At 36.7% G+C, this 72089-nt stretch overlaps 3 pseudogenes across 1 annotated transcript; all 3 read right to left on the bottom strand.

Annotated features, from left to right (window-relative positions):
* Positions 1-20352: 20352 nt before the first annotated feature.
* On the bottom strand, positions 20353-23373 carry LOC100921838 (annotated as a pseudogene). The gene has a single exon (XR_001120547.2). The product of XR_001120547.2 is annotated as a microfibrillar-associated protein 1 pseudogene (transcript).
* Positions 23374-38103: 14730 nt separating this feature from the next.
* On the bottom strand, positions 38104-46995 carry LOC100923317 (annotated as a pseudogene).
* Positions 46996-55721: 8726 nt separating this feature from the next.
* On the bottom strand, positions 55722-60458 carry LOC100914450 (annotated as a pseudogene).
* Between the last annotated feature and the right edge of the window lie 11631 nt (positions 60459-72089).

The following is a 72089-nucleotide window of genomic DNA, read 5'->3' as shown; positions in this document are numbered from 1 at the left end:
CTATGACAAAGCCATTAGCTTCTTATTTTGAGAAATACTGTCATATTGCTGAGGTATTCATCATTTTCTACTTGAAATTTTGACTCTGCAAAGCTCTTGATTCTACGTTTAAAATGGAAGTTTCAAAGTATTACCACACTGACCTTCTATAACTGCTCTTGACTAAATCCATTAAATTTAGGTAGTACAATATGAAGATAATGTCTCAATTTCTGGGTGGTAGGGATTCATATTACAAGAGAAAATTCTTTCCAAATAATAAATTATTCATGCCAATCTGACCTCAGACCCTAACTGTGTGTGACCTTGGGTAAGTCACTTAACCCCAGTTCTTTTAAAAAGAAAAGAGAAGATACCATCTGATCTGCATCACACTTAGTAGCCTAGGACTGTGGCCCTCTCTCAGCATTCTCTGTTCTGCCAATGCCACCTTCTCAATCATGAATAAACCTGCATTTAGTTCCCTATCTCTGTTGCTATCGCCCAATCTTTTTTACTAGAAAAAAGTTGGGTTTTTTCCTCTATTTAAATGACTGAACAAAAAACTAAACAAGTAGACCCTTGGTCAGGTATTGGAATCTTCCCTCCTTCAACATGATTTGACATAGGATTTTAAATGTTATTGTCTAATGAAAATCTCCTTGAGCCCTAATCTGCACTTTTTAAGAGAGACAAGGTTTACCCTTACACTCAAATAACTTTCTAATAGTGGGATATTTGTTAGGAGTTAGAAGCTAATTTCCTATCTGAATAAATAACCTAGAAAAACTTGGATGTTGAATGTGACCATCCTGAACTCAAAAATTTAAACTTCTTGCTGAATAGAGGGGGGGAAACTGTGGCCAGAACTTAGCTCTTCTTGGTCTAGTCTTTGGACAGTTCTAAGATAAGAATTAAGTTCTAGTCTCATAAGTGCTGGGAAAATGCCTGCACGTCTCCTTTGACTAATGGCAACTTTGAATTGAGTAAAATAAGAAGTTGAGGGAGGGAAATAGAAAAAGTTATTAAAGAAGGTTCAATGCTTTCTATGTTGGAAGTTTCTAGTACAATGTGCTATTCTGCTAGCTCTGCCTTGAGGGTTTCACTTGGAAATATCATAATTGAATTCATTTCTAGATTTCTGAAGAAATAATAAGTCATGACTCCCAAGCAAGTGCTCAGGCTAACTAACTATAATATAGGATAGTCTTTTCCTTTTTTTAAAAAATTAAAGCTTTTTATTTTCAAAATATATACATGGATAATCTTCAACATTCATCCTTACAAAACCTTGTGTTCTATTTTTTCCTTTTCTTTCCCCTTCTTCCCTAGATGGCAAGTAATCCGATATAGGTTAAACACGTGTAATTCTTCTATACATATTTCCACAAATATCATGCTGCATAAGAAATCTGATCCAAAAGGGAAAAAAAAATGAAAGAACACAAAATTCAAGCAAACAATAAAAAAGTGAAACTATTGTGTTGTGATTTACATTCAGTTCCCACAATCCTCTCTGGGTGCAAATGGCTTTCTTCATCACAAGACCATTAGACTGACCTGAATCATATCATTGTTGATGAGAGCCAAGTGCATCAGAATTGATCATTGTACAGAGCAACAGCAAGATTATACAATGTTTTCTTGATTCTACTTGCTTCACTTAGTACCAGTTCATATGTCTCTCCGGATCTTTGTGAAATCATCCTGCTGACTTTTTTTAAATAGAGAAATAATATTCTATAACATTCATATACCATCACTTATTCAACCATGCCCTAAGAGATGGGCATCCACTCAGTTTCTAATTCCTTGGTACTATAAAAAAGACTACTACAAACATTTTTGCACACGTGGGTCATTTTCCTTCTTTTATTATCTCTTTAGAATACAGGCCCAGTAGAGACACTGCTGGATCAAAAGGCTTGCATAGTTTGATAGCCCTTTGAGAATAGTTCCAAATTGGTCTCCAGAATGGTTGAATTCACCAAATCTGTCAGCAATGTATTAGAGTCCCAGTTTATTCACATAATTCATCATCTTTTCCTGTCATCTTAGCCAATCTGAGAAGTGTTTAGTGATACCTCAGAGTTGTCTTAATTTGCATTTTCTGTTCAATAGTGATTTAGAGCACCTTTTCATATGACAAGAAATGGCATTAATTTCATAATTTGAAAATTGCCTCTTATCTTTTCTCCATTTATCTATTGGAGAATGACTTAAATGCTTATAAATTTGAGTCAATCTTCTATATATTTTTAGAAATGAGGCCTTTATCTGAACCCTTGAATGTAATTTTTTCCCCAGTTTATTTTTCTTTCTAATTTTGTCTGCATTGGTTTTGTTTGTACAAAAGCTTTTTAAATTAATATAATCAAAATATCCATTTTACATTCAATAATATACTCGAGTTCTTCTTTGGCCATAGATTCCTTCCTTCTGCACAGATCTGAAAGGTAAACTATCTTTTGTTCTAATTTGCTTATAATATCATTCTTTGTCTAAATCATGAACACATTTCAATCTTATCTTGGTATAGAGGGGGTTAGGTGTGTGTTAATGCCTAGTTTCTGCCATACTAGTTTCCAATTTTCCTAGCAGTTTTTGTCATAGTGAGGTTTTTTGTTTGTTTGCTTATCTTTTTACAAGATTTACTTTTTTTACTTTATGTGTGTGTGACTTGCCCAAGATCACACAACTAGGAAGTGTTAAGTGTCTGAGGCTAGATTTGAACACAGGTCCTCCTGACATCAGGGCTAGTGCTCTATCCAATGTGCCACCTAGCTGCCTCAAATAGGGAGTTCTTATCCCAAAAGTTGGGATCTTTGGGTTCATCAAACACTAGATTACTATAATCATGAACTATTTAGAACAATCTCTTCTTAACACAATTTTCAAACTAGATTATTTTTCTGAGTTAGTCAAAACATTATTCCTTTTGGTGCTTCCAACCCCCAGCCCCAGGCAAATACCCTGTGGACAGTGTCCATATAAAGAGTGGAAACCCTTGAGGTTTTGGGAGCTAATTTCTTTAAAATATAAAATCATTCTACTGGTGCTTGAAAGGACCTTATTCAGTCTAATGCCCTCATCTTTAATATACTATTTCTCCTCTCCCAGTCTTTTCGTTGTTTCCTGTTGATGGAAGCTGGTCGAACTTGCATATGTTAAAATTCACATCCAAAGTGTTCCAGCATTATCCTGAATTTTTACACACTTCAGGGGCACAAGGGAAGGTGGGAGAACCAGATGGCATTAACATTAACATCTTTCTTTTTCATCCAAAGAAGATGCAAAAACAATAATTTCCCTAAAGCCTGTGGTGGTGATAGCCCTCTATGGCTTTTCCGGTAGCATTTTCCTTACCTCCATCCACCAAACTGAAAAATGTATATTTGATCATTCAAGGCTTCTAAAAGAAAACATAGGGAAAGAGCTTTAAAAAAGCCTAGGATTTGACAACTACCCATTGGAAATATATTAATTTCCAACTAATGAATCATGTATTGTCAGTAGGTTGTAAAAACAACTAGAAAAAACCAAGCAGGAGCAAGGAGAACCAATATCCCTAGCCTAGGGCTGCTGGGGGAAAATTAATTTCAAGTGTTCAATTTCCCCATATTTCTCCCCACCTATATAATCTGTTCATGCCTGGCTCTTTCTATTTTGCAAGTCTGCTTATTAAAGGGCTGTTGGATCCATCACAGAACTTTAGAGCTGGAGAGGAAACAATCTGGGAGGTCAATTGGTTCAGCTGGTATCTGAACAAGGAAATACCCTCTGCAATACTTCATAAGTGATTGTCCAGAAACCTTCCCTCTGCCTACATCCCATTTCCCCATCTTGGTCACTTCTAATTGTTAGGAAATTATTCTTGACATAAAACTTTAATTGGCCTACATTTCCATCCATTCTTCTGGTTGTTTTCATTTGACAAAGTCATTGTTTCTGCCATAGGACATATCTTCCAGTAGAGTGATAATGGTAATGATATTAACATATTAATGACACTTATATAATACTTATTTCATATTAATGACATGTAGTCTACCACGATGGAATCTTAAAGGTGTTTGTTGACCATCCAATCATTAAACCAAATTTTTATCTCATACTGCATCTTTCTTGAGTCTTCAAAAATGACAAAAGCAGATTGCACAAAATTCTCCACAATCTATACACATCTCAGTATACCATGATGATATACTCTTTCCAACTCTTTGGTATATTAATTCCCAGGTTATCAACATTTACTTTGCTTCTTCCGTCACACCTATAACAGGATATGACATCTGGCCTTTGTGGTCATTCCTTTTGCAATAACTTTCTCTCAGTCAAGATCATGCCTGCTCTTTCTTCCACCTTCAGTATCTTTGTATAGCTGGAATGGAAAGAGAATAGACATCTCTAGCCAATTTTCCTTCTACCTTTTCCAAGGGAGACTTTTATTCCTGCCAAAATGAGAATCACGGAGTTGGGGCTTGATGTCACCCCTGTGCTCTCCTCAGGCTACTGGACTAGAAGTATATGTATATACTTCTATATGTTCCCTTTAATATTAGTCTAAAGAATATTAAATTCAAGCTAACTTCTGATCACTGGTTTTTCATTATTTGGGAGGAGGACCCAAGTTTCATATCCAAGGCTTGAACCTTTTCACTCCAATACTAATTCCACAATGAAAAAAAAATATATATATATATCACTTAATCAAGAAAATCCATTCATTCAAATCATCAGCAAAACAGAAACCAGAAGATATTCATAGGAGAATATCTACCAGACAATAGAGTGAAGGAGCTCTCAGAAGCAAAAAGCTTAGTTCAATTAAGAGATTGCAGATCTCACCTAAGGGAAGTTTCCCAAATCACTAGTGTGGCAAACTGGAGACAGGGAAATGATAGATATGGCTAGTTCCTTCCAAATATTTCCAGAATCTTTTCCTTCAGAAACTTGAAGTAATGGTGGATTTATCCAGACTTCATTTCAAAGCTGAAAGTCATAAGCTTTCAAAACTGCAAGGTCAAAAAAAGGATCTAAGCTTGAAGAGAACACTTAAGATTTGAAGAAGATTCAAAGATAGAGCTCTCCTGCTCAGGGAGGACAAGACTCCGATCTCCACTAAATGAGAGCCCCATACTAATAGACTTTGGGGGAAGAAAATTAAATAACTTCAGTTTTAGTTTTGAGCTTTCTCCCTTTCATTACCATCTTTCCCATCTGTTGGAATACATGGGAGCCATCTGATAGTGGCTGCTGGAGATCCAACCCAGACTTGCAAAATGGATCTCCTCTTGTGAGAAGATGATACAAGGAGACTGAGAGGCAGTTGCTGTTCTCTGACTTCTGACTGAGAGGCCATTGTGTTGTCTGACCTTTCTCCTCTTCCGCTGCCTCCAATTTATTTCATTCCCAATCTACAATACCTGTCAGCAAAGGGTGCCCTGCAACTCCTTCAAATGCTATGATCCACAGATGTGGAGGGTCTCGGACAATTGCCCTGCTTGGATTCTTTGACACATGAAGTAATGGAAAATTGGTTTTGGACTATCTTTTGGCTGCTGAAGAAGGTGTATGTATGATTGTGATTTACATACCCTCCTTCTAGGACTTATGGGCATGTATATTCATATTGTTGGCTATATCACTACTAGCCTGAGTTATGTTACTATGTGCTTGTGTGATACCTCTCATGCGGATGGATTTATGTATACCTGTTTCAAGTAAGACCCTTCAGCCCAGAGAAAACCTGCTAGCAATGTCTGCTTTGGTGTTCTCACCTTCCTGAGAAGTCAGGGAGAGTGTCATCACTTCTTTTTTTTTTTTTTTTTTTTTTTTTTTTGTGTGTGTGTGTATGTGTTTTCACCTCTCTTCCTGAGAACTCAGGGAAGGCGTGACCACCTGTGTTCTAAAACAAAAGGAAGCTGGAGATGTAGAAGACAGAACTTTGGAGAGGTATACTTGAAACAAAGTGTTAACTCAGTGGAATTGATGAGACAATGGTTAGCTAGTGTACATATACTTAGTATTTAGCATGGTGATGTAATAGTTTTACAATTGATGTAATTGTGACAGGATATTTAAACTGAGGACAAAGTAGCCACAGGCATTCTATCTTTGATCAGCCTTGTGTTGGCTCTTCTGCTCCTGCACTTTAGGGGAGACTGGTTCAGACTGGGAGAATGAAGGAGATAATAAAGACTTTAAACTCTATTCCTGACTATTCTCATGGTGTTTATCCTGCTGAGACTAAGGCCCATCCAAAGAACCTCCAGAAAGCAATCCCAAACATGACACCCATCCATTGAGAAGTCTGGGTGGGGGGAAACCTATTACAAATAAGCTTTAAAAGGCCAAGATCTCCCAATGTATCCAGAGCTTTTTCCAGTCATCTTGATCTATATCTGACCACTACCGGAGAAAGTGAGGCAGGTGACCTTGCACAACTTTCCCACACTCATATTCAATTTGCCTGCATGTAATGGCATTTCCCTTATGTCTTTGTCCTCTTTGAGAACAAAGAACAAACAAGTTTCATTAGCCATATTTAAAAAAAAAAAAAAAAAAAAGGAAAATGGAAAAAAAATAAGCTTCAATCTATATGCTAAGTCTATCAGCTCTAATTGGAAGTAGGGAGCATGTTTCATCATAAGTCATTTGAAAGACTTGGGAACTTTGATCAAAACATGGACCCACTACAATTCTAACATTGATAATCTTTACAATATCAGTGTCAATGCATTGCCTGTTCTCTTGGTCCTGCTCACATCACTTTGCTTTAGTTCACATTAAAGTTCATTCTTTCCAGGTTTCTTATTTTTGTTATATATTTTAATCAGGTATGGCTCCTTATTGACCTTATTTGGGGTTTTCTAGACAAAGCTAAAAGCTACTAAAGTGGTGTGCCATTTCTTTCTTCATCTCATGTTTGTGTGTGTGTGTGTATAAATTGAAACAGGGTTAAGTGATTTAGCACTTCAGCTGAGTGTCACACAATTAGTATGTCTGAAGCTGTTTTTTTTTTTTTTTTTTTTTTTTTTTTACTCAGGAAGATGTCTTTCTGACTTTAGGTACAGCACTTTATTTTACTGTATCACCTAGCTTCTGCAGGTTATAACAATAGTCTTTCATCTACAACTTATTCAGCCATTCCCCAAACAATAGCCATCCTCTCAAATTTCCAATTTGTTGTCACCACTAAAAGTTGCTATAAAAATCTTCGTACATATGGGTTCTGTTCCTCTTCCTTTGATCTCTAATCTAGTCAACATAGGTATTGCTGGGTCAATGGGTATATGCAATTTGATAGCCCTGTGGCTATTAAATACTTAGAAATTATTTTCCAGAATTATTGAGTCTGTCTGTTCACAGCTCTATTAGCAGTGTATTAGTATTTTTGTGTTCTCACACCCCCTCCAGCATTTGTCATTTTCCTTCTTTTTCCTGTCATTTTAGCCAATCTAATGTATGCGAGTTTATATTTCAAAATCATGTGTACTTTTTTTTGGTAATATGTATTTTTTTTATCTAAATGGCTAATGACTTTGATTTTTTCCTGTGAGAATGTTCCTCACTGATAACTCTACCTCTGTTGGGCAGCACTCCTGGTCAGGCCCAGACCAAGTGTTTGCAGATCTTTTTCTTTCTAAGCTTTTGCAGGCTGGAAAAATGATTTGTGATCTTTTCTTCCCTGTTTTTGCAATCAGAACTTGGTATGGTGTGGTTTCAAGGTTACAGTAGAGGCATTATTGGGTGAGCTGAACAAAAAAAGATTCCCATTCCACCTCATCCTGACTCTGCCTTTCAGAAAAAAATATCTTGATATTCATTAATTTAAATAATAATAATAATATTTTGATAATGGTATTTCAATATCACTGGGTTCCTTTGTAATCCTGTGTATTTTAGTTTATGCATTTAAAAACCTCATTTTGAGAAGGGTGCCAGACCTCTTGAGCACTCTGATTTAAAAAAAAAAATTTAGTAAGTTTGGTCCTAGAACCAATTAATAAATGTATTAGTAGGATTCAAACATAAGAGACTTCTTGGTTTCAACTTCATTGATCAATTTTTCTATAGCAGTGGTGTTAAACTCAAGTAGAAATCCACAAATTCATACATAAGGATCTAAGCACATATTAATGTAATTTAAAAGTATGGGTTATCTCTACTGTATTATTTATTTTGTTAAATATTTCTAAATTACATTTTAATCTGGTTTGGGCCACATTTGGGTATATTGTGGGCCCACATTAGGGATGCATGTTTGATACCTCTCTATATACAATTCTGCCTATAATAGAACCATTTATGGTTCCTATAAAGGAACCATTTGAGCTTCCTTTTTGAGTCTTTGAATAACTAAGGAACAAGCCATTTAAATTTCCTAGACTCCCTAGATCCTTCTTTCCTTTTTTATAGAAGAAAAATTCAACTTTAAGTGTTTTGAAATCTTTTCTTTAAAAAAGAATGTATATAGATAACTTCAAAAAAAATTAAACATGTTTTTTTGTATGAGCAAAATTGGGAGAGTAAATCGGAACGTAAGGGAAAAACCATAAGAGATGGTGAAAATAATGGGCATATATAGATCCATATTCAATTTCCATAGGTCTCTCTCTGGGTGTAGATGGCATCTTCCAATCCAAGTTTATTGGGGATTGCCATGGATCATTGAATTGCTGGGAAGAAATGAGTCTATCATCCTTGTTCACAACAACTAGATTGTGATAGATGTTTTCCTGGTTCTGCTTGCTTCACTCAGCACCAATTCACACAAATTTTTCTGGGCCTTTCTGAAATTGGCCTGTTGATCATTTTTAGTAGAATAATACTGAAATCCTTTCTAACGCTACATTTTGCGTCTTAAGATCCAGGACTGGAATGTAAATTTTTTGGAAGCAATTTAGCACTTCAGTCTTGTCTTCCAGGGTTACTGCCTCCCCAGAGCTAACCTAGAAGTTCAATCACTCTGGAAATCTGTCACTATTTTCTACCCACCCCATTCCACTGAAACCGAATCTTAGTTATTGCTGTTCACTTCAAAGCCAATAGGTTCTGTATATCTCTAACTTTCAGAGGAGTGTCCATTCCTCCCGTGATTTATAATAGAAATTCAAATAATATGGGATAATATGGGTTTGTCATCTAAAATTAGTCTGAGTTGGCAAGGGCCTCAGAAGTCCTATGCCTGATTGAGACTTTACTCCCTTCCCTCCATTCCCCTAAAGCAAATTGGTCACTAGACTGTCAGTGAGACTTCCACACCCTATTACAGCTAGTACTTTGTATGCCACATAATCTTTTAACAATAATTGATGGACATTTGCTGTGGGATAGATCCTTTCTAAAGACAATTTTTTAGGTTTGTATTTCTAGTGCTTGAACTTTTTTTTTCTTTAAACTAGATAAATAGTTCAATTTGGTTGGGAAAATTTGGGTGATCAAAATACTACACCAATGTAAATCAGTAAGTGCCCAGAAATTTCTATAGTCTTTAAAATGTCCTGTGAAGCTAATTTATCCTGTCAGAGGTAACACTGGAGTACTTCTGGATTCCTGAGATCAGCTCTCTTCTATCAACTTTGCTGCTGCTACTCCTACATATTTGCACAAAAATAATGAAAGTGAATTAAATAGATCACTTGGTATTGGTAGACTCACAAGTAAATGTCCTAGAAAGTTGATGCTAATATGATCCTTTCACAGATGTAGAAAAGGAGGCACCATGCTCCGATTGAATATAATTGGGAAATCTCAGTGGTACATCTTCCTGAATCTTTCATATATTTTTTCCTGCACTTTATCTACATATTTTTCATTTATACACTTCTAGATCTGAAAGGGACCTTAGAAACCATCTAGTCAACCCCTATTTTATAGATAAAGAAATGGTTGTTACTAGTCCAAGATCATATGTAGTAAACACCAGATGGGAGAAGATGAACATTGGTTCTTTAAATCCAGAGCAAGTTAAAAATGACCCTGAAGATGAGAGCTGCTCTGAAAAGATAAAGCAAGGCAACAAGGATTAACATGGATTTCCCAGAGATTCCCTTATAGATATGTGTCAAATGACACTAAAGAATGTCAAGTGCCACAGGGATACCCTATGAAATTTCTAAGGTCGATGTTTAAGTTCTTATGTCTATTTCAGACCATGTAGGATTATATATAGATGATATCTAAGGTCTTGTAAGTCTAATACAGCCACATCCCCATTTTACAGATGAGGAAATAAAGGCCTTTGAAGGTAAATGATTTGCCAGAAGCTACATAGGTAAAAATAAATCAAGTGGGATTTGGTTCCATGTTTTTTTTTGACTATAAAATTCCTCAGATGGACTACTCAGATCTTTCCTCAAAGAACACCATACTTTCTGAACTGCATGCAGATTTATGTGAAAAGTTGTGAGCCATTTCTTCTCCCCTCCGCCACTGTGTGTTTGCCTGTTTGTTTTTGACAAAGGAGAAAGATTTTGTTTTTAATTCAGGGCATTTTGCCTGCTTTTAACCAAATCTTCAATCCAGTCAAAATGATTTGTGGAGACCCACTCTGAATGGAGTGGAATCGGGGGGGGGGTAGGGGAGGGGTTAAATGACCAACCCCTCACTAGGATTTCTGGCTGCTAGAAGGAAAGGAAGCAATTGATAAAGAAATAGGATAATGCTAAGGACTGCAGGGAAAATAAGATTTGGACTTCTCTCCTCTTCTCCCTCCCCCTAACTCCAGTGGCTTCTTATTACCTCTAGGATCAACCCTAAAAATCTTCTGTTGGATTTTAGTCTTCTTATACTTTCCTCTTCCTTCCCCACTTCTACTCTTCAATCCAGTGATGAATTTCCTGATTCTGGGCATTTTCACTGGCTCTGCCCCATCCCTAGAGCTTCCTTCTCTCCTCATCTCTATCTTCTGACATCTTTCAAGTTCTTTACAAGTCTTCCTTAGTAATCTATTTCCAATTTATGCATCTATCTTTATTTATAATTTGTATATTTGTGTATTATTTATATTATATATTATATAGTAACATTTTATTTATATGTATAATATTTATATATTTGCATATTTTTATAATTGTTTGCATGTTCTCTCCCACTAGACTGTATGCCTCTCAACAGCAAGGAGTTTCCTTCCTTCCCTACTTTCTATGCACAGTGTCTGCCATAGGATTTATAAAATCTTATCAATTCCTTTGGGTTGAAAACCTTTGCCTGTTCATTTTCTTGAGGTATTTGGCTTTTTGACAGTTATTTCTTGGGAAGGGGTGTTTTGCTTTTTTCCTTTGATCTTAACTCTAATTCTGGAGAATTTGTGATCATTCTGCCTCTAGCCTTTGGAATCAAGCAGAACAACCCTCATCCCACTGTTAAGAATCTTTCAACTGATATCCATGACTTATCATCTAATGCTTTCACCAGCCTAGTTGTAGTTTTTTGAATTTTCTGTATTTCTTTCCCCACAATTTTGTTTTATTTCAGTTCCTTTTGAGAATAAAGAAAGGATGTTGAAAATTTTTCTTGGTACTTGAACATATTAAGGAAATATTAGAAAGTACAACAATTGGAGCTAGTTCCTGACATTTAAGGAGTGAAAATGCCAACATGAGACAGGTTCTAGTATCTTATTGTGAATTTTGTTCCAGACTTCCAAAGTATAAAAAGAATTTACCCAGTGTTCTTGATTAGTTGATATATTAAGAGGGAAGCTAAATCAGATGTATTGAAAATGTCAAAGACCCTGTGATGCTCATACCTTTGTCCCATCTTCTGTATTAAGAGCGCTTCCTTTGTATGGCAAATAATACTGACCTTAACTTTTTGTATTGCTTTGATTACTTTCAGAGTCTAAGTAATGAGATAGCAAGGTAATGAGAGAACAAAATGTGTATTTGAATAAAAAATGTGTAAGAAAATACCTGATTAAACTGTGACAGTTATATTTTTTTCTGTTACTTTTTTGTCAAGTATTCTGCTTCTTGAAGATCTGTTTGCAGTTTATTTTCAAATGTTATTGCTGAACATATTTCAATCTTCTGGATTAGAGTGACTGATTTATGAGCTTGGGGTCAGTTATATGTGCATTTCTTCTAAACATTTTCACAAAACGGGGGGGGGGGATAAGAAACAAACAACAACAAAAAATGAAGATACTGTCAAGATCCACGTTTAGTCCCCATAGTCCTCTTTCAAGATCATATGACTCGCAAGTCTTTTGAAATTGGCCTGAATCACCTCATTACTGAAAAGAACCAAGTCCCTTACAGTTAATCATCACATAATCTTATCGCTCAGTACAATGCTCTTGGTTCTATTCACTTCATTTGGCATAACTTCATATGTCTTTCTAGGCCTTTCTGAAATCATCTAGCTGATTATTTCTTTTCTTTTCTTTTTTTTTTTATTAAATAACTTTTTATTGACAGAACCTATGCCAGGGTAATTTTTTTTTACAACATTATCCCTTGCACTCACTTCTGTTCCTATTTTTCCCCTCCCTCCCTCCACCCTCTCCCCAAGATGGCAAGCAGTCCTATACATGTTAAATAGATTACAGTAGATCTTGGATACAATGTGTGCAGAACCGAACAGTTTTCTTGTTGCTCAGGGAGAATTGGATTTAGAAGGTATAAATAACCTGGGAAGAAGAACAAAAATGCAAGCAGTTTACATTCATTTCCTAGTGTTCTTTCTTTGGGTGTAGCTGCTTCTGTCCATCCTTGATCAATTGAAACTAAGTTAGATCTTGTCTTTGTTGAAGAAATCCACTTCCTTCAGAATACATCTTCATACAGTATCGTTGTTGAGGTATAAAATGATTTCCTGGTTCTGCTCATTTCGCTCAGCATCAGTTCATGTAAGTCTCGCCAATCCTTTCCGTATTCGTCCTGCTGGTCATTTCTTACAGAACAATAATACTCCATAACATTCATATGCCACAATTTACTCAACCATTCTCCAATTGATGGGTATCCATTCATTTTCCAGCTTCTAGCCACTACAAACGAGGCTGCCACAAACATTTTGGCACATACAGGTCCCTTTCCCTTTTTTAGTATCTCTTTGGGGTATAAGCCCTAGCTGATTGAATATTATATTCTATAATAAATAATTACATTCATATACCATAACTTATTCAGTTATTCCCCATGGATGGGCATCCACTAAGCTTCCTTGCCACTACAAAAAGGGCTGCTACAAATGTTTTTGCACATGTGGGTCTTTTTCCATTTTGTAATGATTTCTTTGTAATACAAACCCAGTAGAAACGCTGATGGATCAAAGGGTATGCACAGTTTTATAGACCTTTGGGCATAGATCCAAATTGCAAATGGTGGGTCAGTCCACAACTCCACCAACTGTGTTAGTGTCCTAGTTTCCCCACGCTCCTCCAACATTTATTTTTTCCTGTCATCTTAGCAAATCTGAGAAGTGTGAGGTGGTCCTTCAGGGTTGTCTTAATTTGCATTTCTCCAATCAATACTGATTTAGAACATGTTTTTATGACTAGAAATAGCTTTAATTTCTTCATCAGAAAATCTTGTTCAAATTGCTTTACCATTTATCATTTGGAGAATGGCTTGTATCCTTATAAATTTGAGTCAATTCTCTATATATTTTAGAGAGGAAGCCTTCATCAGAACTTTTGGATATAAAAAATTATTTCCAGTTTTCTGCTTTTCTTTTAATCTCGGATGAATTGTGGGTTTTTTTGTTTTTGTTTTGTTTTTTTACAAACAAACTTAATATAATCAAAATTATTCATTTTGTATTTGTAATGTATTCTAGTTCTTTAGAACTAGAATACATTACAAATACAAAATGAATAATTCTAGTTCTTTAGTCATAAATTATTTCCTTCTCCACAGATTTGAGAGGTAAACTATCCCTTGTTCTCCTATTTTGCTAATAGTATCACTTTGTCTAAATCATGAATCCATTTCTACTTTATCTTGGTATTAGATGTTGGTCAATGCCTAGTTTCTGCCATACAAATTTCCAATTATCCCAGAAATTTTTGTCAAATAGCAAGTTCTTATCATAGAATAGTATTTGGGTTTACCAAACATTAGATTACTATAGTCATTGACTACTGTTTTGTGAACCTAATCTATTCCACTGATTACACTCTATTTCTTAGCCAGTACCAAATGGTTTTGATGATGGCTTCTTTATAATAGTTTTAGTTCTGGCCAACTTAATATGAATTTTTTTCATTAATTCTCTTAAAATTCCTAACTTTTTGTTAGGTTTGGAAGGTTTGCAAAGCACTCTTCTCACTTCATCTTCACAACAACCCTGGTAGGTGGATGCTATCCTTACTCCACTTTTACAAATGGGGAGGGGAAGTCAGGATCAACAAACACTTATTAGGCACTTAATGTGTACCAAGCAGTAGAAATACAAAAGCAAAAAAAATTCTATACATATCCATATATCAATATAGAAAGAACACATATGCAAATTGGTTTTAGGAAGCAAGACAGAAGCAGATTAGGGGAGGAGTAGTGTGTAGTGTTCTTCTCTAAATTATAAAGTTTTCTGACAGCAGGTTTCTTGGGGGGCTTCTGGAGGCAGCCTTAGTTTCAGTTCAGATCAATAATCGCCTCAAATACAGCCAGCAGTTAAAAGTTCAGATCCTTTATTGTCTCCTTCAAAATAGCCCAGTTAGCTTTCTTAGAGCCCTATCTCTCTCTCCTTGGTTCCGAGAGTTCCTGTTGCTTGTCCTTTGTTTCTGCCAACTTTAGCCTCTAGCTTTCTCTGACTTCTGGCTTCTGAATCTCCCCTACTGACTCGTATGATCTCTTAAAGGTTGACTCCTCCTCTGAGAGAGTGGGATTGTGGGTTCCGGACTTGTTAATCTCCCAGACTTGTGAATCTCTCAACTGAATACTGACTTGTGAATCTCCAATGCTAATGTGTGAACTAATGTGTGAACTCTTAAAGGTATGAACTTAAGTACATACGCATTGTTTCTATCAATTCCACTGAGTTAGCACCTTGTTTCAAGGTCTGGCCCATAACAGTAGTGCAATCAGGAAAGTTTTGGATAAAATGAAACTTGGACTGAGTCTTGAATGACTTGAGTCTTAAACTGGATGGCTCAGTGGGAGAATGCATTAAACTGGAAGGCAGGAAGACTGATTCAAGAACTGCCTGAAGATACTTTGTACCTATGGTGTCCCAGGAAAGCCATTTAACCTTTGACTACCTTAGCTTCCCCATTTGTAAAAGTGGAGTAAGGATAGCATCCACATACTAGGGTTGTTGTGAAGATGAAGTGAGAAAAGAGTGCTTTGCAAACCTTCCAGCACTCTATAAAACTAGCTGTTAATGACCTCATTGACTGAGGGATCCTTGAAGGAGAAGGAGAGTATTTTAGGCACTGGGGGACAGATGGTGTGAAGACACAAGATAGAAGGTGGTGAGTGTCCAGACCAGAAGGCATGGTCTGGCTGGAGCAGAGAATGTGATGCAGAAGGCAGATAGTCTGGAAGAGTGGCAGAAACCAGACAGAAGAGCTTTGAGCAAATCCTTGAGACAGAAGGGGGTCATTACAATGGAGTCAAGAATGACAGTCAGCTCTGTGCTTGGGGAGAAAGGACTTCATTCAGACAATTTAGAACTGGAAGGAACTTGATCTTCTTTTACCTCCTCTGGCCTGATTTTTTTTTTTTTTTAACAAAACAGGAAACAGAGCTCTAGAGTAAACATGAGTGAGGAATTTTGTATAATCCTAGACAATAAATTTTGTTTCATATATGATGCTATGTCATATATAATATATGCATAATGAATGTACATACACATTGAATAATAGAAGATATAAGATTATATAAAATCTATATGTACATATACTTTTATATGCATATAGAAATAATTTACATGTTATAAAACAAATATTTAGTCGTATTCATCACGTCCACCCAGGTGTGTCAAGGTATGCATTAACACATCTGGGTCCTATTAGTCTTTGACAAAGATGTTTTTCTCAAAGCCAGTGTCCTTAGAGGCCATTAGTATTGTAAGGATGCTAAAACATTGAATACAAACAGATCCTGAATGTATCTGCAAAACCATTTTTCCACAATAGCTGTATACAGTAGACAGAGTTGATAATGAACTCAGATCTGACACAGCACAGTTCATTCAGCTGTTAAGATGATCAAAGGTCCTTCACAGCTTTAGTATTTTGACAGGTGCAAAGTATAATTCCAGGTATAAGGAATTAATCTGTCTACAGATACAAAGGGAAGAATGGACAATTGGGGATTTCTGTAGTCTTCTAGAATCCTTTGCTCATGTAAGACGATCAAGGAACATAGGTTGAACTGGTCGAGACCAGCAATTTTGGTTCCTGGGGAGTATGTCATGTGATAGCTTCCTAGCTTAATTATGAAATAATTTCTGTTATTGGAGGGAAACACTCAAATAGTTTTGTGCTCTCTTCTCTACAAAACAAAATGCAATCCATTCTGTGACTCTTGACCATTTTACTTTAGTAAAGCATGGTTTTTATGCATATCCTTGATTTATTAATACCACTTCTAAGTCTACATTCCAAAGAAGTAAAGAAAAAGGAAAAGATCTTTTATATACAAAGATAATGACTCTTTAAGTACCAAAAAAAATTAGGAAAAAGAGATGTCCACCAATTGGAGAATGGCTGAACATGTGATAAGATTGTGATGGATTGCTATTGTGATAAAAGAAAAGAGAGATGGTTTCAGAAACACCCAGGAAGACTTGTATATACAAATTGAAAGTGAAGTGAAAAGAACCAAGACAATATTTTACTTAGCAATACTGTGGAAAGATCAACTATAAATGACACGTTTTGATCATTGTGCTGATCAATATAGTCAATTCCAAAGGACTTGTGATGAAAATGCTATCCATTCTCCAGAGAGAGAACTGATAACTTCTGAAGATTGAAGTAGAATTTTGCATTTCATTTTTCTTGCTTTTCTTCAAAATGACTAACAGAAATGTTTTGCCTGGTTTATTTTAACATGTATAATTTTCTATTGTTTGCTTTTTTTCTGAGTGGGGTAAAGACTGGAGGGAGAAGATGAAAACTTATTTTTTTAACTAAGTAATTTATCTTTTTTTTTTTTTTTTAAATCAGTTTTGGAGGAAGAAGAAACTTGTGTTATCTACATACATGGTATGCTCACAGAGCACTCAGGATCTTGTCTAGCTGTACCCTTACCAAATGTTCAGCTCATCTTTTCTTAACATCTATTTCTCTGAAGTGAATTATCTCCTTGCAGCCTATTTTGCCACATATTATACCCTTCTCAGCACCTTCTTTGACAAAAATCAAATGAAATACTTTTAGATGTTGCCATCTTGAAGATCGTCTATTTGTAAAGGCAGGATGGTATAGTGGCTAGAAAGTTGGGCTCAGAATAAGGAAAATGGGAATTAAAACACTATTTCTGATAAGTTTTTTTTTTATTTTCAAAAGATATACATGAATAATTTTTCAACATTAACCCTTGCAAAACCTTGCATTTCATTTTTCCCCACCTTCTTTCCCCCCTTCCCCTAGAATCCCCTAGTAATCCAATATATGTTAAATCCAAGATGTGCAGTAAAATAATTGTATAAATATGTATGCATAAGAAATCAAATCAAAAAGGGAAAAATGAGAGAAAATAAAATGTAAGCAAACAACAACAAAGAGTGAAAATTCTATTATGATCCACAGTCAGTTCCCAAAGTCCTCTCTGGGTATAGATGGCTCTCCATCACAAGAACATTGGAACTGGCCTCAATCATCTCATGGTTAAAAAGAGCCATGTACATCAGTGATCATTGATCACTGAAATCTTGTTGCCATATACAATGATCTCCTGCTTCTGCTCATTTCACTTAGTTTCAGTTATGTAAGTCTTTCCAGGTCTCTCTGAAATCATCCTACTAATAGTTTCTTATAGAACAATAATATTCCATAGCATTCATATATCATAACTTATTCAGCCATTCCCCAGCTGGACATCCATTCAGTTTCCAGTTTCTTGCCACTACAAAAAGGGCTGCCACAAACATTTTTGCATATGTGAAGTGTTCTCTTGTCTTCAGAACTATAATTGTTCTTTGGGAGCAGATTTCTAGGGGAGCTTCTGGAGGCAGCCTTAGTTTCAATTCCAATCAATAATCACCTCAAATGCAGCCAGTTGTTAAAGTACAGTCCTTTATTGTCTCTTCCATAATAGCCCATTAGCTTTCTTTGGTTCCAAGAGTTGTTGCTACTAGTTCTTTGGCTCTTCCAGCTTCAGCCTCCAATTCCCTCTGAATCTTCCAACTGAATTCTGGCTCTCAATCTCCTCTGAGTCTGCTTTCTCAGTCTTCTAAAACTGACTTCTCACTGAGGCTCATCCTCTTTTTAGAGGTGTGAACTCAAAGGTTGACTCCCCCAAGAGTGGGATTGTGGGTTCCTGACTTGTGAATCTCCTGACTGACTCGTGAATCTCCCAAAAGTACTCCAGTGAGTACTTAAATACATTAGTGAGCTAGAGAACTTACTAAGTACCATGCTAAATTAGATAAGTGACTTAGCATTTCCAATCCCTCTGTATACAAGTATTATGTAGTGGTTTACACTCATTTCTCTGGTTCTATTCATTATTGAACAGATGGAACTGATTTGGCTCATCTCATTTTTGAAGAGAGCCACTCCCATCAGAACTGATCATCATATAGTATTGTTGTTGAAGTATATAATGATCTCCTGGTCCTGTTCAATTCACTCAGCATCAGTTCATGCGAGTCTCTCAAGGCCTTTCTGAAATCATCCTGCTGGTCATTTCTTACAGAACAATAATATTCCTTAACATTCATATACCACAATTTGTTCAGCCATTCTCCAATAGATGGGCATCCACTCAGCTTCCAGTTCCTAGCCACTACAAAAAGGGCTGCCACAAACATTCGTGCACATACAGGTCCCTTTCCCTTCTTTATAATCTCTTTGGGATATAATCCCAGTAGTAACACTGCTGGATCAAAGGGTATGCACAGTTTTGATCTCCTTTTTCTGATAAATTAAAATGAGGGAGTTGGATTATAATCTTTGCAGTTCTGGTTTTATGATCAAATCATTCCATTCCTTTTCTACAGTCCTAGGAACCTAACCCTGAAGAACAAATCCTCAACTCTCTTCAAAATCAATCTCCCTTCTTAGGAAAGTAGTAAAAGTAAATTCTCCAGTCTCTCCCCACATACCTGCTTTTATTTTCTTTCTAAACAAATGCAAGCAAGAAGACAGATTAGAACTTGATAAAACCTGGGGTCCTTTCTGCTCTCATAATGTCCTCCTCAGCAACTCCCCTCAGTAGATAAAGGGATTTTTAATCTCTTGGGAGCAGAGAGAAACCTGGGAGGGTACATACTCTCCCTTTCCTAATTCACTTCTGGAGGCCTGGAGCCAATGTCAGCTCTCATTAAAGAGGTGGATGCCCATGGTTTGTATTTCTGTTCTGATTGGAATCTACAGACTGGATAATCATCTCGGTAGGATATCAGGAAAAGAGGCATCTCTCTGACTTAACTAAGGAGAGAGGATTGCTGATATTTGTTCTTAGTAAAGCCAAAAGTTAGAAAATGTCATTCAGGTACATCATGCCTTGAACAGTCTTGACTAGTTTTGTTCAGCTCAATGCTCCTGTTCACTTATTAGAACCTAGATAGGGATTATATTTGATCTTTGGGCTTGGAAGTTTGCCCTTGGGGGTGGCAGGGCAGGAAGAGATGGAGTTAAAGCACACACAAGGAAAGTCAGTGAAATCTTGTCAAAGGTCTGAAACTGTCTCTCCAATTCCTTAGCCTTCAAAGGGCTCTCTGTGTACCTCATAATGTTTCAACTATACCATCTTGACATCAAGAAGCTGGAACAAACTTTCTTAATAGTTTTCATCATAATATGGCGGAAAGGCTTTTTTCCTCTGTTCCTGGTTATAGAAACACTTTTTTCATACAGCAAAACAAACAAAATAAACTATACTAAGTCACAGGTACTTTGGGATCTCTGTTATTTTCTGTTGTGAAAATGTATGGCCTTTTCATACAGAAGGGGAGGGTGAAGGAACAAGAGTTGGTTTTATGTAAAATATTTGGAATTGCCTGAAACAGAATGATATAGATAGTAGAGTGCATCCCCCTAAAAGGGAAAAACAAGATTAAATATATGAAAGCAGTGAGGTCTATTCTTGGGAGATATTAACAAGAATGAGATGTGTGAACTGTGAATAGAAGGAAATAATGGGTATATCCAGATTATGAAGGCTTTCAAAGTCAGTCAGAGAACTTATTACTGACAATTGTTATATCCTTTAAAAATTTTGCCCTATAGTTAAGACAAACTTTTTTTTTTTTTTTAACAAATACATTTTGATGCTCTTTGGATTAAGAATCAGTTATTTTCCTTGTCTTTCTCCAAAGAAAATGCTTAAAAAGTCACCTACCCTAATGAACTCATTTTTTCAGGTGTAGAAACTAACTCTAGAAATCTTACCCAGATGTGAGTAGAATAGTTATAATTTGAACCTGCCTTCTGTCTCCAACTACAAAGTGCTTTAGACAGTTAAGCAAAACTCAAACAACTGCATCTGACAGTATATGCATCATTTGTACTAAGGACCATAAAGTCAGATTTGGACCTAGAAGAAGCTTTTAAAAACACATACTTTAAAAACATAAAAACAATTAGTTTTTATAGCATTTTTATTAATATTTTAATAGATCTCTGAAAATACATTTTTTGTACTTAATTATCATGCCATAATACAATGTGAGATAATGGTAATGAAATAAACAAATCTAGAAGTTTCTCTGAAGGAGTAATGGCCAAGAATCTCAAAGTCAAGGATTCTGCTATGTTCCCATTGGCTGCTACTCAGATTTTTGTTCCCAGAAAAATATTTTCCAGAATGGCTTGAGAACTTTGCCCCTTCTTTTGGATCCCAGGCCTAGCTTCTTCCTAGGAAGTCTATGTACATTCCCATAAAACATGTTCACTCTCCTGCTTTGCTTTCTCTTTTTCTAAATGGTCTTATCTCCCACTGTTCTGTCACATATTCCATGAATTTCTGCCCATTTACCACAGACATTTGACTCTTGTTCCTACAATTCAATTTGTGCTTTCAGCTCTTCCCCCAGCCCAAACTCCAAAAAGAAATTGCAGGGTTTTTTTCTGGTTTGTTTGTTTTTTGTAAAGTCTGGGTTAGCTTTCTGGCGGTCTCCAGACTAGCCTTGGTTTTAGTAGACCAGGCTGGTCAAAGATAGAATGTCCTCTTTCCAGTCCTTCATTTTAGGGTCCCTTTGGAATCATAAAAAGGATGCTAGGCTCAAAAAGTGCCAGAAAAGAGGTTTTGCCTTGAACAATCTTGGGGGGGGGGAAACGCCAACAAAAACAAACTTCCCCATTTGTCTAGAGTTGGGGAAGTAAGTGACTGAATTCTAAGTAGTTTTCTTCTTCTTCCTGGCAGATGGCCTTTCAAATACATTTCGTACCCCAGCTGCTTTTTCTGTGAAGAACCTGGTATTTTGGGCATTCTCTCGACCCCAAGCTGAATCAAAGGAAGTGGTATCTTGGTCCACAAGATGGGTATATTTGGTTCTGCCTGACCGTCCAAAGTTCTTAACCTGCATAATTTTGGGAAGAATAGTCTTATTGAAATGATCCTCCAGGGTGGGAACACTAAAATCTCTCTTGTATATTTCTTCATCTTTATCCATAAAGAAAGCACCCCGGTGATAGTACTTCTGCAAGAACTTGTATTTGCCCTTGACAGCTTTGTTGGTAATAACTCTGTCATTTGCTCGGAATTCAGCTCGTCTTTCCTCTTCCGGCAGATTTCGTATACGTTCAGTGTCTGCTTTCTCCTTCGCCCTCGCTTCCCGTTCCTCTCTGTCCCGTTTGATTCTTTTTAACTCCCGAACTTTCCATGCCTCATATTCCTCCTCATCGTTCTCGTCATCTGAATTGAGCGCATCTAGGGCAGCCACGGAACGTTTGTTTTCGCTTAGTTCTTTCTTTGTCTCCTCTTCCACGATCTTGAGAGTATATTTGCGCCTCTCCTCAGCCAGACGTTCTGCCTCCTGCTCCAACTCCTTCTGCTTCCGTGCTTCCGCCTCACGCTCTTGAACTGTTATCCGGTCCTTCTTCCGAATGAAGACTGGCTTGAGACGGACTTCCACTTCATCCTCACTGTCCATATATTCTTCATACTCCGACTCGGATTCAGATTCGGATTCCTCCCCAGAATGCTCTTCATCTTCCACTTCCATGACTTCCACTTCTTCATTTTTCCTTTCTTGTGCTCGCTTTCGCATCATGGCCCGCCGCCACTCAATTTCCTCCTCAATTTCCTCCTCAATTTCTTCCTCCTCTTCCTCCCCACTGTCCTCTCGCTCCATTTGTCTTGCATCTCCTGCTTCTTCAGAATCACTTTTTCCTATCACTTCAGGCTCTATTATTTCCCGATGGCGGGCCAACCTTTCTTCCGCATCTTCCTTGATGCGGTTTTGTAGACGCCGAAGCCGGGGATCGCCGGGTAAATCCTCTTCCTGTTCCTCGGGCTCTGCTTCTTGCTCCTTGGCTTTCTTAAGGAATTGAAATTCCTCATCCTCCTCATCTGAGGACTCCCTAGGGGCGTAGTCTGGTCTCCTCCCCGATATATAACGTTTCACCTTCACTTTCTCCATTGAAATCTCCCCCTTCTCATTGCAAACCGGGACGGCCCCAGCCATGCAATGAATGGGGAGCTTCTTGGTGAAGAGCCACGGGATCGACATGATGCCAATAGCGGCAGCGGCGGCTGCAGTACCTGAAGCAGGTCAGCGCAGGAAACGTAAGCGACCTCTTCTTCGCTCCTCCGGATGTAGCAACAAATTTATGAGGAGAGGAACCCGATATACAAGGTAGAGCCTCCGACCAAAATGTAATGTTCTGGCTAGCTTGCTGAGGGTTCTCCAAATGGGCTTTGGTTTCAGCAGAATATTCCCGAGAATAATCGGGAATTAAGTCCAAATCCAATTATCTCCTTCAGTCAGTCTCCTTCTCCAGAGGCCTGGTTAGCTTTCTGAGGGAGCTTCAGATGGGCCTTGGTCTCAGTGCAGAAGTGAAGGATAGAGGACAGCAACCACGAGGGTCTCTATCTTCCAGTCTCTCTTCTCCTTCTATCTCAGCCCTTATATACTCTATCATAATTACATCATTCCACTATACTGAATAGGTGTGAACTCAATATCACCCTGCTAAGTACTAAGTACATGTAAACTAGATAACTCAGTGCAATTGATAACACAAGTTAACACCTTGTTTCAAGTGTGCTTGGCCCTTAAAGTTTTTTTTTTTCCCCCTCACTTATGGATACTTTCAAAGAGCTCTCTGTGCGTCTTGTAGTAAGGTTTCATTAACTGGGTCACAATCATGAAACTGAAGCAATAGCTCTCTCTCTCTTTTTAATCATTATTATAACTTTTTATTTACAAGACATATGCATGGGTGATTTTTCAACACTGACCCTTGCAAAACCTTCTGTTCCAACTTTTCCCCTCCTTGCCCTCACCCCTCCCCTAGATGGTAATTAGACCAATACATGTTAAATATGTTAGTGTGTGTTAAATGCAATATATGTATACATCTTTATACAGCTATCTTGCTGCTCAAGAAAAATCGGATTTTAGGTAAAAATAATCTGAGAAGGAAAACAAAACTGCAAGTGGATAATAATAGATAATAACAGTGGTCCACACTCATTTCCCATAGTTTTTTCACTGGGTATAAATGATTCTCTTTATTACTGAACAATTGGAACTGATTTGGTTCATCTCATTGTTAAAGATCAATCAGAATTGATCATCTAGTATTGTTGTTGAAGTGTATAATCTGGTTCTGCAGCAATATCTCTTGATAGCCTTCATTATAATAGAATGCCAAAGCTTACTTATCTCTGTATTGGAAAAAAGCTTCTATAGCCAAGAGCAGAGTCAATACATCTTCAATCACTCTTTTCAGGCTCTGAATCCTCTGCTCTTCCAACCAATTTGCTTCTGACTGAAGCTGTCAGAGCTAGTCTTATAGAGCTATAAGTTTTTCCAAGACAGATAAGAGGTATCTTCCCTTTTACATAATGCATCTTTTCCAATATAATTCCTTTCTTACAGCAAGAGTAGGATCTTCATGCTTTTCTTTGTCAGGGTTGCCAGGCAGCATCTTAAATGATCCAGCTCCTCCAACATGGGCTTCAAAAACCTGTCCATGTTGTAAAATGAGTGAAGGAACTTGGTTCATGCTTCCTATCCTCTTGCTTTAATTTGATTTCCAATTGGATGCTTCTCAAGCTGCAGTTTGGTGACGTCCTCATCCTCCTAAAAGTGTTTCACGTTTAAAGCAAAGCACAGATTGTCAAGTTTTGATGTGATGCTATGCTTTCCACAAGCCTCCTCTTATTCTCTTCCTCTACAATTATCACATTCAAAAGACTATTCATAATTTTTCATAATCTAGCCTCTAGTCTTCTAGAATCCCTATTGACTCGGATCCTGAAGGAAATTCATACTTTTTGTGGAAAAATGATATTGCCTCTATGGGTAGCACCTCACTTATGCCTTCGTTTTTGGGATCACTGCCTTTCCCAGCTAGACTCAGTTTTGGTGGAGTGCATGATAGGTCCAATTCAGGACCTCCTGCAAGTCTAATCCTCCCAACCCAGTCCTCATACTTGGTCAAAGCCTCAAAGTCCAATTTCCTTATACTGTGGTCTGTTTCCTCAATTGTAAGAGTTATTTGTGCAGGGTCATCTAGATGGTGAATGCCTAAGATGAGAGCCTCTTCCTAAGTGTACCACTCTATCCATTAAGTCACCTGGCTTTTTTTTTTTTTTTTTTTTTTTTTTTGCCAAAAGCTACCTTTATTTATGAGAAGTTACAGACAAAAGGAAGAGGTAAAATAGACAAGGAAAGGGATTTGGAAGAAGCCATTAAAGGGAAGATGCTATGAGGAGGGAGAAAGCATCTCATAGTGGGCTTAGTCCTGAAAAGGACTTAGCCTGTCACTTTGCCTTGTAGACAGCTAGTTTTCCCTCCACATCCTGTGAAAGAGCAGAACATTTATTTATCTCTTCTCCAAGGCTTAGATTCATCCCAGTTCCAAAGCATTTAGCTTTGTTTTATTCTCTGGTTATTATACTCATTATATTCATTGTTTTCCTGGTGCTGCTTATTTTTCTTTATCAGTTCAGAGGACATTCTGTATTTCTGTGAATTTCTCTTATTCTAATGAACTGGAATGTTATTGCTCTATAAACTAATATTAGAAGCTTAATTTTTGTTTTCCCTCTCTCTGCTCCTTACTTATACTAGCTATAAGTAGCTGAGCTAATTCCTAATTGCTTTTACAAGCTCTAAATTGAAAAGCTCCTGCCTATAAAATGGCAGCAGTGGTTTATGATTTCTATGATGCCATAGGCTATGATTAACATGGAACAATGATTCTCTAAGTTTTTATCACTCTTATGAGCCAGAATTTGAAACAAGGTGTTAAGTCAATAGAATTGATAGACACAATATTTATTTACACCTTTGAGAGTTCCCACATTAGCTCACACATTAGTTCACAAATTTGGGAGATTCACAAGTCAGTATTCAGTATGAGAGTCACAAAGTTTACACCTCCCACGATCCCACTCTCTCTGAGGAGGAATCAACCTTTGGGTTCACACCTTTAAGAGATCATATATAAGAAGCTCTGTCTCAGAAAGGGTCAGTGGGAGATATTGAGAGCTACAAGTCAGTGAAGATTCAGTTGAAGAGATGGAGAAGTGAGTCACAGTCAGTTGAGGGGATTGAGAAAGCTAGGAATCAGAGTTGAGCTAGAGGTAGAAGCTGGCAGAGACAAAAAACTAGCAATGAGCGCTCTCGAACCAAAAAAAGCTAACTGGGCTGTTTTGGAAGAGACAATAAAGAACTACTTTAACAGCTGGCTGCATTTGAGGTGATTATTATATTGAACCAAAACTAATGCTGCCTCCAGAAACCTCCCCAAGAAACCTGCTCCCAGAGAACCATCATATTTTAGAAAAGAAGAGAACACCACAGATCACAACTCTGAGTGTTAGGTCCCAGGCTTCCTTTCTCATGCCTTATCACTGACTTCCACTTATTTCTATAATATAAGTTTTGGAAGACCTCCTCTCAACTCTATGAAAGAAAGTAAAAGTATGCCCCAACAAAACCATGTGAAAATGGATACTATTAGTTTTGGAATCAGACTCAGGTAATTTACTGTGATGATGATGATGATGGTCAAATCTCTTAACTTTCCTTCTATAAAATAGGACTAATAAGACCTGAAGTCTACCAGGCTGGATTGTTTAAGTTCAAATTAGAATTAATGGAAAACATTTCACAAATGCTTTAAGTATCCAAGAAAACCGGCATTCACATAGTATTTCTAGAGTTTTGTAAATATGATTTCCTCACTAGCACTATAAGGAAAGACCAGGATTGTGTCCTTGAATTGAATCAGTTTTTGTCTTAAAGAAGATTACATTCTATTGAGGAAACATGTACAAAGATAACTGAAGCCCCAGAATGTGAGAAGTAACAAGGATGATGACTGAGGGGCTCAGGAAAGATAGGCCTCTCACTTAGCAGATGACTTCTATGCTTGACTTTGACTCAAGTCATTTTTTTTATCTCATTTTTGAAGACTGGTTCTTTAAATCTTATATTCACTATTTTAGGGAGGGGCACATAGAATACTGAGGGGAGATGATATCTAACTCTCAATATGCTCATTCTTCTGCAGGGAAAGTGAGGGGAAGCAATGCTATTTTCTTTTTTTTTTCTTTCGCACTTTTTATTTCTTTCTTTCTTTCTCTTTTTATTTTTCTTTCTTTCTCTTTCACTTTTTATTATTCTTTCTTTCTTTCTTTCTTTTGAACCTCCCCTCTCTACATTGTTGCTCTATAGTATCTGGCTTGGGGCTGCTTGTTAATGGGGAATGCAGTATTAATGAAGTGTCCCAGATTGCCTTTACCACTGGCAATCCATCTACATCAGGGCTGGGAAAGCTGCTGACAGGGTGAATGGAAGTGAATGAGTCCATCATCCTTGATGAGGAGGGCGCAGGGGAGGAGAGTTGCTGTGGAGGGTCCCCTGAGAGCACAAGCTCTCTTGTGCAGGTATACTCAATAAACAGAGTGATAAAACAGGAGGCTATATCACAAAATCAATGAGAGGAGGGCCCTGTGGGCTGCCTTCCTTCTTCCTCTGCCTTCTCTTGCTCCTACTCAAGTTCACTTTTTCCTAGGGAAATGTCTAAGGTCATGGCTTTGGAAATCTTTTATTTCACCAAAGAGCCTCTATTAGGGTACTCAAACAGCTAAAGTGCACTAGAGCTCCCTGCTTTTGTAGTCCCTTCTCTGCCTGGGATCCTGAAGGGGGAAAAAAAATGGAATTTTCTGTTGACTTTCCAGAGCCATTTTAATTGAGGATGGATGGAATGGGTGGGAAGGTGGGTAAGGGAGGGGAGGTGGGGGGAGAAGAAACTTATCAAAGGTGCTTGACTTCCTATTACCTCTAGACAGGTTCTCATCTTGGGATTCACGAATCTCACTCTGCAAAGAGGTCTGTGGATAGATTTATGAACTTGGTGGAGGAAGAGTGTAAAATTACTAAATTTCAATTAGTAAAAATTGATTGTATTTCTCTCAATTTTGAATGTAGGTAATAAAGCACTGGTCTAAGTCTCTGAAGACTTCACCATGCTGCTAAAGGGGTCCATGACATGAAAAGCAAAAAGCTTTCCTCAATCTAGGATGGAATGAAAACTCCTCTAGTTAATTAAGGTACCCTGAGATAATTATGCATCATTAACTCTTCATGATTTCTAAAATCCAGTTAGACTGGGCTTTTTGTTCTTCTTCACATAGGCTATTATAACTTCCCACTGGATAGCTTTGATAAAGTTATGCCTTATCCATGGATTCTCCTCACCCTCTTCTTTGTAGAGCTTTAAAGACTACTTCCTATTTGATTACTTATCTTGTTGCCAAAGCATACCAAATGACTTCATGTTTTTTTTTCTATGTATTTCCTACTTGAAGTATATATCTAAATTTGGAAGGGACTTTGGAGACCATTAGTTTCCCCCCCCCTATTTTTTACCGAAGAGGAAATTGAAAAAGTCATTTAAGCTCTTTGGGTCTCAGTCAAGCACACAGTAGTCACCAAAAGTGGGATTTGAATCCCCTCCTAATTCCAGAGCCAGGATTTTTTTCCGCTTTAGTATGATATAAACTTGTGATATTCTATCTTTGATAGATTGTGGGTTCCTTGAAGGCAAGAAATACTTTGATTTTGTCTGAACCCAATTATATAATTGGTGCTTAACGAACATTTTTTATTTCTGATGGTTCTGTTGTATTCTTAAGCCCTAAGCCACTTTTGAGAAACATTATAAGGTGAATTCCTGGAAATAAAATGTTTACATTGAATTTAATGATGCTAAAGCAGGAACACACTCTGTGTTAGTGAGTCTAACATTTGGAAAATATGCAACTTGGTCTCTGCCCTTGTCAGCTTTCAAATGAGTAAGGGGTGAGACTGCTGTACAAAAATAGAGTATTTTCTCCTTTGTAACCATAACATTCTGTCATGCATCTATGAAGACTTGGGTTTGGAACTTTTAGATGTTATGGTACAGAAAAAAGCAGCAAAGGCAACAAAACTCTTACTAGGTCAGGATAACCAGATCTTTGCTCCAGGGCTCCAAAATATAGAAGGGATATTGGTACCAATCATTGTATAATGGGAAACACTTAATTTCCTATTTCTTGTTATTTTTGCTATTAGCTAGTGACTTCCTCTATTTATCTTTTTCCTCCTTTTTCATTCAGATAGCTTTGTGGTATCTTTTGGTGAGTCTTTACCCATACGAAAATTAAATTGATGGGATAGTTCTCACAGATGGGCATTGGCACAAACATTGTAATATGATTGTCTAGCAAGAAGGATCTTAGACTAGTAGCTGGGAATATGGAATTCTAATTAGTTTTGTTATTTAACTATAATGTTGAGTAAGCAACATAGTGCCAGGAAAAGGACACTAGACTGAAGACATGGCTTTAAAAGGCAGTTATTGCTGCTTTTTCTCCATGTCGAATTGACCAAGGCTCAACTCTGAATTTTTCAGTTTTCCCCTCCATTAAATAAGGAAGTAATTCATCCTCTCTTCCTTGTAGTATTTGGCTACCTAATTAGCCTCCTTATTTCTTGAGGGTCATCCCTACTACAGTCTACTGCTGCCAAAGCGATTTCCTTAAAAGTAGATCCTACAGTCACTTTTTTTTACTTAAATTACAGATCCTCTTTCTAAATGCTAAATACAAGGCTTCATATTTGATTCTAAAAGCAATATAGTCCTTCATAATATACATGCAGTCTCATTATCTAGATTGGAGTGAGAAGGGAAATAATGTTCAAATTGCTTTTATCTTTTTTCTTGATGTGTTATGATGGCTTTGCACTGATTGGAATTGATCTGTCATCAGATGTTGAGTGAAGAATCCTGAAGGAAAAACTTAACCTCTGAGTTTAGCAGATCAAAATTCAAATTCAGAGTCTCATGGAAGGTTTCTGATCCTGAGGATGAAGGGGGAAATCCAAAATCCAAGAAACTCAAAAGTAGAGCTGTTCCTGATGGCCTTAGAATGACAAGGGGGGGGGGTAAAGGCTTTTTGTTTGTTTTAGCCAAATCTTTCATTTCATGAAAACTAAAGAGTCCAAGCAATGAATATATGGAAATTGATCATATTTCTCTCTACTATGGAAAATTGACAGTGATAGATAATGGTGGTGGTGGTGGTGCTCTCTTTCTTTATAGTTACCATGTTCAGAGTCGATGACTCCCTCTGTTTCTGGAACTCCACTTCCTTGGGCACTAAACTATCACTCTGGATAGAAGAGTTTGAAGATTAGAATCATATATACTTAAGCTCATAGTACTAGAGAGGAGGAATTTTGGGTAGTTTAACTCAACACCCTCATCTTACAAATGAGGAAACTGAGGCCCAGGAGTATCCTGCAACTTCCCAATATCACACAAGTAATGAAGTTGGGATTTTGAACTCAGATCTTGACTCCAGAGTCGAAATTTCCTCTACCTTTCTGAATAGACAATGATAGATCCTTAGATCCTAAAACAGACCACCACCATATTTTTATATTTCCTAAGTTGGTTCTAAAATGTGGCACCTGAAATTATGTCCAGTGAATTCCTTTGACTAAAGAAGAAGCCATCTTCCCTTTCATTGAATGAAGGTGTCAAGAATCTAGTAATTAGGGAGTGTTTCCCTGTTTTCTTATCATAGGGAAAATGAAGATCATGGTCTTTTAATTTGAAAGTTGGGAAGCTAGGTGGTGGTAGACATAAATGCTTGAAGTTCAAAACTCTTCTCAAGAAATGTTTGCCTACCTGCCTATGAAGAATATCTCTATGATACCAGAACATGAAATAACTTCTTTATGATTTCTTGTTTAGAGTATGAAGTTGTATGAGTTTCAGCTAACCTACAGTGTTCTGATGATTAATTTGAAAACCTGAACCTCAGAGAATCAAGAGACCTGTTTTGCTTGGGCAAAAAATGTTAAACTGACAATATAGAGCAATCTCTAGTTTATAATACTGATCTCTAGAGAAATAAATCCTTGTATTTCCTTAATAAGTTTGAAGGATCCAAGGCTAACTTGGAATATCTGAATCTCATTGTGGATACTCCAGGTAATTAAAAAGATGGAAATGACCATTATTGGAGATATTCTAATATCTTGGTCTGGGTTTCATATGTCCTCTATGGCCAGTGACTATCACACAGGCAAGTGGTAGTAATATCATACCACACAATATGAATAAACAAGATACTATAAGACTTCTATTAATCCCAGAAGGAAAGTATAGAAAATAATTATTGTCTTGCATCTCTCATCCATTGAGCCATTCGTGGTCACCTGCTGTGAATTATTGATATACATACAAGAGGAACTCACAACCACGTACATACCTCCTTTATCAGCTAAGAGATAGTCCAAAGCCAGTCTATTGTCCATCACTTCATATGTCAGGGAATCCAATGATTCCTGCAGGTTTTGAAGTTCTGCCTTGGTCTCATTAGCAATTATTTTTATGGTCATGGTAATGTGTGTTAGTCAATTACCATACACAGAGACTTAACAGCCATGCTTTTTCTGTAATGGACAGAGATGAAACCCCCCCGATGTTTCTTGGATCATCTTCATTTTAAGGGTCTTCTTTTTTCATCTCTCTCTGATGGACAAGGCAGATATGGTATCTTGGCAACCATTGTATTCCTGCTCTATCTATAGAGACACTAGCAAACCCTCTGCCCCAAGCTGTTAGTCTGTCTGGGCCCTTCCATTCACCACTCTCCAGATCTCTCCACATTGCCTGGTGATTATCTAATGACAATGGAGCTGCTCTCACTGGATACCACCTTTCTGATGGATTATGAAACCTGTCTGCCTGAGCCAATGCACCTTCAACAAAAATCAAAAACTTAACCCTTTATAATAAGTTTAGAAATTCTCTAGAAGTTAACTGTGGCAGCATAAAGGGTTACATTTCATTTGTTTGTTTATATAACTTATTCTTTTTTTGCTGAGAAAATTGGGATTAAGTGACTTGCCCAGGGTCACACAGCTAGGCTGTGTTAATTGTCTGAGGCCAAATTTGAGCTTGGGTCCTCTTGACTTCAGGGCTGGTGGTCTATCCACTATGCTACCTAGCTGCCCCTAAAAGGTTAAATTTAGAAGTTTTCTAGGGTTACCTGTGGCTCCCCCTCTCGTTTTTGAAGGAGTACCTTGATATTTCTGATTATTGTCATGAGGATTAAAGGGTATACCAGTACAGTACCAGCATGATATTATGCGCAAGTGTGCAAAATGTTTGGAAGTATATGCAGATCCATTATCTGTTTTTTTTTTTTTTTGCTTGTGACACGCCCATAACTGCAAAGGCCTATGTAAGGAATTCAGTGACCACCAAGGCCATCTTTTTTTTTTTTTTTTTTTTTTTTGCTGCTAGTACTGCAAAAGTAATTCCTGAGAAGGTGAACATGGCAACATGGATAAAAGACAGATGACCAAAAGATTTATAATGGGTCATATCCATCTGCCTATCCTAGGTTCCTTTTTTGTTATCCCAAACTAGACATAAATCTCATGCATGCTCGTGCATCCTGATAATATTTAGAATGAGATTCTTGAGCGACCTGAAATAGGGGAGTGTTGACTAACATGATGAGAAGGTGATCTGCCTTTGAGTTTCCATTTAAAAAGTAGTTCCTAGAATACTAGTATGAGAGTGGACAAGCAAGAGGTAATACTTACCTGGATGGTTTCTCACTTGCTCTTGAAGTTTTTTAAAAAGTGATATTTTAGAGGCTACAAATTTTATTTGGGCTGTGACAATTCTTTGTACTATATTTACTGAATAAGCCAAATCAGATATTATTTACATCTCTTAAGTAATAAGTAAGAGCTAGCATAATTATATACAACTCATTCTGCTGAGGGGACTGAAAGGAAATTCTGACTACTCTTTTTATAGCTAAGGCAGGAGAATATATAGTGTTCTATTTGGACACATCTATAATGATGGTCAATTCTTTAAGAGGAATCTTAGCCTGACTATTACATAATTGGCCGTTGTTCTTGGTGGGGGGGAGATTTCTATCTTTAAGGGGGAGGGGACCCATGTGTGAAATTTTGGAGCTGTGGTCAATGAAATTTTCCACTCTGGGATAGTTTCACAGCATACATTAATTTGTACATTAGTATAAAAGGTCAGATCCTATTCCAGATCATTGTATTACTTGCTTTATGGCCTTTACCCAGTGCTTTTGGCTAGAATTTTGTTAAAGAATAAGGCTTTGGTCTTGTTATGCTGGGAGAGTTACCCACTCCATCAGTATATCCTAGATGGACTGATGTGGATATCTCTTTTGTAGCAAAAACATATTTCCAAGGGTTTCTGAGTAACTTTTTCAACCACATTGGATAAAATTAGTTCAACTTCTCTCAGAACCTCTTGGACTTCTTTCATAAGCTGGTGGGGTGAGTCCAAAGTAATATCTCCCCTTAAGATGACATACACTGGTTGTAATTCATAAGTAGTTAAGCCTATTGCTGGACACATCAATTGGATATTTAATGTTTAGGCTAGCTTTCTGGAGGTCCTTCGGACGGGCCTTGGTCTTTAGGTGGAAGAAGTGATGAAGGCAGGAGAGCCACCAGGAAGATAGTCAAAGACAATTTGGTGATATTTGCCCAGATTTTGATTCCCCAACAGCAGAATCCAGGAATATTCTGAACTGCAGCTATTAAAGCTGACCACCCTAAGCTTACTATGTATGTAAATGGCATGCCACTGGAAGGATTGGTAGGCATGGATGCACATCATATAGTCATTAGAGGTGCTAACTAGCCAAGTGATTGGCCAAAGATTAAGGCAGGCATCTATATGTCTGGCATAGGAGGATCCATAGTAGCTGAAGTTAGTGCTACCCCTTTGAGATGAATATTTGGAGGTGAATTGGGAGCTTTTATTCCTTTTATAGTTGAAAAAATCCCAGGAGAATTCCAAGGACTTGGAAAATGTTGTAGATATTGTTGGTCAAGTTGGTCCAGTACTATATCTAATAAGGCCCGATTTTTTTTTAACTGGTTAAAGGCCACTGTTCTATCCACTCTGGTGTATCAATTTTTCATTGGATGGGGATAAGTGTAAGGGCTGGCAGGTCTTCAGCAGCTCTGCCTAAAAAGCTGAAATGCTCAATTGAAATCCTAACTACAATAAAATGTCTCTCCTTTGCCTTCCCTTGGGATAGAGAAGGACAAAACTGTGCTAGCAGGGCCAATGGTGTCATTGTCCCTCCTGCTCTTTCTTCTCTTGCCCATGAAGGCGGAGTTGGAAGAGGATGATCAGGAAGTATAGGATACCTTAAGGGTCCATGCATGGGTTTAGGAGGAAGTGAAGGCAGGCTGAGAAATGGAGAAATGCCATACCCCTCAAATCTCCCAGTGTGACAAACAATATAAATAAACAATATACTATTAAAGATTCTTAGTTCCACTCCATATGCTGTACCCTCTGGCACTATAGAGAGATCTCTGCTTCTTTTTCTCCTCACATCTTGTCTGGCATCCCATGCTAAAAGTTTTTTTTTCTTATATGTGGGATTTCTTTTTTCTTTTTTCTTTTTTATTTAATAGCCTTTTATTTACAGGTTATATGCATGGGTAACTTTACAGCATTAACAATTGCCAAACCTCTTGTTCCAATTTTTCACCTCTTACCCCCCTCCATCCCCTCCCCTAGATGGCAAGATGACCAGTAGATGTTAAATACATTAAAATATAAATTAGATATACAATAAGTATACATGACCAAAACGTTATTTTGCTGTACAAAAAGAATCAGACTCTGAAATATTGTACAATTAGCTTGTGAAGGAAATCAAAAATGCAGGTGGGCATAAATATAGGGATTGGGAATTCAATGTAATGGTTTTTAGTAATCTCCCAGAGTTTTCTCTGGGCGTAGCTGGTTCAGTTCATTACTGCTCCATTGGAAATGATTTGGTTGATCTTGTTGCTGAGGATGGCCAGGTCCATCAGAACTGGTCATCATATAGTATTGTTGTTGAAGTACATAATGATCTCCTGGTCCTGCTCATTTCACTCAGCATCAGTTCGTGCAAGTCTCTCCAGGCCTTTCTGAAATCATCCTGTTGGTCATTTCTTACAGAACAGTAATATTCCATAATATTCATATATATGTGGGATTTCTTAAAGCCAATTTTATTACAGTATAGAAGGAATGTGTCCTTGGGGAGTGTTAGGATCCGTAGCATTGTAGTATTTAGTTGTTCTCCCACTACCTTCTACATCTCTGGCTCCAACTTTTCCTCCCCAGAGAGCCACAGAGACATTTACTACACAACATCCAAGAAATCAGATCTGCTTCTGAGTCACTTGCTTCTCTATTAATTTAGACATTGCTGATACTTCCCTCAGGAGGGAGGCTATTTGGTTGGTACTTGCTCCATTTTGGCTGAAAAAATGAAAGTAACTAGATCAGCCCTTACCGAAATCTTCCCGCTTGCCTATCTTTATACTTATCCTGTGTGGTTCACAAGCTTCCTTCCCAAACTTGGTGATCATGTCAGCCAAGCTGCTGTGTGCCCTGCTTTCCAGGCCCCGTGTTAAACACCAAATGTAATGCCCGGATCTATTTGCTGGAGGATTTCAGTATCAGCCTGAATCCTGATCATGGGTCAGGAGTGAAAGGGCAGAATTCACATGGATGGTCATACATGGAGTTCATTTATTTCAAATTCTCTCAGCCTTATGTACCTTAAAATGCTTAAATATCTATGCACATGTGGGACCACATAAACAACTTGCTATTGTGTGCAGATGTCTCTTTGCCACTTAGTATAACTCTGCTTTAATTGTAACACAGGTTGTATGTAACTTCTCAGGAAGGCTTTGACTTCCTTGGGGGGAATGGAGAACCAAACGAGACACATTAGCAGGCTCCCTGGCTGGGCTGGAGGGTCTTATACCTTACTCAAAGTTCCCCCACTGTCTGTGGCCCTCTATACCAGATAATCCTTAGGTCTGATAGAGAAGAGAACAAAAGCCTAAGAAAGCCCTAGAATAATTGTAAAGGGCTGAAACTCTTGAGTTCATGCACAGAGGTTCAGACAAGCAAGCATTTAAGGCTAATTACCAATTGGACAATACTCTATTAGCATTTGCTTGGGAAATGGCCTGTCCCACTCTTCTGTGCTGGCTCAATGGGTTGGTGTATAGGGAGATGGAGTAGAGTAGGACAAGTGAGGGTGACTCCCAGCAGTAGAAGAGAAGATTCCTGTGTCTGTTCTCTCTCCTCTCCCTTCTATAAAGAATAAAGATCAAGGACTTTTGCTTATATTGACTCCGGCTGATTTTATAGTATCCAGGGTGCTAACGAGGTCATCACAAATAATGACTTGGAGAAGAACTATTATGCCTTTTTCTGAATGAATATTAACAAAAATAGAGTGTAGGTCCTGACTTTCCTTGAATGAGGCCAAAAGGAAAACCAGTGCTAGTTTCCCAGCCATGGCACCTCTTATGTCCAAAAACAAGATTTCTCAGCTTCCCCATGAATGGCCATGGGGAATCTGAAAGCATTAATGTGGGGGGAAAAAAACTGAGTCTTTTTGGTTGTCTCTATTGTGATTACTCTGACCTTATTTGATAAGGGCCCCTCTCGTGCTTGATACCCAAACCCTGCCCTTCACCTGTATGAACTCTCCTGTGAGAGATTGGGAAAAGGATGAAAGGGATACAATGCATTGAGGCTAAATTATTGTCAAGGAGCTTGTAAAAGCCCATGCTAACTCCCCTGTATCTTACAGAGAGCTGATAGTCATGGTACCCAAGAACAACCTCATTTCCAGGTGATGTTGATAAACCATAAATGGGTATTGCCTTAGAGGGATTCAGAAAAATCTTTCTTTGATGGAGCATCAATGGTTGGAATGATTGTGGCTAATCAAAAGTACCTCTACCTTCTTAAACCTTCTATTCATCCTCAGAGTAAGAGGGTCCCACTGGGTCTGAGCATAACTTGAGCTTTCCACTGAAACCTTATCCATTCTATTTGCCTTATGTAACTCCTGATTCTTGTATTTATAAATTAAATTTTCTATTAACTTCTGGTCTTTTCTTCAAGAATTACAGAAAGACTTTAAATTAAATATCCCTTTGTAGTATTACACTTAGCTTTGCTGGGTAGGTTATTTTTTGGTGCAAACCCAGTTTCTTGGCTCTTCAGAACATCATATTCCATGCCTTTCAGTCTTTTAATAACAAAGATGAAATTTGGAATTATGCCTAAAGGGCTATAAAACTATACACACACACACACACACACACACACCCTTTGATCCAGTAATACCACTATTAGGTCTGTATCTGGTCTGTATCCCAAATATTTTAAAAAGTGAAAAAGACCTTTTGTACAAAAACTTATGATTTTTGTATTGGCTAAGAATTAAAAATTAGAGATGCCAGTCAACTGGGGAATGGCTGAACAAGCTGTGGTATTTGATTGTGGTGGAATATTGTGCTATAAGAGGATAATCGGGATGATTTCATTAAAAAAAACATGAAGACTTACATGAACTTATGCAAAGTGAGCAGAGCCAGAAGAACATTGTACACATTAATAGCACTATTGCAAAATGAACATTGTGAATGACTTAGCTATTTTCAGCAATACAATGATCTAAAACTATCCCAAAGGATTCATAGTGTAATACTACCCACCTCCAGAGAAAGAGCTGATGTCAGAATGCAGGCTAAAGCATACTAATTTTTTTTTTTTTACTGTTTTTTTTTTTGGTTCCAGTTTTCTTGTATAAAATGAATAATATGGTAATGTATGATATGATTGCATATGTATAAACTCTATTGAATTGTTTACTGTCTCAGGGAAGGAATAGGAAAAAGAAGGAATAGAATTTATAACTCAACATCTTCAAAATATTTCTTAAATAAATGATTTTAACATGTAATTGGGAGAAAATTTAAAAAAAAAATTAAATTTGAAAGTGCTAAAGCTAGTGTTATCCTGACAGTACCTCTACAATATTTGAATTGTTTCTAGTAGCTTGAGATTTTCTCCTTGACCTGGGAACTTGGAATTTAGCTATGATGTTCCTGTGAGTTTTCACTTTGGGATCTTTCAAGTGCTGATTAGATTTCTTCAATTTCTATTTTACTCTAGTTCTAAAACTTCATGGCAATTTTCCTTACTTTCTTGAAGTAAAAAATCTAGTTTCTTTTTTGTGACTTTCAGGCTGTACAACAATTCTCTTCTCATCCTATCTTCTAGGTTAATTGTTTTTCCAGTGGGATGTTTCATGTTCTCTTCTATTGTTTTATTTTTATTTTGTTTTATTTCTTGTATGAAGTCATTAGCTTCTCCTTGTCCATTTGTAATTTTAAGTAAGCTTTTGAATCTTTTTTCCAATAGGTTGCTTTTAAAAATTTTCCTCTTATTTTATTTTACAAGTTCTGTTAAATTCTATTCCAAGAACTCTTTTGGGATTTTGACTATTTTATATTTTTCTCTGAAGTGTTGAGTATCTATTTTGACATAATTGTCATCTGAATTTGATCTTCTCGAACACCATGATAACTATCTATGGTCATTTTTTTTATGTTTACTCATTTTTTTTCTCAATGGTGTATTTCTTGGGTATCAAGTTTATGATAGGGTTCTGCCCCCAGGATATGGGAGGTAATCTCTCAAGCTTTAAATTTTAACAAAATTGATGTGTTCAAAAGGTATGTGTCCCAAATCTCCTGGGTGAGTCTGGGTGACATGAAGAGAATAATAGGTGACAGATTCTAGATTGAGGAGATCAAGGATCCACAAGTAACTGAAGCAATTCAATTTATGATCCTCATAGGACAAGTGAAATAGGTGCTGAAGGTTAGGGAAATCTGGTTCCTTGATTTGAGAGAGACAAGGACTAGAATGGTTTTCTTTGCTACCAATTCAATAAATTAAGAATCATCAGAGAACATAAGGTACTATGCTGTTGGTAACAAATTCTTTTCATATTCTTGGGAAAAGTGGATAATGATAGTCTGTCAGTGGAACTGACTTGGCTTTGGCTGCCAGGAACCAAGGAACTTAGAATTGAAGTTGTCCAGGGTAGACTGTCCAGGACAAGAAATGGAATGTTATCAAATATGATAGAGCATGGAAATAAGGTGTCTTTTGATTTTTCTTCCATGAAAGCAAAAGGGGCTAAACAATGAAAACCTGAACCCCTGGGGATAAACTGTATATTCTGGAGATGATTTGAATTAGCAAGCTCAAATGATGGGCATTTTTTTTCTTAGAAGTGTTGTATTGAGGATAATGCAACTCCTGGTACTGACTTTAATTTGTTGACTCTTGTACATGTGCGTTTGAGAGCACACACAAACAATCACATACACCCTTTCCTCCAGTGTGACTTGGATTTTATCATAATTTAGGATCATCATTTCTAGCTCTTGTTCTTGTGGTGCTTGTGTCTTAGAACAAACAAGGTACATCATTTGTTTTCAATCTCTTCCCTAAAACCTTATTTGCTAGCAAGGACAATAGAACTAATCTCTGCCTTATAATAAAAACCAAGATCCTTGAGCAAATGGCACTGACTCCTTTTTAATTCTAGTGTTAAACACAGTGGAATAAATTAGGTTCAATGCATGTGGGAGGGGGGGATGGAAAATATATTGGAAAGTTAACATGAATCTCTTCAAACTTGCTTTTCAATTTAACATAGACTGGGATTTGCAGTTCCTCTAAGTGCCACATAATGGAAAGGATTTAAACCAGGAAAACCCAACACAAAAATACTAAAACTGAGACTCTGAAGAAGGCTACTCGGAATCTATATTGGGAAGCAAACATGAATACCAAGTTTGAGTTCTTACTGCTAGTTCATGGGAGGAGACCATATTTAGACTCATCAGTAACCTACAGCTTCAAGTTTATGGCTAACTATGGGACAGAAGGAGAATTAATTTTTCCCCTGACAGAAATAAAGTTTAATGCAAGCTTTCAGATAATTGGCTCATTTCATAGAGATGCATTCCTCAATTCAAACAAGTCAAAATTTCAATCTCTAATAGATATGTCCAAAGTGGCAACCGATTTAGCTTGAATATTATGAAATACCTGTGACAAGAGGAGTCTCGTGGGAATCTTGCTGTCAGAGGGAAAAGTATGCTATCAAAGAAAGCAAGTTTCCATGACAAAACATACTGAGTAAATAGTTATGGTACCTGTTGGTTTCTCATATTAATAAAGACCTGAGGAAAAATAGGTCAAAGAGGCCAAGAGAATTAGGTTCTATATAAGGGAGCCCAAGGACAAATTATAGAATAGTATGATTTTACAATTATTACTGAGAAATCACCAGAGGAATTCAGTGGTATGTTAAGTCCAGTAGTCAATTTGATAATTATTTCTTATTTTCATGGTGCAAATAAGTAATATTATATTCCCCGGGGATTTATCTCTCCTGCTCATGCTTCTTTCAAAATCAGAAGCAGAGAACCGAGGCCAACCTTTCAAATATTAGCTTCCCTCGTTGCTAGGTTATACTGTTTAAATCAGATGGAGCCTACCAAAATAAACCCTTAATTTCATTTCAAATGAGAAAATAATGCTCTGCCTCTTTGTGCTTGTAATTTGGCAAGAACAACTGGAGCAATTCTGGCATGTGGAAAATGGGAGGCTGGGGCTCCAGCAAAAAAAAAAAAAAGCTACTATTTTAAAAACTAGTTTCTTAAGAAAATTATTCAGATGGGTATAACTAAGTCTCTGATATTTTTAATATCTATAATTTTTTACTAATTTTTCCTTTAATTAGGATCTCAAATCTTGAAATATTATTTGGCTTTACAGTTGAGTCCAACCTAGTATGATCCTCTGAGTTAAATGACTGAGGGAGAAGGTGTACTTTTGGAACTGAAATCATACCAGTCTGGCTTTTTGGCCTTTTAACCCAAATCATCTCCATGGTTACTGGTTTATAGAGTTGCACAAGCCCCCCTTCCCTAATGAATAGGAATAGTTTGAGCCTCCATCAAATGATGAACTACTAACTTCTGAAAATGAGGTCCTTTGGGTCTTCCTTCTTAATTATGTATTTCTGACTCTGCCATCAATATGGTATTGATTTATCAGTGGTATTGATCACAAACTATGCATTCAAATCTTTCATGACTTTGTTCTATCAATCTATATTCTGCAGCTGTCACTGGCATGCATATAAGACAAAGATGGAGATCATTTTACACATAGATACCAATAGAGCATCTGTGTTTTCTGTCAATTATCCCATGATCTCGCTACAGAACTCAAGAGCAGTGTTTTTGATCATGTTTCTGAAATATTCTTTGGACACCTTCATTGTTCTTCATTGATAATATGGTCATCTATTTCTATTGGTTGTCATTAGATTTGTCTTTTCCTCAAGTCCTCAATGATTTCCTTAATAAGTCCAATTATAGTATCTCTTGTTAATCACTTTGATTATTTTGAAGAAGTGTTTGGATTTAGCACCATTTCTTGCAATTTTTTACATTCACTGGTACCTCTCTGTTATGCCAGTTAATGTACAAAATGCATTTTTAGATGTATTCACTTATAACAAAGTACAGGTTCATGTCGGGTGTTATGATAAAGCTTCTGGACAGGATAGCCAGAAAAATTGCTATGGAAAAAGATCGATCTGGGTTGTAGGGTAAATTTTTAAAACTATTTTATCGTTTGCATAAATATCATGTCTTGAAGTAATGACAGTTCTCTACCACCATTTTTACCTATGAGAAAGGTAATGAGAATTTGCCTTCAAACTAAAGACATAAATTAGTAATGGATACATCAACAGGTTCCCGAGGGACTTTGTGTGAACTCATGGATACTATAGTTTCCTTTTCTAGAGTGTATATACATGTGTGTATGTATGATAGCAAACATAAGAATATATGGGGTGGTTTCATTGACTAAACAAACCATTGAGTTCAGTAGTGCACAAGTATCCCTGTTAGGCACTGAAATAGTCTGATTTATATAGTCTGCAACTATTAAAATGTTATATAGAGACTCTACTGGGACAATATGGCTTTTCCCACTCCAAGGATTTTTTCCCCGGTTTTGACATTTATAGAGGAGTGAGATAAGATTGTCCCCTCAGTCCCACAGTTTAATTTAACTCTAATAATCTCTGCCTTTTTAAGGCTAGAGTTGGTTATATGCTAAACTGTGTTTTTAGCAATAGGGAAAAAAAGGTATTCTCAAACCAGTTGTAAGTTCAAAAATCAAGGGATTTCTATGATACCAGACAATACATACCTCTATTTCAGAATTATTATGAAATTCTGTATCTCAGATTCAGTCAATGATGCTAAACCAAATGTGACATCTGCTTTGGATCCAATAAATCCACATGATACCAATAGAAATATCATATTTAGCATCCTGGCAGATTTTAGGTGCAGTGAATACTTTTATTCTCCCATGTGTCTTTTTATCTCAATAATAGTGTGGTCACTAAGACCACCCTTAATCAAGAAAGAATGATAAGAGATAGCTGTACTTTTTTTAGAGATAAGTATTGAACTCCTTTGTTTTCTCTAACAAATTTTGCACAGGGGAAGAAAATGAATTTATGTGTTATTTCTTGATATTAAAGAAACTATTCATAAAGTGAGGCTACTGGACTTAATGAACCCGAGTCAGCTTTCTATTTTGTCCCCTTACAGATCATAGAAAAGATATATACTACTACTGGACGACTAGGAAGAAAAAGAAGCTCAGAATTTATCATTTAGGTAAAGAATTTATCATATCCATTTCCTAGGAATAATAGAGCTATGATCTCTCGTGCTCTGATGACTCTGGGCTATAGTGATTTACCAATTTAAAAGGGGGTCCAGAAAGACAACAGGATAGGTCTGGTCTCAACATGTGCTGGTCACCTCAGTACATGAAGATCTTAATGGAACCAGCATGTTGTTGAGACCAAATAAGTAGTTCAAATTCTTTTGCAGAGGAATCTGGACTTTTGGTAGATCTCCAACCTCCACTGTGCTGCTCTACTCTCACCCTCCTATTGAAACTGCACCTGTGAGCACTGGCTTACATTCTGGATGTGGATATGCAGGTAATCTTGATAAGTATATGGTCTCAATTTGGGAGATTTTATATGGTGATGATTCTGCTGCCTTGTTATCTTCCTTGGAAGAAACAACCACCGGTTGTTTAACCTGCCTAGGAGAGTTAAACTGAGGAGATGGTATCTTATATTGTTGTGCTTGCTGCTATTGCTGCTACTGTTCCCTTCTGGGACTCTTTAGCAGCACTTGAGTTTGGGTGCTTGAGGTGTTGACTGAAGAGATTCCGATTGCTGAAATTGCTGATGTGTGGAGAGCTCTCTGCTGGTTTTCTTGTGAATAGTGATCCAAGATCTGTTGGCAAAAATGTGTTTTTGTACATTATCAGGTACATCATCTGGAATAAACTGTTCCCACCATCTCTTATACACTGTTTTTGAGATTCATTCCTGTATTTCAAATTTGCATAAATGACCTGACGAGTATATCTGAGACGGCTATGATATCTTTCTACGGCTATGATAATGTAGTACACAGGTGTCATTTACAAATGTCCATACCATTTGAACTAACTTTTGAATTTGGTTTTTATCACCTTTGATTTGTTTGGTATATTTTAAGAATTTATAGAGATGTTCCACTTGGAAATCAAACCTCATGGTCTGTAATAAGACACACTCCAAAATCGTAATTTCTTCCTTTGGGTCACCTCCAAATTGACTAAACTGTTCATCATTTAATAAACTGTGAGCTGTTTTGAGAATATCGTTACATTTTTTAGGCGTTTCTTCTTTCCCTACCAAAAAACAAACTTGCACTCCTGTCACATCTTGTGAATTGCTTAAATAAATGAAATATGTGGAAATGGGGAAAATTATTTCAGTAGCCACAATATCATAGAGTAGTGTCAAATGTATTCCTACATCAAAGATTAACCCAGCACCCTTTCAGCAGTACCGGACTTCAATAGCTGGATCCAGGCCAAGTAACTATGAAGGTATCGGAGTAAACTAGATGTATTCAAACAGAAGGTGGATAGATTAAACTTTCTTTGACATCAGTGAATTTAATTGGATAATCAGGGGTGAGTTTGAGATGATAACTTAAGGTAGCACTGTGGGCAAGAATACATTTACAAGAAGTGTAGCCCTTATAGTCAATAAAAGTGCAAGAAAACCAATGCTCTTGTTTACTGATTGCTCCTTGGTAGGAAAGCTTTGGCAAATCAGTATACTGGAGAATTATACTTGAAACAAGATCTTAACTCAGAGGAATTGATGACCCGATGGTTATCTAGTTTACATATACTTAGCACTTAGCATGGTGATAGTTCTCTAAATTCACACAATGTTGGGAGAGAAGACAGGGTGGGAGAACAAGACCAAAACGTCATGTCCAAAATGTAACAAAGCTTCCATTGGGCATCAGAATGTAGAATGACTTGGAAACAGGAAGCTCTAGGGCCCCAGGCAAAAACAAAACAAAACAAAACACTTGGGGCATGATGAAAGCCGACGTTATACCCAGAGAATGTTTAGAAGTTCAGTACTTCGACATGATCAATCACCTGAGAAGCAATCTGATGGGAGAAAAGAATTACAATTGGGAAAATCCAGGTTTTATAAACCTGACAGAAGGACAGTGTCCAGTGTGAGCAGCTCCAATATAACTGTCAGGTGATGTGGAGAGATCCAGAAAGTGGTGAATGAAAGGGACCAGATAGGTCAACTGCTTGGGGGGAGAGGGTTTGCTTCGATCTCTACAGATGAAGAAGGAATCAGATGGGTGCCAACAAGCTGTATTTGCCTTGTCCATCGGAGAGAGATGGAGAAGACTCAAGAAATATCAGATGATTCCATTGCTGACTGCCCACCACTGAAAGAGCATGGCAGTTATGGCAATTGCCTCATGAACATAAAAATTGAGACTGATGCAGGACTTCAAAACCCTCAGGAATCATTGGATTCCCTAAGATAAGATTGTTGCAGTGCTTGAAAACCCTCGGGAACAACTGGATTCCCTGATATTTGATGAGAATGATACATGACTTCAAAATCTGCAGGAATTATTGGATTCCCTGACACATGAGACTATTGAAGGACTTCAAAACTTGCAGGAATCATTAGATTCCCTGACACATGAAGTAATGGACAATAGATTGGTTTTGGACTATTTCTAGGACTTATAGAAATATATAATTCCTCATGTCAATTCATGTTTTACATCACTACTAGCCTGAGTTATATTACTATTTGCTTGTGCAATACCTCCCATGCTGATGGATTTATGTAAACCTGTCTCAAATAAGACCCTTCAATCCAGAAGAAACCTGCTAACAATATTTGGTTTGGTGTTCCCACCTCCCTCAGAAGTCAGGGAGGGAGTGATCACCTCCTTTGACATTTTCACCTCTCTTCCTGAGAAGTCAGAGTGTGGGGTAGGGTGACCACCTGTGTTCTAAAACAAAAGAAAGCTGGAAACGTAGATGGCCAGAACTCTGGAGAAGTATACTTGAAACAAGGTCTTAACTCGGAGGAATTGATGATACAATGGTTATCTAGTTTACATATACTTAGCACTTAACATGGTGATGTAACAGTTCTCTAAATTCACACAATTAGTATGATGTAATTATGTAATTACAATAAGATATAAGGACTAATAAGGACTGGAAGATAGTGCAGGAGACAGGAGAACTACCATGAGGAAGGTCAAAGATAGAATGTATAAGATGAGACTGGCAGACAAGCAGACAAGACTGGGTCAGACTATGACAGACATAGACTGTGAAAGAGATAATGATTTTTTACTTTATTTCTGACTATTTTCATAGTGATTATTTTGCTGAGACCAAGGCCCTTCTGGAGGACCTCCAGAAAGCTTGCCCAAACATTACAAGTTCTTTTTTTTTTTTTTTTAAACTCTTTTCAAGTACCCTAAGAATGTGACCAAATTCTTGAGTGCACTCTCTTATTTGACAACTTCATGTCTTCATGGCCTTATTTGTAGTTCAGTAACTTTTAACTACCGAAAAACAAAACAAACAAAACCCAAAACACCTGAATTTTATTATTTCATCCATTCACCCATTTACCATATCATTTTTATTTTGGAAAATTTCCTCAAACTTTTTTTCAACATTCTTACCTTTTTCTTAATCTCTCCCTGTGTATCAATTAAGTAGAATTTAACCTAACATGACCTAAAATAAATATAAGGTTGTAATGCAACATAACATCTCAGAGCAAACTTGGAAAGGATGAAATAATTTAAAGTCAGGATAAAGCAATTCTCCACCTAAAACAATCTTAGAGACATTTATGAAAAGCCCCTACTCCCAGATTAGTGGGGATTTTAAAAAAATTTCTTATTGTATTTTTCTGATTACACACACATTTTTAAAATACATATTTCTTTATGAATCATGTTGGGAGAGAAAAATCAGAAAAAAAGGGAAAACCCATGAGAGAACAAAAGCAGAAGAAAAAGGGAAAAAAAGTGAACTTGGCTTCTGTTTTACATTCATTCTCTATAGTTCTCTCTTGATGAAGAAGGCGTTTTCTATCCAAACTGTATTGGGATTGACTTGGATCACGGAATGTCAAGAAGAGCCAAATCTTTCACAGATGATCAGCACAAGAACTTGCTGTTATTGTGTACACTGTATTCGTGATCATATTCTTTTTGCCCAGGATCAGTTCTTTGTAAATCTTTTCAGGCCTTTATAAGATCAGCTTGCCATTTTTATTAGAACAATAATATTGCATTACTTTCATGGAATATAACTTATTTGTCCATTCCCCAGTTGATGGGCACCTACTCGCTTTCCAATTCTTTGCCATCACAAAAAGAGCTGCTACAAACCCAGATTAGTGCTTTGAATTGATTGAAATGCAAATATTTCTAGGGAAGAGGCTAAGAAGCAACAAAAAATGAGCCTTGAAGGGAAACTTTGTAGGTCTCATTTTCGACTTCAGGAAGTTTTGCTTGAAGGAAAAAGTTGGCTTTGGAAAGATGACCAGGGAAAGATGGGAGGACCCTCTAGTTGAACCTAGTCAAGGTAAGGTGACCAGATTTGGTCCCTGACTGACTGGTGATGAGGAGGGGTGATTTCATATTGGACAATATGGTCAAAAAGAAAGCTGCTAGTTGTTGTCACTCTGAATCCCTGATTTGGGTTGCAAGATAGAAGGGTGAGCTGAAGCTTACAGCCTGTAGAGACTGGAGGGAGCAATAGCATTTGGTCATGGCTCAGGGTTTGTGGTTCAAGAGATGAAAATAACAGCACAAAAAAACCTGAATTAAATCTGAGATATCCCCAATACCTCAGGCCTAAAGGCCAACTTTAATACAAAGTCCACAAACGGGAGCTTTGCTGCTGTTGCTGCTGCTGAAGATGATGAACAAGAATCCCCCCATAGATTACTTATATAATTGTGCAGAAGATCTGGATTCAAATTCAAAGAAGATGGTGAAATTAAAATAGTTACTTTGATGCATTCTGAGAAGATAGTAGAGCTCCAGATTCTCCATGAACAGACAGGAAATTATTTTTGCTTTTCTTTATTCATTTTGTGGTAAAGGGGTAAAGCAGTTGCCTTCCTAGAACAAAATGAGAGAACCTCAGAAAAGACAGGAATTCCAAGGACTGAGACTTAGCCAGAGTGAAAGATAGACACCTCTAGACTGACTCCTTCAGGGGTCTACCAAAAACAACAAATCAAGCCCTGGGGCAGCTCTGTCAGCAGGCAGACTAATCCTCCCGAAATTTCCTCTCAACTTTCTCCTCACTCTAAGCTTCAAGGAAATTTCACCTCAGAAACTTTCACCTCACAAACTTGTACCTCTTGAACTTTGATCTAAAGAGTAGCAGACAGCTGAGTGGGAGAAGATTAAAGGACTCACAGTATTTCCTGATGCCAGCTTTAGCAGTGCTGACTAGAAGCGATCTGGGATTGTTGGCTGAGCAGCAATCACATGCCAGAAGCATTTTCAGGATATTGTGGCTGGGGCCCTGATTGTGGCTAATGGGAAAAGAGGAGTCCCTGAGATTGAGCTCCTGAACATAATTCAGAAAGAAAGATCTGAGAACTATATTAACCAAATTCGGGAATAAAACTTAATTATAATAATAAATTGCTAAGAAATAAAATAAAAGCAAAAATGAGCAAGCAAAGGAAAAATAACCCTAGATAAACTATGAAGACCAGGATTTATATTCAGAGGAAGATAGATTACTCTTTGTAGTAAGAGTGGTTTTTTTTTTTTTTTAATGTCAAATCATCAAAATAAAACAAAAAAAAAATTAGCTCTGTGAAATGAAAAAGGAACTTAAAAATCAGAGAGAGAGAGATGGATGAAGTGGGGAAAAAACTAAAAGCAATCAAAAAAAATCGTGAAAAGAAAGCTAATTGGGAAAAGAGATACAATATCTTATAAAGATAATAAATCCTTAAAAATTAAAATTGGACAAGTGGAATTGAATGATATTTTAAAACACCAAGATATAATAAAACTAGGAAAATAGAAGAATCTAAAAAAATCTTCTTAGAAAAATAAAGGATGAGGAGAACATATTGAGGACAGAATATAATTTTTTTTTTGGAGTTCTTGAAAGTAATAGTTTTAAAAATCTGGATTCAGTTTTACAGGAAATTATTAAAGAATTTCCCTGAAGTTGAAGAACAAGTGCTTAAAGTAAAAATAGGAGGAAAAAATTTACTTTTCACCACTTAAAAGATTCCAGGAAGAAAACTTATAGGAATGTCTTAGCCAAGTTTCAAAATATCCCAAGAAGAAAATATGGCAAACAACAATAAAAGAAAACAATTTAAATATTGCAGAAATAGGATTTCAGAAGACTCAGTAGCTGCCACACTAAAAGACTGTAGATCTTGGAACATTATATTTTGAAGAGAAAAAGAGCTGGGGTTGTGGCCAAAAATAACTTCCCTAGCAACATTGAATATGATTCTGAATGATAATTTTAAAAGGACATTTGATGAATTTGAAAGACTTTTAGATATTTGTGACAAAAAGACCAGAACACAATGGAAAAATTAATATATGGGATCCAGAAGAAATGATGAAAATATTAAAAATTATTAATAAGGCAGTCTTTGAGGTCAAACTTTCTTCATGTGTAGGAAAATACTATCAGCATTCTTAAAACAATCATTACTAAGGTAGTTTTGTATGGAATAGAGAGAGATAAGGTGAAGAACTTACAGGAATGTATGAATTCTTTTTCTGTATTTTGTTTTCATTATTTCTATGTTTTCCCTATGACCTTATGTGCAGGCTCACACATAAGAGTTCTCTCTTGATTGGCCAGTTAGAAACATATTTACTTAACCTGAGCTGATGACATTTATTAGTATTTGCCATTTATTGATATTTAGTCTATTAGCTGGACTACTACTATCTGCTTGATTAAGTCTGAAGGCCTGACTTTGTGTTTCCTAGCAATCAGAAGATTTCAGGGAAACGGAAAACTTCCATTCCAAACTCCCCAAATAGCAACAACCAATTAGATGCCTCCCCCTCCCTTTCTCAATGCTCTCTTACTTGTGATGTAATTTCTTACATAAAAGCTATGTATCTTTACTACTTCTTTTAGCCCTCCTACCGTGAGCTTTCTCTTTCTTATCTCGTGATGGGACGGCTCATCCTCTGGAGGTTTTCAATAAACAACTCTTCTGCCTTCTACTGAATGATCTCTGAGTAGTCATTTTGGGTAAGGGTCTTCTATCCCCTCACAGTTTGAAAGAAACTTTGGGGCTGAGTATGTATGATGCAGTAGTCTAAAAAATAAAATTGGGTAAGAAAAGTTTAAAAGGAACAATTCCAAAGATTGGATGTTAAAGGAACAATAAAGAAGAAATAAACTGATGGAGGACTGATCATATCAAAACCTTACACTCATCAGATTTTGATTGAAAAAGAAATAACATGTATATCTAGAAGAGTATAGAAGTCTTCTGAACTTGTAGAGGTTAAAGTAATTGGATAAAGTATAGGAGGGTAAGGGGAAAATAAGCCTGAGAAAAGAAATTGTATGCAAAAATACGATGGAAGGAAATGAAGAAATAGTAATGATTACTTTGAATGCGAATAGGATGAAACAGCAACATATATAGAATGGATTAAAAATGAGTCCAGCAATATGTTGCTTACAAGAAAGACATTTAAGAATGTGAGAGAAGCACAGAGAGTTAAAATGGAAGGTTGGGGATTAGAGCCAAGATGGCAAAGGCAAGGATTTGCCTGAACCATTCCCCAAACCCCTTCAAAATAATGACTCTAAGCAAATACTAAAGCTCCAGAACCACAAGAAGCTAGAGGGAAATGCTTTTCCAGCACAAGACAACTTAAAAGTTTGGCAGGTTTAGCAAGTTGTCTTTGTTTAATGGATACTGAATAAAGTGATGTTAATTTATCAATTTAATAAAGGTGGGGTGGGGGATCTCGGCATGAAAGGTTGGTTGCACCGGAGTAAGAATGGAGTCCAGCCCAGAATATGCTGCCCTAGCAATCAGGTCTCAGGAAAACAGGAGCAGCCATCAGGGCCACCTGATCATTGTAAGTATCGGTAGATTTCAGACCTCTCAACCTACAGACGCCAAAGAATAGGTCATCAGCAATACACACTCCAGTGAGAGTGCAGCCCCCAAGAGTAAAAGTTATTATGTTTCAATTGATGTGGGTTATCAATTATCTCAGACAAATTCATGGATAAAATAGATTTAATTAAAAGTCATAAACAAGAAAACTACATTTTGACTTTTTAAAAATACCATAGATATTGAATCAATGCTACTGAATCCATTTGCACCAAATTCTATAGCATATTTCAAAAGAAAAAAGATCCCATCCTGGGATCAGAAGGACCTGAATTCAAAGAATCTAAACTGCTTAGATTGACCGGGGGGACGAAGCGGGGAGAATTTTTTTTTCTTTTTTTTTAAATTGTTTTTTATTTTAAAAACACATGCACAGATAATTTTTAACATTAACCCTTGCAAAACCTTATGTTCCAAATTTTTCCCTTCTTTCCCCCCACTTTCTTCCCTAGATGACCTGTAATTCAATACATGTTAAACATTTGCAATACTTCTATGAATATTTCCCCTATTATCATGCTGCACAAGAAAAATTAAATCACAAAGGGAAAAAGTTAAGAAAAATACTACCAAGCAACAACAAAAAGAGTGAAAACACTGTTTTGATCCATACTCAGTCCCTTCAGTTTCTCTCTGGGTTCAGAGGTCTCTCTTAATCACAAAAACATTGGAACTGACCAGAATCATCTAATTGTTGAAAAGAGCCATATCCGTCAGAATCAAATGTGTTCTCCTTCTTGCTGTGTACAATGATCTGCTGGTTCTGCTCAGTTCAGCATCAGTTCATGTAAATCTTTCCAGGCTTCTCTGAAATCATCCTGCTGATGTTCTTTTTTTTTTTTAATAAAACAATAATATTCCATAACTTTCACACACCATAACACATTCAGTTATTCCCCAATTGATGGACAGTTTCTTGCCTCTATAAAAAGGGCTGCCATGAATATTTTTGCACATGTGGGTCCATTCCCACCTCTATGATCTCTTTGGGATACAATCCCAATGGAAACACTGCTGGATCAAAGGGTATATGCAGTTTGATAGCACTTTGGCCATAGTTCCAAATTGCTCTCCACCATGGTTCAATCAGTTCACAACTCCAATTTTCCCACATGCACTCCAACATTCTTCCTCTTTTCCTGTCATCTTAGCCAATCTGTGAGGTGTGTAGTGGTACCTCAGAGTTGTCTTAATTTGCATTTCTCTGATCAATAGTGATTTAGAGTACCTTTTCATATGCCTAAGGTTCCAATTCGTTCACCTGAAAATTGTTGGTTCATATCCTTTGACCATTTATCAGTTGGAGAATGGCTTACATTTGTATAAATTTGAGTCAGTTCTCTGTATATTTTAAAATGAGGCCTTTATCAGAATCCTTGAAAGTAAAAAATTGTTTTCCAGTTTGTTGCTTCACTTTTAATCTTGTCTACATTGGTTATGGTTATACAGAATTTTTAAACTTAATATAATCAAAACTATCTATTTTGTACTCAATAATGTACTCCAGTTCTTCTTTCACCACAAATTCGTTTCTTCTCCAAAGATCTGAGAGGTAAACTGTCGATTATTCTTCTAATTTACTTATAATATCATTCTTTTTGTCTATATAATGAACCCATTTAGACCTTATCCTGGTATACTGTGTTAAGTGTGAGTAAACACCCAGTTTCTGCCATACTAATTTCCGATTTTCCCAGCAGTTTTTGTCAAATAGTAGGTTTTTATGCCAAAACATGGAGTTTTTCAAACACTAGATTCCTGTAGTTATTCACTATTTTGTTTTGTGGACCTCACCTATTGTAATCAACTACTCTCTTTCTTAGCCAGTACCAAAAAAATATTTTTTTTGATCACTGCTTTCTAATATAGTTTTAGGTCTAGTATACCTGGATCACTTTTATTAGCATTTTTATTATTATTTCCCTTGAAATACTTGACCTTTTGTTCTTCCAAGTAAACAACAACAACAAAAAAAGAATATTAAAATAAGCTTATTTTATACAAAGGAATCATGAATGAGCTTTCTAAGGGGCGTGGGGTTGGGGGAGAATGAAGACCAGATGGATTCCTAAGCAAATTCTTCAAACATTTAAAGATCAATTAATTCCAATATTGAGTAAATTGTTCGGAATAATAAGTGAAGAACAAGTACTACCAAATGTTTTAATGAAACAAATATGATACTGGCATATAAAGAAAGGAGAACATAAATAAAGAAATAAAATTATAGACTAATTTCATTAATGTATATGGATGCAACAATTGTAAATAAAATACTAGCCTGGAGACTACAAGAGTATATCGCTGATTATATATTATGACTAAATTGGATTATACCAATAATGGTTTAACATAAAAAATTCCAGTAACATAATTATAACATGTTTTTGATACAAATAAAGTGAGATTTAACTATTTAAAGAAACAGTGATTTTTCAAAGATGGGCAGAAGCAATATTAAAAAATGAAAATTCTATTTAAAGTAAGCTACTTATTCAGTGCCATCACAATTGACCTACCAAAACCCATTTTATTTAATTAGAAAAAGTAGTAATAAAATTCATTGGGAAGAACAAAAGATCAAGAATATCAAAGGTATTGATGGAAAAAATGTTAGACATTTTAGTAGTACAAATTTTACAGATAGACCTTTATCCAACAAACTATCTCTAATGGAGAATTTTGTCAAATATATGCAATTATGAGGAATTTTCAGGGAACAGGCTGTGTTTCCATGGGAAAAAAAAGACCAAAATTGTCTCTAGTCATAAGAAATATTCTTCAGTTTGGAACTGGGTTCAAAAAAAATATCAAACTGTACATACTATTTGATCTAGCAGTGTTTTTATTGGGATTATATACCAAAGAGACCTTAAAAGAAAGAAAGGGAATCTCGTGTGCAAAAACTATTTGTGGCAGCCCTTTTTGAAGTGGCAAGAAACTGGAAACTGAATGGATGCCCATCAGTTGGAGAATGGCTGAATAATTATGGTATATGCATTTTATGGAATATTATTGTTCTGTAAGAAATGACCAGAAGGATGATTTCTTTTTTTTTTTTAACTGATGATGATTGCTTTATTTTTTATTTTTATTTTTTTGTGCCTGTCTGTGTGCCTGTCTGGGTGCCTGTGTCTTTAATAATTATAACTTTTTATTGACAGACTTCATGCCTGGGTAATTTTTTACATTATCACTTGCACTCACTTCTGTTCCGACTTTTCCCCTCCCTCCACCCCATCCCTCAGGTGGCAAGCAGTCCTATACATGTTAAATATGTCACAGTATATCATAGAAAAAAATGTGTGCAGAACCACACAGTTCTCTTGTTGCGCAGGAAGAGTTGGATTGAGAAGATAAAAACAACCTAGGAAGAAAAACCAAAAATGCAAACAGTTTACATTCATTTCCCAGTGTTCTTTCTTTGGGTGTAGGTGCTTCTGTCCATCATTGATCAATTGAAACTGAGTTTTTCTCTTTGTTGAAGAAATCCACTTCCATCAGAATACATCCTCATACAGTATCGTTGTTGACATATATAATGATCTCCTGGTTCTGCTCATTTCACTTAGCATCAGTTCATGTAAGTCTCTCCAAACCTCTCTGTATTCATCCCCAGCAGGATGATTTCAAAGACACCTGAAGAGAATTAAATATGAGCAGAACCAGGAGATCATTGTACCTGGCAACAGCGATATTATACAGCAATCAATTCTGATGAGATGAGTGATGCCAGGTCCAATGATCTTGAGATAAGAGAGCCATCTACACCCAGAAAGACAACTGGGGGAACTAAATGTGGATCACAACATAATTCTCATTCTTTTTGTTTGCTTACATTTTTGTTTTCTTTCTTTTTTTGATCTGATTATGCAGCAAGAGAATTTTATAAATATTTTTATACATATATAACATATTTTAACATGATTAAGATATATTGGATTGCTTGTCATCTATGGGAGGGGGTAGGGAGAAGGAGGGGAAATCTGAAACACAAGGCTATGCAAGGATCAATGCTGTCAAATTATCCATGTTTTGAAAATAAAGCTTTTTAAAGAAATGCTCTAAATCATTTCTGATCAGAGAAATGAAAATTAAAAGTAATTAAAACATAATCTCACACCTATTTGGTTAAAATGATAGGAGGAGGAACTGGCAATTGTTAGAGATGATGTGGGGAAATTGGGGTACTAAAACACTGTTGATAGAATTGTAAACTCATCCAAGCATTTTATAGAGCTATCTGCCCACAGAATTATAAAAGTGCATTTTAGAGTAAGACTATAAGATGTGTTTCCTGGAGTGATCAGGGCAGAAGGAAAAGGACCTATATATTCTAAAATTATTAATAGCGACTCTTTGTGGTGGCAAAGAATTGTAAATTGAGGGGATGTCCTTTAATTGTGAAATGGCTAAGCAAGTTGTAGTATATGATTGTGATGGAATAGTACTACACTGGAAGAAATAAGCTCGTTGATTTTCAAAAATCATGGAAAGACATATGAAATAATGAATTGTGAAGTGAGCAGAACTCGGAGAATGTTGTATATAGTAACATCAATATTGTTCAAAGAGTAAATGGGAACGATCGGGTTATTTCAAATACTATTAAATACCCAGCTCAATTATAAAGGACCTATGAAGTAAGTGCTATCTACCTCTAGAGAAAAAACTGGAAAATAGAAGTAAGCAAAACATGGTTTGAAAAATTGATTTATTAAGTGTCATTCCAGAAGAAAATTTACAGCAATTTGTAAGTGTATATATAAACATACATTATTTTCCAAGTTATTATTTACATTTCTTTGTTTCTCCTTCCCTCCCCCTTCCAAAAAACAACCCCCCCCCCAAATAGCAACAAATTCAACAAGGCCAGCCTGTCCAAAACAATTTTACAATTAAAGTACTGAAAACAATATTTAAACCATGAAAATATGAGTTTATATACAAATAGAATGTTACTGAATGGAAAATAAAATTTTGACTTTAGATGATACTGGATTATCAGTAAAAGTAGGCATTGATGTCTACAAAGAAATGTGTTCTTCACAGATGATCATTGAGACAATATGGTTGGTTTGTATAGTCATTGGTAGAAAATAATCCACTGCAGCAACAAGTGCCTTTAAATTCATCAAATGTGCAAAGTTTGAATATAATTGGCTTCTTGTATAACTATTACAAAGACAATGTCTTCTAGGTTTCCTAGGGCTCAAGTTCACAATTCTACTCATTTTATGTACTGAAGGAATGTAGCATTATGCAAGGTACCCTGATGTTCAACTATTTTAATGTTTAAACAAAATTTCAATGTAGGTGGGTTTTTTTTAATGAAAACAGGAACGAGGGATGTTATTTCATCCAAGTTGAATGATTTAATCCTCGTGAAATAGTGCCAGGTGGAAAGATGGGATATGGCACTGGAGGTTGTCCATCTTGGGGCACAAATGGAGGAAGGTAACTAGGAGGTGGCATCGGAAGCCCTGGACAAGAATAGAAAGGATCAGCATGAGCTGGAGGCAATTGTGGAGGGTGAAAGTTAAAGTTATATGCTGGTGGGGGGAAATATGCAGGTGGTGGTGGTGGTGGTGGTGGTGGTGGTGGAGGAGGAGGAAAGGATGGTGCTAAGGGAGGTGGGACAAGTGATGGAGGGTTAAGAGGATGGTTGTGAGGAGGATATGACAAATGAGGGGCTTGTCCATATTTTGGGGGCAGAACCCCATGGAGAGGTCTGTCTGTGTTCCTCATGTATTGGATATTTCCATAACCTCCTGACATGCAGGAACTTGTATTTGATATTGAAGTGAGGTAGCTTGAAGGTGGTAGTCGGGGATGGTGAGGAAGAGGAGGTGGCTGATATACAGGGCCAGAATAACTTTGAGGAGCAATCTGGACGTTTAGGAGCTCTCCATTCTCCACTGTGCTGGTCTGATCTCCTATTGAAACTGCACCTGTGAGCACTGGTTTACAGTGTGGAGGTCGATGTGCAGGTAATCTTGATGTGTGTATGGTCTCGATTTGGAAGATTTTAGATGGTGATGGCTCTGCTGCCTTGTTATCTTCCCCGGAAGAAACAGCCGGTGATTGTTTAATCTTCTTGGGAGGGTTAGGCTGAGGAGATGGTTTCTTAGATTGTTGTGCTTGCTGCTCTTGCTGCTGCTCTTCACTTCTGGGTCTCTTTCTTTTGGGGCTGCCACCATTCGGAATTTTGAGAATGCTCTGACTGTTGTCACAGCGCTGGAGTGAGGGCTCTTGAGGCCTTGACTGAAGAGACTCTGGTTGCTGCAATTGATGAGGAGTATGGAGAGCTATCTTCTGGCTTTCTTGTGCATAGAGGGCCAGGATCTGATGGCCAATATCTTCTAATACATCATCAGATACATCTGGAACAAACTGTTCCCACCATCTCCTGTACATTGGTTTCGATGTCCATTCCTGTATTTCAAATTTGCATAAAAGACCTGCCAAGTGCATCACTGAGACTGCTATGATATCAGGTTCCCACTGTAATGATAATGTAGTGCACAAGCTGTCATTTAGAAATGTCCACGCCATTTGAAGTAACTTTTGGATTTGGTTTTGATCACCTTTGAGTTGTTTGGCATATTTTAACAGGAATTCGTAGGGATGTTCCACCTGAAAATCAAACTTTATGGTGCGTAATAAAACCCTTTCCAAAGCCATAATTTCCTCCTTTGGGTCATCTCCAAACTGACCAAACTGTTCGTCATTTAATAAGCTGCGAACTGCTTTGAGAATATCAATACATTTTTTAGGAGTTTCTTCTACTTTTCCTGCCAAAAAAAGAGCACACGCTCCTGTCACATATCTTGGAAATTTCTTAAATGAATGAAACATGTAGAAACGGTGAAAAAACATTATTCCTGTAGCCACCGTGAGGTAGGGCAATCCCAAAGATTTTCCTATATCAAAGATAAACTTGGCACCATCTTTTGTTTTGGGCTTCTAGCTGGATTGGCCCTCAAAGTGAAAGGTGTTCGGAAAAATGTTTTTATCCCAGGTTACCAAACATGGGCTTTGATTCAATGGGGTTTCTTAAGAAAACTGGGTTTCTTTTTCCCCTTTTCCGGGAATCAACTTTTTAGTGAAAACTTTTCCTGAGTGGGTTGGGAATCTTCCACCTAAAGTCCTCCCAAGCCTTTTAGGGCCCTTGGGATTTTGCCGTGGGAATTAAAGCCCTGGAACAAAAAATGGGTTTCAATTTATTAATTTAATCAGATGTATTTCCTATGTTTCTTATACAAGAAATTTATCATGTTGGTTCATATGAAGATAGTTTTCCTGATTTTTGGAACCTCTTCCTTAAGAATAAAGCTGATGCTTAATGGAGGGAGACTGATAAACCCTTCACCTCTCTGTTGTGAAGCTCGTTCTTCCCACTTTAATTTTCTAATTCATAAACCCCCATTCAACATGGTTTGAAGCTACTTCTTCAATTATAAATTAATCCTAGTTAAGCCTGGATGGTAAAATACGTCCCAAATACGTCCCAGGTTTCTTTCCTCTTTTTAATTCCAAACCCTCTTTCCTCCCTCCTGTTTTTCTTATTCTCCCTCCTTACCTCTTTTCCCTTCTGCACCACAGGGTGCTTGCAAATCTGGCCGGGCCTTAGGGAAGGTTCGGTGGAAACTTCCCCCAGTTCCCTAAAAGGGGTGGGTGGGAAACTCTGCGAACAATGCAATGCCTCTGCTCTGCTTGCAACCGGCCCCTGGGACCTTCCTCAGCAAATGGAAACCCTGCCTGATTGCTGCTTATTTAAAAAAGGGGTTGATTCACTTGGTTCCTAGGGGCTACACGTTCCTTGGTTCTAGGGGCTTAATTTAACATTGGTTCTAGGAGGCCTCGGCGTTAACACCGGTTTAGGAGGCTACATTCGCCTTAGTTCCTGGGGGCTCCGCGTTCATTGGTTCTAGGAGGTTGGCTTAACCTTGGTTCCCAGGAAGGCTTGAGGTTCCTTGGTTCTGGGGGCCACGCGTTTCCCCTTGGGTTTAGGAGGCCTGGCGGTTCCCCTTGGTTCTAGGAGGCTACGCGTTAACACTTGGTTCTAGGAGGCTACGCGTTAACACTTGGTTCTAGGAGGCTACGCGTTAACACCTTCTGGAGAAGAACTTGGGAACCTTAACCGGAGAAATTCTAAATAGAAAGGTTTCCTCTGCCCAGATTACTAGAGGCAACTTGCCTAAGATTCTCCTTTGTAAATCGGACCATCCCAAACTTTGAGGAAAGGAGCACAAATTTGTGGGTTGCTGCTACTGGTGTGGATGAGCTGAGGCTGACTTCTTTTAAAGGGGAAAAGAGAGAGGACCTCCAGTCTTTGGAAGTGGCAGGAATGAAATATGTCTCTGTTGGAAAAGATCCAGAGGAATTTCTCTTGGAATTAGCAGAAGAAATGACTGGATGGAGAAGGAAATATCATGCTTATTTTTATTATATTACATTACCTATATCATGTTATAAGATAACATTATGGGTGGGGTATATTAATGAACCTTTAATTAAAAAGGAAATAAACCAAAACCCAATTTTAATTAAAGGCTTTCCAACTTTTAAAAAAACAAAGGGGACAAAACCTTGTCCTGTTTTTAAACCCTTTAAGGCAAAATTTTAAATGTTTTCAAAGGGGCCGACAGGAATGAAAAGGAATACCTTTATTTTCTCCCCGGTTCCTTATTTAAAGGCAATTTTGGGCAAAAAAAAAAACTTTAACCTTTTTGGATTTACCAAGGTTTGCCTTTTGCCTTTGGGCAAACTGGGTTTTGAGGGGGCCTTTGGAAAAGCTTTGGCCCAAAATATGGTTGAAATTAGCCAAAGAATTTAAAAAATTCTTTTTAAATGTCCAAAAAACAATGGAAATTCCTCACAATTGGAAAATGGCTTCAATGGTTTTTGGTTAAGAAGTTAATTCCTTTAAATTTCAACGGGATGATTTCAAATCCGGGGTTTACTGAACGTTAAGGGAAAAACAAACCAAAGACCTTAACAAAGGGCCAACTTTTCAATTCCCAATTTGATACGGGAATTTTTTAACGGTGTTGGGGGTTCGAGGATAAACCCTAAACAGAGAGGGTTTGGGACTGTGTATCAAACAAACCCCAGTTTTTTTGGGCTTGGTTTTGTTTAAAACCAAATTTGTTTTTTTTGTCTTTATTTTTCCTTGTTCAGGGATTAATTGGAAAAAGGTTTCAATAGGTTTTGTTTATAATATTTCCAAATATTGGATATTTTAAATCCGGGGAATTAAAGGAGGGAAAAAAAAAATTTTTAAAGCAACAAAGTATTTACAAGGGTAATTGTTGGGAAAAACTAAAATACCGTGTTTTGAAATTAAAAAGGGGCTTTAACCAAAAAAACCTCTTTTTTTCTTTTTTTTTTCCATTTTTGGGCCAATTTTTAATTTCCTTTTCCAATCTGACTTGGGCAACCAATAATTGGTTAAAAGGTTTTCATTTCTTATTCCCAAAATTTTTTTTATAATCCTTTGGTTATTTATCAATTGGGGAGGGAAAAGGGGAAATTTTTAAAAAAGTAATTTCATAATCTTTTGGAAAATAGGGAAAACTAACCAAACCTTTTATAAAAAGGGTTTCCCAGTTTAATTTCCCCTTCTCCAATTCCTTCATTTTTTTTGGCAAAATTTTTCAATTTTTCATTAAAATTTCTTTTTCACGGTTTAATCTTAGTTTTTTTTTATAAATTTTTCCTTCTTTTAAAGGCCTTTAATCAAACCTTTGCCTCAAAATTTTTATTTATTCTTCCCCAATCCCATTTTTTTAAAAAATTTTAATTTGGGAATAACAAATCCTTTATTTTCCGACAGTAATAACACCTTTTGGAATAAATTTTTTTAAGGAAATCTTTAGGGTTTCCCAAATTTATTTTAATTCCCAAAAAATAAACAAAAAAATTTTATTGGAATAATTTATCTTGGGCCGATGACCTTCAAAAGGTTAAAAGGGTTTGCTTTAGGGAAATTACTGGGAATTTAAAAAATTAACATTTAATTTCCAAAGGAAATAAACAAAAAAATTTTCAATTATTTTTCTTTACCGCTTCCTGGGCCAAATTCATGGAACCAAAAAAAAACATTTTAATAATATGAAATCAAAACAATTCTTCCCATTAATCATTCTAAAAAAAAAAATCATTATATTAAACCAAAAAACAGGATTTGGATTAAAATTTAAAAACGAAAAGGTCTGCTTTCCAAACTTCCGGCCCGGTTGGTCTGGCCCGGTTCCGCCCGTTCTCCACTTGGCTCCAACTTTCTCCGCCCGTCTCCAACCTTCCGGTCTCCGCCCGTCTCCAAATTCTCCCCTTTTCCGCCCGTCTCCGCCCGTCTCCGCCCGTCTCCGCCCGTCTCCGCCCGTCTCCGCCCGTCTCCGCCCGTCTCCGCCCGTCTCTTTTCTTTCTCAGAACTAAGGTGACTGAACATAAATCAAGATAGTTTGATTTATGTTCAGCCTCCTTAGTTCTTTTTCTGGATGGAAATGACATTCTTTTGTCCAATCTATTGGGATCACTTTGAATCATCAATCCACTAATAATCAAGTCTTTCATACTCGATCATCACATATTCTTGCCGTTATGTACCATGTGTTCCTTGTTCTGCTTGTTTAATTTAATATCAGTTCATGTAAATTTTTTCCAGGCCTTTCTAAAATCTGGTTGTTCATCATTTTTATAGAACAAAAATATTCCATTGTTTTCTTATATCACAACTTGTTCAGCCATTCTCCAATCAAGGGTTTCTACTCTTTTGCTACCACAAAAAAAGGAGCTGCCAGAAAATATGTTTGCACATGGGATCCTTTCCCCTCTTTTATGATTTCCTTAGGATACAGACCCAGAAATGGCATTGCTTGATTAAAGGGTATGCACAGTTTTATAGCACTTTGGATTATAAAACAATTCCAAACTGCTCTCCCAAATGTTTGGATCTTTCACAACCTCACCAACAATGCATTAGTGTCTAGGTTTTCCCACATCCCCTCCAACATTTTTCATTATCTTTTCCTGTCATTTTAGCCAATCAATATTTGTCAAGCACAAATTATGTTGTAGACCATGTAGTGAACAATTAATACAAAGTAAAATACTTAATAAAAAAAGTCCTTGCCCTCAAGTAGCTTGGGATCTAAAGTATGAGATACCCTCTACCTCTACCCTTTCCTACTTTCCTGCCTCCTTTTGAGGTTATCTTGTTCTGTGGAGTTTGAAACCAGCCACAATAGCAAATGCATAGTAGAAAGAGCAGAGATTTCCTGTTCTCTGTAAAGGAAGGAATTGGGCAATGTTGGACACTTTGCTCTTGAGTTAAAAAAAAAAAATAGCAAAGTTCATTTGGAAGAACACAAGGTCAGAAATTTCAAAGGAAAAAGGACAAAAGGCACAGAGCTCCATCTTGCTTCTTCAGATGCACCTTTTTTACAATCAGTAAAATGTCTGAAGTTGCTATGTTGGTGGGAAAGTGTGTGCAGAAGCCCTGGCCCAGGCCCTGAGGGAAGGTTCATAGGTAGGGCTCCCCTCCTCTTCTTCTTTTGAGACAAGAAACATGATATTCATCATACATATGAAATCATACAAAACAGTTTCTCACTTTAATCATTCTGTACACATTTAGTAAGCATCTACTGTTTAGCCAAATTGTTCTTCTTAAGTGTTGAGAGGGTAAATCAGATGGGACAATATGTATTGAGGCTCTGAGTGATGTGAAGAGAACAGAATTGAAGAGTTTGGATTAATACAACTCAAGAACACACTGGAGACTGAAACAAGGTAATTCTTCTAACTCTGTGTAGAAAAGATGGGTTGGGAAGGGGAAATGTGGTTCCTTCATTTCAGAATGAATTGACTAGCATGGATTTGATAAATCTTAAAAGTATTGTCAAACAAAACTTCATGGTAATAAGTCATTCATATACTTCAAAAGTAGTGATTGATGGATGAATATTGGGGATCTGTCACTCTGGGGACTTAACTAAAAGCCTATGGCTTCTAGGAATCAAAGCACTTTAGAGACTGAGCTGTCCAAGGTAGCATGAAAATGAATAATACTAGAATGTTCTTGTGTTATCCAACATTATGGAATGGTGAATACCTGAAAGAAATCAGGCAGAAATGATGTCCTTGTTTCTTTCCCCTAAAACAAAAAATATCAGATGAGTCATGAAGACCTTAACCTTTAAGAATAAATTATTTATATAGGGATTAATAATTGTGTATATATAATTATATACATATATAAATTATATTAAATACACAAATTATATATAATATATTATTGTTATATTTATATATTTGATATAAATAATTGTCCTAATTTTCCAATTGTCCTATTTCCCAAATCTATCCAAGTTCACATTCACTGTTTCTTTGATACTATCTATCCATCTTGTCCTTTGTTGTCCCTTTTGAGTTTTTTAAATCTTTTCCAACCCCAGGGGCTTTTCCAATGAATCCCATCTCATTATGTGGGCAAAGTACTTTAGCTCTTTTTATATGTCCTTCCAGTGAATAGCCTGAATTAATTTCTTTAAGTATTGACTGATTGTCTCTTTGCTGTCCAAGGTACTCTCAAAACTCTTCTCAAGCACCACAAGTGGCTAGATAGTCAGCTTTCTTGATACTCTTAAACTCATAGTCATGTCTTACTAGTGGAAAAACCATAGTTTTGACTGTATGGGCCTTTGTCAGAAAAGTGATATCTCTGTTTTTCAGTAGGCTGTCCAGATTTGCCAAAGCTTTCCTACCAAGGAGCAATCGGTAGACAAGAGCATTGCTTTTCTTGCACTTTTACTGATTATGAGGGCTACTCCACTTCTTGTAAATGTATTCTTGCCCACAGTGCTACCTTAAGTTATCATCTCAATTAAATTTACCCCTCCTTATCCAATTAAATTCACTGACGTCAAAGATAACAAGGTTTATTCTATCCACCTTTTGTTTGAATACATCTAATTTACTCTGGTTTGCAGAGCTTCCATATCAAGTTCCCAAGCAATATTGATCTACAGTATTGGACTTTTCTTTCATCACTAAACACATATACAGCCGAGTTTCCTTTTTAATGTTATCTACCCACTTCCCAGCCACATGAAGGAATTTGCAATTGTTTTCTGTTTTCCATCAATATGTAGTGAACAGCTTCCAAACTAGGGGCTCATGTTCTAATGTCACCTCTTTTTTATTATATCATTATTGCAATCTTTTTTTATACCAGCCTGTTGTTTGTGGGAGCAAATAACTGGAATCAAAGTAGATACTCCCCAATTAGGAAATGACTACACAAATATTGGTAGGTGAATGTAGTGAAATACAACTGTGATATGGAAAAGGGAAAATATGCTGAATATAAAGAAGTGAGGAGCCTTTACAAAGCTAACATTCCCTCCAACTCTTCTATCAAGGGATTATTTTGACAAAGATGCTGTGCAATCCTTAAAATAAAAGACCATAAAATATCAAAATTTGAGATCCCAAACTTTTTATTTTTTAAAATTTATTTTATTTTAAAAAACAGAAGAAGAAAAAAGGGGAAAAAGCAGAAAGGAAAGGCTGGGGAGACCTGGTCTTCTTACTGCAGTTCAGTTCTGGCTCAGAAGTCCATGGAGCCATGGGCCAGGTAATCTTTCCGGCCAATGTTGCTGATCTATTTGGTCTTCATGACCTTCAGCTTGGGGCAGTCAGTGATGCAATAGCTTAGACCCCCACAGAAGATGCAGCCTCTCTCTCCTAGGAGGTGGCACAGAGGATTGCCAACCTGGAGCCAGAGTTGGAGGAGGGCAACTGGCAAGTGCCATCCAAAGTCCTGAAGGACAGTTGGTAAGGTTAGTCAGAGTTGGAGAAAATTGTGTAGGTTGGAAATTGGAGTTGTGTTGGAGGTGATGATGGCAAGATGTTAGTGGTAGCCATTTTAGACAGGGTGTTAGGAAGCCTGCAACAAAATTCCACACTAGTCAGAGGTTATTAAATGTTCACATGTATTTCCAAATTACCATACAGAGGAAATCATGCTTGAATAGAGCTGAACAAGTTGAAGGGGAATTTTCTTTGTTTTACATAATCTTATCTTTAATGTAGTTGATGGCTTCCATTGTAGCTGTATGTACAGCTATATGTTATAAATTATTTATAACAATTCTCTTTATGGTGGCAAAAAATTGTAAATTCGGGGGATGTCCTTCAATTGTGGAATGGCTAAACAAACTGTGGCATATAATTGTGATGGAATTGTATGGCACTGCAAGAAATAAGCTGGTTGATTTTAGAAAACCATGGAAAGACATATGAAATAACGAATTGTGAAGTGAGCAGAAATAAGAGAATCTTGTATACAGTAACATCAATATTGTTCAAAGAATAATTGAAAACAATCAGGTTATTTCAAATATTATATATACTCAGCTCAACTATAAAAGACTTATGAAGTAAGGTACTATCTACCTCCAGAGAAAGAACTCATAAATAGAAGTAAGCAGAGAAAGGTTTGAAAAATTGGTTTCTTAAATGGCATCCTAGAATGATAATAATCCTAGAATATTATAATAACATTCTCAATATCATGAATTTAAATGCTTGGAACAAAGTTCTTATTTTTTAAATGATTTTATTCAGGGAAGTAACTGACTTGGAGTATCATTTGGAACCAAGGTGGAATTTTGCAGAATGATGTTACAATTACTTTTCTAAAAGATATCAATATTACAGGAATTTGTAAATACATGTAAACATACATTATTTTCCAAGTTCTTGTTTACATTTTCTTGTTTCTCCTTGCCTCCCCCTTCCAAAAAAGAAACCAAAAAACAGCAGCAAATTTAACAAGCCAACCTGTCCAAAACAATTTTAAAATTAAAGGACTGAAAACAATACTTAAACCATGAAAGTATGATGTAATGTACCACTGGAACCTGTTACTGAATGGAAAATGAAAATTTGACTTTCTAAATAATCTCATATAATTTAATTTACTTTTCAGTAAAAGTAGGCATTGGTTTCTAAAAGGAAATGTTCTTTACATATAATTTTTTTTGAAAAAAATGTCTTTACAACATTATCCCTTGTACTCATTTCTGTTCCCACTTTTTCTTTCTCTCCCTCCACCCCCTGCCCCAGATGGCAAGCAGTCCTATACATGTTAAATTACATACAATTGTTGAGCCAATATGGCTGCTTTGGATATTCATTGGTAAAAAGTGATCCAGTGCAGCAATAAGTGCCTTTAAATTCATCAAATGTGAAAAGTTTGATTATAATTGTCTTTGTGATAGGAAGAAGCCACACTCTTGAAGGTTCACTAGAGCTCAAGTTCACAATTCTACTCACTTTATGCATTACAACTATGTACCATTATACAAGGTACCCTGATGTTCAACTCTTTTAATATTTAAACAAAATTTCAATGTAGCTGATTTTTTAAAAGTGAAAAAAAATTTGATTTTAAAAGAAAAGGAATGAGGGGTGTTATTTCATTCAAGTTGAATGACTTAATTCTTTTACAAAATACATACCAAGTAGGGAGATGGGATGTGGGAGGTTGTCATCTTGGGGCACAAAGGGAGGAGGGTGAGGAGCCAAGATGGCAGAGAAGGCACACTCGATTTTCTAAACTCCTCTCATCCCCTCAAACAACTATTTAATTCAGCTTCAAAAATAGCTCTTCACTGCTTAAATTCATGAAGATTAGAAGCACACAATTTACCAGCAGAAGATAATCTGGAAGATTGCCAGGAAAGGTTTGTCCTGAGGGGCCAGGAACAGAGGCTAGAGAAGTTATAGAGATGATTCTGCTATAGGCTAACTGCTCTGCCTTGATTACAAAGAGTAAACTGCCAGAGAAATTAAAGCCTAAAACAGGGGGTACTCTAAAAAATGCCAGAACCTAATGAGATCTGGCTGTAACCACTCAAACCCGGAAGTGACCCAGGAAGACCCGTAACACAGCCCTGCAGCTATATCCTGCAGTTCAGGGCTTTTGCAGGGGCAGTTACAAATCTGTACCACAGGAGCCACAACCCAAGGAAGGCTCTAATCTGCACAGAGGGGGGCTTAGCCTGGGGCAATAGAACTTCCCATGCAGGACTATTTCTGTCCCTGCAGGATCATTCACTGCTCTGCTGCTAATACCCACAGCCCCATGGTGGGCTTTGGCTTGGGGTAGTGAAACTCTCACTGCTCAGTGTCTAGCCCAAGGGCAGTCATTAACCCGCACAGCAGGGTTCTTTGCAGGGCACTTTCCCATCTCAGCTCTGCAGGCATGAGTTACTTCCTAGTGGGAAACTCTTTCCCAGAGCACTCCAGTACCTCGCTGCTTTTTATAGCTGGCTGACAGGACAGCTACCCATCCATACATCTATCACTGCTCTGCAGAGGAAGCTGGTAACCTCCTGGCCCTGAAGGCAGACCCTACAGGCTTTAAAAAATGAGTAAAAAAATCAAAAGGACAACTGATACTTTCTATACAGAAAGAGAGTAGCTTTTCAACCCTGAAGAGACTAATAGCAGACAGTCTCCAGACAATTGTTGGTCCCCAAAACAAAAGGTTCTCCTAGAAGAGACTATTAAAAACCTTTAAAGAGAACTAGAGGAAAAGTGGGGAAAGGAAAGAGAAGCTATGTAAGAGAGCACAACTTCCTGAAATGTGAATTGGAAAAGGTAAAAGAAAAACTTCCAAGAAGTGCAGGGGAAACAGAATTTGTGAATTGAAAAAAGAAAATAACTCACTAAAAAAATAGTTTAATGGAAAAAAATTCCATAGAGCAAAACAACGCATTTAAAAACTCAATTTAACATATACAAAAAGAAGTAAAAAAAGCTAATGAAGAAAATAACTTGCTAAAAATCAGAATTGAACAAATAGAAATGACTGATTCATTGAGACATCAAGAATCAGTCAAGCAAAACCAAAATAAAAAAAATGAAAGATTAGGGGAAAAAATGTCAAATACTTGGAAAAACAACAGACCTGGAAAATAGATCTAGGAGAGAGAACCTGGGGATCATTAGACTAGTTGAAAATCATGATGAAAAAAAAAGAACCTAGATACTAATTTACAGGAAATCATCAAAGAGAACTGCCCAGAAGTAATAGAACTGGAAGGTAAAATAGGCGTTGAAAGAATTCATTGAACACCTTCTGAAAAAGACCCTAAAATAAAGACTCCAAGGAATATTGTGGCCAAACTTCAGAATTTTCAGACTAAAGAAAAAAATTTTACAAGCAGCCAGGATAAAACAGTTCAAATACCGAGGTGCCACAATAAGGGTCATGCAAGATCTGGCTGCCTCAACATTAAAGTATCGAAGGTCCTGGAATCTGATATTCTGAAAGGCAAAAGAACTTGGAATGCAGCCAAGAATAAACTACCCAGCTAAGCTGGGCATTTTTTTCCATGGAAGAAGATGGACCTTTAATGAAACAGAGGAATTCTATTTGTTTCTAAGGAGAAAAAAACAGACTTAAACAAAAATTTTGATCTCCAACCACAAGACTCAAGAGAAGTAGAAAAAGATAAAAGGAACTCTTGAGAACTGTATTTCTGTTGTGGATATACATAAAAACCACATGTATAATTTGATTTTACTGATAACATAAAAAAGGGAAGTAGAAATGGAAAGGGGATAGTGTTAGAAAAAGGGAAAAGGGGAGATAAAAAGAGGGGAAACTACAGGCGACGATGAGACAAAGGAAACCTATCCTATCTGAGGGAATTTAGAGATGGGGAGGAACATTGTGTGAATCTTACTCTCATCAGAGTTGGCTCAAAGAGGAAATAATTGACATATTTGTTTTACAGAGAATCTTCTCTCACCTCATTAAAAAATGGAAGAGGAAAAGGAAAAAGAATAATAAGGGAAGGGTATAAGAAAGGGGAAGGGATTCAAAGGGAAAAGTGAGGGAACCTAAAGAGGGAGAGCTGCATGACACAAGGGGGACCAATAAGTTTAATACTAGGGAAGGGGGGAAGGGAGACAAGAAAAAGAAAAGCATAATCTGGGGATATTAGGATGGCAGAAAATACAGAATTAGTAATTTTAACCATAAATGTGAATGGGATGAATTCTCCCATAAAGCGGAGGTTGATAGCAGACTGGATCAAAAGTCAGAACCCTACAATATGTTGTTTACAAGAAACACATTCAAAACGGGGAGATACATACAGAGTAAAGGTAAAAGGCTGGAGCAGACTCTATTATGCTTCAGGTGAAATCAAAAAATCAGGGGTAGCCATTCTCATCTCAGATCAAGCAAAAGCAAAGATTGATCTAATTAAAAGGGATAAGGAAGGAAACTACATCTTGTTAACGGGTACTATAGACAATGAAGCAATATCAGTATTAAACATGTATGCACCAAGTGGTATAGCATCTAACTTCCTAAAGGAGTAGTTAGGAGAGTTGTGAGAAGAAATAGACAGCAAAACTATAATAGTGGGAGATCTCAATCTTGCACTCTCAGAATTAGATAAATCAAATAACAAAACAAGAAAGAAATTAAAGAGGTAAATAGAATATTAGAAAAATTAGATATGATAGATCTCTGGAGAAAACTGAATGGTGACAGAAAGGAGTGTATCTTCTTCTCAACAGTTCATGGAACCTACACAAAAATTGACCATATATTAGGACATAAAGACCTCAAAATTAAATGCAGGAAGGCAGAAATAGTAAATGCTTTCTCTTCAGATCACAATGTAATAAACTACATTCAGTGAAAAGTTAGGTGTAAATAGACCAAAAAGTAATTGGAAACTAAATAATCTCATCTTAAAGAATGATTGGGTGAAACAGCAAATTATAGTCACAATTAATAATTTCACTCAAGATAATGACAACAATGAGACATCATACCAAAATTTATGGGATGCAGCCAAAGCGGTAATAAGGGAAAATTTTATATCCTTAGAGGCTTAATTGAATAAAATAGAGATCAATGAATTGGGCTTGCAACTTAAAAAACTAGAAAAAGACCAAATTAAAAAACCCCAATCAATTATTAAACTTGAAATTCTAAAATTAAAAGGAGAAATTAATAACATTGAAAGTAAAAAAAAAAAACTATTGAACTAATAAACACAACTAAGAATTGGTTTTATGAAAAAAACCAATAAAATTGATAAACCTTTGGTAAATTTGATTAGAAAAAGGAGAGAGGAAAATCAAATTAGTAGTCTTACAAATGAAAAAGGAGAACTTTCCACCAAAGAAGAGGAAATTAAAGAAATAATAATGGGTTACTTTGCCCAACTTTATGCCAATAAATTTGATAACTTAAACAAAATGGATGACTACCTCTAAAAATACAGGCTTCCCAGATTAACAAAGGAGGAAGTAAATTCCTTAAATAGTACCATTTCAGAAAAAGAAAAAGAACAAGCTATTAATCGACTCCCTAAAAAAAAAATCCCCAGGACCAGATGGATTTACATGTGAATTCTACCAAACATTTAAAGAATAATTATCCCCAATGCTTCATAAACTATTTGAAAAAATAGAGAATGAAGGAGTCCTACCAAATTCCTTTTATGACACAGACATGGTACTGATACCTAAACCAGGTAAGTTGAAAACAGAGAAAATTATAGACCAATCTCCCTAATGAATATTGATGCTAAAATCTTTATTTAAGATATTAGCAAAAAGACTACAGAAAATCACCCCCAGGATAATACACCATGATCAACTAGGATTTATACCAGGAATGCAGGGCTGGTACAATATTAGGAAAACTATCAGTATAATTGGCCATATTAATAACCAAATTAACAAAAACCATATGATCATGTCAATAGATGCAGAAAAAGCATTTGATAAAATCCAACATCCATTCCTATTAAAAACACTTGAGAGTATAGGAATAAATGGACTTTTCCTTAAAATAATCAGTAGCATCTATTTAAAACCAGTATAAGCATCATATGTAATGGGGGCAAACTGCAACCATTCCCAACACAATCAGGAGTGAAACAAGGTTGCCCACTATCACTGTTACTATTTAATATTGTATTAGAAATGCTAGCTTTGGCAATGAGGACACCAAATTATGACTCTTTGCTGATGATATGATGGTATACTTAGAGAACCCCAGAGATTCTACTAAAAAGTTATTAGAAACATTCCACACCTTTAGCAAAGTTGCAGGATACAAAATAAACACCCAAAAATCATCAGCATTCTTATATATCAATAACAAAATCCAACAGTTAGTTACAAAGAGAAATTCCATTTAAAGTAACTACTGATTGTATAAAATATTTAGGATCTGCCAAGGGAAAATCCAAAACTTTATGAGCTAAACTACAAAACACTTTGCACACAAATTGTCTGATCTAACCAACTGGAAAAATATTAAATGCTCTTGGATTGGGCAAGCAAATATAATAAAGATGACAATACTACCTAAACTAATCTATTTATTTAACGCTATAACAATCAGGCTCCCAAAACTATTTTGATGGCTTAGAAAAAATAACAACAAAGTTCATATGGAAAAACAAAAGGTCAAGAATTTCAAGGGAATTAATGAAAAAAATCAAATGAAGGTGGCCTAGCTGTACCAGATCTAAAATTATATTATAAAGCAGCGATTACTAAAACCATCTGATATGGACTAAGAAATAGACTAGTTGATCAATGGAATAGGTTAGGTTCAAAGGACAAAACAGCCAATAACTTTAATAATCTAGTGTTTGACAAACCCAAAGACCCCAGTTTTGGGGATAAGAATGCATTATTTGACAAAAATTGCTGGGAAAATTGGAAATTAGTATGGCAGAAACTAGGCATTGACCCACACTAAACACTGTACACCAAAATAAGGTCAAAATGGGTTCATGACCTAGGCATAAAGAATGAGATTATAAATAAATTGGAAGAGCATAGGATAGTTTACCTCTCAGACCTGTGGAAGAGGAAGGAATTTATAACCAAAGAAGAACTAGAGATCACTATTGACTACAAAATAGAAAATTGATTATATCAAAATGAAAAGTTTTTGTACAAACAAAACTAATGCAGACAAGATTGGAAGGGAAACAATAAACTGGGAAAACATTTTTACAGTCAAAGGTTCTGATAAAGGCCTCATTTCCAAAATATGTAGATTATTGACTGTAATTTATAAGAAATCAAGCCATTCTCCAATTGATAAATGGTCAAAGGATATGAACAGACAATTCTCAGATGAAGAAATTGAAACTATTTCTAGCCATATGAAAATATTCTCCAAATCATTATTAGAGAAATACAAATTAAGACAGCTCTGAGATACCACTACACACCTGTCACATTGGCTAGAATGACAGGGAAAGATAACATGGAATATTGGAGGGGATGTGGGAAAACAGGGACACTAATACATTGTTGGTGGAATTGTGAACACATCCAGCCATTCTGGAGAGCAATTTGGAACTGTGCTCAAAAAGTTATCAAATTGTGCATACCCTTTGATCCAGCAGTGTTTCTACTATTCCCCAAGGAGATGCTAAAGAAGGGAAAGGGACCTGTATGTGCCAAAATGTTTGTGGCAGCCCTGTTTGTAGTGGCTAGAAGCTGGAAAATGAATGGATGCCCACCAATTGGAGAATGGTTGAGTAAATTGTGGAATATGAATGTTATGGAATATTATTGTTCTGTAAGAAATGACCAGCAGGATGAATACAGAGAGGATTGGTGAGAGTTCCATGAACTGATGCTGAGTGA

The sequence above is a fragment of the Sarcophilus harrisii genome, chromosome 1, assembly GCF_902635505.1.
Source record: "Sarcophilus harrisii chromosome 1, mSarHar1.11, whole genome shotgun sequence".
Classification (NCBI taxonomy): Eukaryota; Metazoa; Chordata; class Mammalia; order Dasyuromorphia; family Dasyuridae; genus Sarcophilus; species Sarcophilus harrisii.
The sequence above is the reverse complement of the archived record's forward strand: the minus strand, read 5'-3'. Positions and strand labels throughout refer to the sequence as shown.